General features: G+C 52.1%; 2 protein-coding genes across 2 annotated transcripts; one reads left to right on the top strand and one right to left on the bottom strand.

Annotated features, from left to right (window-relative positions):
- Positions 1-8459: 8459 nt before the first annotated feature.
- LOC114828288 (uncharacterized) lies at positions 8460-9101 on the bottom strand. The gene has a single exon (XM_029111796.1). The coding sequence runs from the start codon at positions 9099-9101 to the stop codon at positions 8460-8462; it is 642 nt and encodes a 213-aa protein (XP_028967629.1).
- Positions 9102-18239: 9138 nt separating this feature from the next.
- On the top strand, positions 18240-60610 carry LOC100903081 (lachesin). Its single transcript, XM_029111795.1, has 9 exons — positions 18240-18327; positions 38401-38567; positions 38747-38954; positions 40905-41090; positions 49215-49343; positions 52641-52940; positions 53382-53489; positions 56374-56433; positions 60537-60610. Exons 1-9 carry the CDS (start codon positions 18240-18242, stop codon positions 60608-60610), a joined length of 1320 nt encoding a protein of 439 aa, XP_028967628.1.
- Positions 60611-71366: the final 10756 nt, after the last annotated feature.

The following is a 71366-nucleotide window of genomic DNA, read 5'->3' as shown; positions in this document are numbered from 1 at the left end:
ACAATATTCATTATATCGAGTCCATATCCTAACCACACTCACCAGTTGTCCTTGGGGTAACTCGACTGCATTTGTCGAGATGGGCTCGGAGCTGGAGCTCGGGAGAGTGAGTTTCGATCGTATGGTAGAAAACCCTGTACGCTTGGAGAGGGTTTGGAGAGCAACTTGTTCCTTGAGCCCGTAGCTTCAGCCGCCACGGCGGCGCGCCGCTACCGATTCGACATACAGGGACATACTCAATGAGCATTCGATTGTCTCCCGCGTTAATAACATCTGCATAGTCGATGAGGCTCTCGGTAATTTAATCAGATCTCGGTCTCAGATCTGGTCCTCTCGATACAGAGCAAAAGCATTAGCAGACTTTCTTCGGTCCGGCGGAGAGGACTCTTTTGCGATCGCGAAGATCGTTGAAGATAGGAACGACTGCGGTGAGTATCGGAGCTGTCTTGCCTAGGCGTACTCTATTTCCGGGTCTCCTCTCGGTCTTTCAGCGGAAAAAAGAATCATGAGGGGCGACCGTGGACGGATCGAGAGCATTCGAAGGGAAACGCGCGGTTGGGGGAAATGTTGATGAGGGCGGCTCAAAGTATTTCGAATCGCAGCTGAAAACATCGCAAAAGGGATTCGGACCCCGGGTCTCACTCGGCTTATCGTGTTAGAATCGGTGTTTCAATATGCCGGAGACACAAGCGGCTTTATCTCGAGCCTTGAACAAACAATATTCGGCGCTGAACTTAACCCTCCGATTGGAGATCGTTCGACAGTCGCCCTCTTGGCCGCCAGGCCGGAGGAAGTTGTGTTTAGAGCTTGTGTCGGGAGAATCGTGTCATTTGGAAGCTGAGCACGTCAGAACAGAATGGGAAATAGCGGGGGGAGGAAAAAGAGGAAATCGACAAATTGACAGAGTGAGTCTTGAGTGCGCCCTCCACCTAGCTGGAAAATCACGCCCGCTGATTGGTAAGCGGGAGCTGATCTCTCTTAGTAACCGATTTGAGCTTAGCCGTCGCCCCGTCTTGATTCTTGACGACGTTTCCCCTGTTGAAACTAAAAACTTCCTTTTGCGCCGCAATCCCCTGACCAGTGAGCGAGTGTCACAAAGCGGACAGCAATTTACCATCGTCAGCATCGGCTCAAGAGGATTCGAATGAGGCCTGATACATCGAGTGGATTGGGGGCCTGTGAGAGACTAGGAGGGATTTCGAAGAGAGTTTCCGATTGAGAGTCCCGGGCGAGCTGAGGGTACGGTAACTCCCCACCCATCCGCCCACTCGCCTCACGCGCAAATCAAGCTCCATTCATTGCTCATAAAAACCGCTTTAATGAGAAAGTCTCCAGGGAGAGGAATAAACTTCGAACGGACTTACCGTATAAGCAAGGAGAATTAGGAGACGGCACGGAGGAGCGGAGAACTCGAAATCGTGATTCGAGCTTCGCGCCGGTCAAAATAGCGCTAAAGCTGGTGACACCGATCGGAATTAAAATTTAGCGCGTAACATCTTCAACTTCGAGTTTGTTGGCGTTGTCCGTCGAAGCTCGTCCTCGATTCTCGAATAACTGAGGCGCCGCTTGAATTAGGCCGACCACCTCTGCGATCGATCCGTGAGCTGCTCGCGGTCGGGGTCAGGAGTCCCAGGAGCGCTGACGAAATGTCGATCGATCAGGAGAACAGATAAGGGATAGCTGAGAAGATAACGGGAAATAGATGTTAGCCTCCTCATCCTGAGGATCGTTCCAGTGACAATCGACCGATACAGCGAGATAGCTAAAGAGTGGGTGAGACATAGAAAGAGAAGATCGGGGGGAAGTTTTACACGAGGAGCTAAACGTGGAGCGTTTCGCTTCTTCAGAAGAATAAGGGAGGAGATCCGCTCCCTTGCGAGACGAGATAGATTTTGAGAGGGACAGAGGTGGGAGCATGGAGATAAAAACTGGCAAATCGGAATAAATTAGTTGGTTCGGCGACCCCATCCTTGAATGAAGCCATTGTCCACGCAGCTTCCTCAGTGCATGAACCAGGCTCCCCCGTCCAGCGGAGAATCACTTTGAATATCTCTATCCATTCGAACTTTTCCAAATCCTAATCTCGAGCCCTCGTGGTCTTGAATTCCGTCGACGGTTTTCCCTTGACGTGTTCCTTCCGACTCTTGCGAGCATTGGGATCTCCGTATTCCTTGATCAAGCTGCTAATGATGCCCCCTGACAGTTCCAGCAAGAACACACCACTCCCGGTCGTTCGAAATTCGGGACTTCGAGGCTCACGAGTTGAACGTATCGCACCGTGGACTCCTGCTAAAGCGTGTGCTGCGGCATGGACTGTTTCTCAGAGCTTTCCTTCAACGGTGTGTCCCCTCAGCAGTGTCGTCCCCGAGTTCCGCAGCTGTACGAGTTCCGATTTTTTTCTGAAAGATCTCTCCTTCCCTCGTTCCTTCCCTATCAGATGAAGCGCTTTGCTAGGGTGACGACCTCTTGCACGTGTGGGTCCATATGTTCATTTTACCATATGCACCATGGTGGCACTCGGAGCACCGAGAGGGGAAGAGGAAAAAGACAGAGTCATTGCAGCTCGTATTGGCGGAGCGATTCGAAGCTAGTCGGCGAGCAGGCGCAGTGATAGTGGTAGGAATCCACACAGAGGGAGAGACCCAATAGTCGCTCGTTCCCTGTCGGTGTCTGACTCGTCCGTGGGTCTCGGCCCGACGACGGACCGTCTGTTCGTTTGCCGGTTCGTTAATGTTATCCGTTATCAGCATACTGCACGTGTTATCTTTCTTCATATCGTTGTTATCAATAGCTGCCAACTTCCGGTCAGTGTCGAGCGGGCTGGTTTCCGCGGACACTGCGGCTTCCGGCAAAAACGACTGGATAATAGAAAACCACTTTCTCCCCATATGGACATGGTGCGGCAATAACGGCGGCTCACCACCGACTGCCTGATTGGCAGGCAGGCAGGCAGGCTGGATGGCAAGCAGGTTGGTCGGAGGCCCTATCCGGACAGATAGCAAGCACATTGATATCAATGGCTTCTTGATAGCAGGTGTACACGCACGCCCAGGAAATTATACAGGTGTATGCAAGCCGTAGAGGAGCAAACCGAGAAAAATTGCGTCTCTGCATAGAAACACGAATACGCTCCCCAAGAACATTCTCACGTATAATGAACATGTTCGCACACGAACCCTCACTCGGCCAGCTCAAGGATCGCTCCCTCCCAGCTGTCTGAGAGCTGATGCCAGACCTACATCGTGAAGGAGATGATTTCGAATGCTGGGATCTCGTATACAGTACGAACTCGATTATATCCCATTCGATTCATCATTAGACAGAATAGCTTCTTGATAGTCCATTGGTTCCTCCAATTGTATCGCAACGAATATCCTGATACAATTTTCGAGATGCGATGACCTCGTCCCATTAAGGAGATAGGTACTAGCGAGACTGTTGAGCGGGGCTCATGAGAGGCGACAGAGGTGAAAGAACATCTCACTCGCTCAGTCGGTCAGACGATGAGGAAAATGGAGTAGGCTCAGGGGAAAGACTGGCAGAGCCGAAGGCAAAGGGCAAGCTGGCTCTCGAGTTGAGGGTTGCAGCGGGGGAGGAACCTCTGCAAGGTTCCCCTCGTCCCAAGCGACTGAAGCTGGTAATTAGTCCAGCTTGGGCTCGGGTTTGTCCAGGACCGCTTCTTCCGCGTGTTGCAATGATGACTTGCTTGTGGAGCTCACTGTTGTCGTCAACACATGACACAAATCCATAAGGAGAGCACCGTGCTCCTATCTACTGTACGCTAGGGAGAGCCGGCCTCATCTCGCTGTTTTTCCGGAAGTTAGTCCGGAAGTGTCAAGGAGAAAGTTTCCTCTGTCTCTGCTCGCATTGATTTTCGATATGTTTTCCTCTTCCGCTTCGCACCGTGGGAGAAACGCCTGACGACAAAGCACACTTTCCACTGTGCAGAGATACCGGAGGCGAATGCACACCTGCAAGCCCCTTTGACGGAATTTACATCGAGCCGATCGCATCGCATGATGAACGTAAGTGAATCGGAACGCATTGCGCAAGTCCCATCCGACATGGTGGGCACGTATAGGCACGCAACTCGTCAGAGAATGATATTTTCATTTTGGATTCCGGAAGCAAAGTCGAGATGAGGAATCCGGTCCGCAGTCGGAAATCCTCCCGGAGATCCTCGTTAACATATAACGGAAGCGCAAAATGTTGCTCTTTCCATCTAATCCCCAGCTGATTGTTCTGCATCCTCGTAATATCCAGTTAGTTTCTTCACCCGGTCTCCGGGCACTCGGAGACGACTCACTCAGTCAGGGGTCCGAATCTTTGGGGAACGCGCTTTTACCCGGAAGCGTCGAGAGTAGGTCATACGGCGCGAGCGAGCGCGGGCAACGTACATCTTGACTTATGTAAGGAGCCTCCGGCGAATGTATGGCGGCTTCACCCCTCCGTCGTCCCGTTGGATAATGAAAAGTGTGATGGAGGCGAGCAGGCCGAGATGATACGGTCTGACCCAGCCGCTGGCCTGAAGTGTTAAGTGACGATGCTCGGAGCTCCCTCAACTTCTTCCGGAGCCTTTTCTTAGTTTCTCCCGCTCAAAGCTTTCCGTAAGCTCTCGAAGCTTCTCGCTCGGCCCCCCTGCGAGGCGGTACGGGTGGCGCGGCGGATAACCCATGATCTTCCACCCTTAATCCCTCAGATACACATTCAGACTGATTGACCGAATATCAGTCAATTTGTTTGGATTAAAATGAGAGGCGGACTGTTTCCGTCTGGGTCGCAGAGATCTTTTGATTTGGACCGAACCAAGATCCGATCCTCCTGAAATCCAGCGAGGCATTGAGCGCTCGGTGTCTCCCGGCCGCACCTGCTTAGTCACCCAGGTTTCTCTGATTTGAGCTTAAAATATCCGTTTCCGACTATTCTTGACACTATTGGACTCATCCACCGGGGGAACGTGCTAAAAGTAGCGGCAACCGCAGAGGTAGTTTTAACTTCGTTTGCCGAAGCAAAGAGTGTTTTCTCTCTCGTGACCGGGTCGCGATTCCACTCGGCTCTTTACATTCTTAGAATAGGAAAAGCTTTAGGCGTAGGCTTTGACGGAGTTGGACTCAGTCAGATGGATATCGGGTGGAGAATGAAACATCGAGCTCATTCCTTGCGTATCGGGGTATAGAGAATAGAGAGGAGCATCAGCCGATACAGCATCATGTTTTTTTCTGCCGTAAATGTCCGTCCGTAAGACCGTGCAGTAATTGGGCTTATCGTACAGGTGCTTCTGGGAGCATCGCCCGGAATACAGCCGATTTCGGCCCATCATCGCATCGGGCTGGAGATTTGAGTCATCCATCACTGCGTTCGTTTTAAACTGACGGCGAACCTTTCCGATCTTCGATCCGCGTGCCGGTGATAATAATCTAGACCCGCATTGCGTTGTTCAGCAAGATGACGCCTGCAGCCTAAACGTCCGCTGGTCGAACGTTCGCAGGGGAACTTGCACGCTCGGGTACGTCGCGAACGATGACCGTATGCCCCGGAATCTAACGTCTCTTAAGCAGTGATTATTCTCGCTGCGATCCCAGCAGGGGCGGAGTGTCGATGATTTCCGAAGGAGCAAGCAGTAGTCCGGAATTGAGTTGCTTTGCCCGTCCAGTCCCTTCGGAGCGATCGTCGGCCTTGTCGGCTCGTCGACAAGCTCCGCGATCGGTGCCTGACCCGATCATCGCGCTCAGGAATGTGGATAGGAGCTATTGGACGACAAAGAATGGTCTAGTCATTAGCGCTACGGGATCGACGATGCTCGTATACGTCGGCCGTATCCGCCGACGGCTCATGGATCCACTCATATTTCACCAGAAACGGGTGAGGTAGCAGGTCTATAGCGCGGAAAGTCAATTTGCGAACCTGTTGCGTTGGGGCAAGCTTCTTGTCCAATTTTTACACATCATCAATATTGGAGCGAGGGCGTTCGCCGACGCCGTGAATATCAATCCTCTGACTCTGGGAGAGACCGGAAAACAAATCTCGGGAAGTATCATATTCACGCGGCGCGAGCAGCGGAGATGACTCCGAAACACTTTCAACCTGGGCGACTTTGAGAGGTTTAGCCCCATAGAGCACTTCATCACGTTGGAACATGCTTCGGTCCGAGATGACAATCATCTGTAGCATCGCAGCGGGCGATTGTTTCTTGATTGAGTCAGGCGAAGCCGGACGATCGGGGAGTCTCAGGCACGACCAAAAGAATCCTGGTGTTTGTAAGTAGTTGAGTGAATGTCAGTGAATTCATTGAGCAGCGGGCAGTCGCCATGAGTCAGCGCGGGTCCGCATCTCGATCGTGATACCCACTAACCCAACGCCATATGGAGACAGTCCCCGCAGCACTTCGGGCGTCTCCATAGAACACATCTATCGGAGATTCACCGTCTCCACATAAACTCTGCCGTCTCCACATAAAGACTGCCCTTTTTCCTCTCTGCCGCAGGTCCGCAACTAGTTATCTATCGTTGGTTCTATCTCAAGTGCAAGGTCCGATCCTCTCATTCGCAGCTATACCGAACATCGGGTTCGAAACTGTCCTCAGATGCGCTGGTTCAGAATCGGAGATACTAGAGAGGGGAGTCCTCTCGATGGACTTCATAAATTTTTGACTTACCGCAGTTGAGAGTCTGATGTGGACTCCGGAGCCCGATTCTCGAACCCTTCGAGCTCTCACTGGTAGAGCAGAGCTCTTGGAATCGGGATAGGTCGAACGACTGGATAGTCGAACGCGGGCGAAATATTTTCATGTCAAGGGGAGGGATCGTATTGAAGTTGGAGATGAGAGCTTTTCAGCTCGTGATATGGTGATTAATCTCGTCATTTGTCTTATCCCCAAAGAAATGTTTCACGACCCCTCCCCTGGACGGTGAGCTCTCAACCCGACAGCCGCCCTCTCTTAATGCGAAATGTCCACAAACAATGGCAGTCCGGCTGCGGATGCTCTCGAATCGTAGATAAAATTGCCGTGGTGGGGTGAGAGTTTCTCTGGGGGCGCAGACAACACCGCGACTTTACTCCGAGGATCCAGATCATTAGATTATGGCTAGGGGTGTCCGACGGAATCTCGGCAAGCCGAGGCAATCCAAATAAATGCTCAGCTCTGCTCGACTCGTGTCTGTCTTCCTTCTCTCCCGTATTTAACTAAGTAGATCCGCTTCGGAGAAGCTGGTGGAGTGTGCAGATCATAGCTGTACAACTACTCAGAAGGATAATTGAAAATCCTGTCTGGGAAAATCAACTTACAGAGGGCTGCTCGATGATTTCCAAATGAATTGAGGGACTTCTCCCCGGAGAAGACACGGGCATGCTCAGAAATTTTCCACTGATTCTATTGCCCTTGACATTCGACTATGTTCCCTTTCGAAAACAACACGCGAAGGATCGTATTTACATTCCTGATCTGATTATGAAACCTGTTTGGCTGCGAATACTCGAGCTAGATGAGCGAGCGAAACGGCCGTGCCGTGTATACCTGAAAAGTTGTCCGAAAGAAATTGTATCCATGCTAAAAGTGCATAACTAGGGTGCTGAAGAGCGGTTCTCCACGAGTCCCTTGATGCAGATTCAGCGATTCCCATGGAGGGATTCATTTAAGGGGGAAATTCTCAAGAAACCGCAACCTCAGAAAAGACGATGACAGCAGCGGCGACCACATCCACCAGGGGAATGATCGGCTGCGTCAATGAGTTCGGAAGCAGCCGCTGATCCAGGCCGTTAGAGCGAGAGCTTATTAAATCGGTCGCTTCGACAGACGTGGCTCCGTTTCCCTTTTCGAACGGCATAGGTCGACATAGGCCATATATCAGCCATGTTGCAGTCAAAGAATATTGCCCGCTCTACCCCGGTCTGGTCCGTCTCGTGAGTCATTTTGAAGCCTGGTTCCGATAGGATCAGATTTGCTGGACCCGTCCCGCTCAGAGAGTGAGGCACCGCGAGGGGCAGCCGACCCGGTGGAGAAACAGGCCAGGAGCTAAGCCGCGCTGCCTATGCCAGCGTCACTTGAGGATATCGCAGATCGCCGCATAGCAATTTATGCAGGATTCTGTGGTCTCTGATCATTACAGCGAATTTATGGCCCATCTTTCTCTGCGGCAGAGGCATCGACGAAAAGCAAAGAACGCTGCTCAGACGGCGAGAGGCCTGGCTAGGGAGATTTGGACGAGCAGCCAACTGAGCCGAAGAGCGAGGGGAGCTACCCAACGAAAGCTGTCAGGTGCGAAATTTCAAGAGTCGCTAGGGGCTAAAAGGAAATTCCCCAAAAAAAGCCAAGGCCAGTAGCGCCTACGACACTACCGTGTTATAGGACGTGAAAACGTATTCTGTCGCTCTCTCCCTGTGGTCTAGACATCATCATCTATCCCTTTGGATTATCTAATCTACATATTATTACTGAAATAGCATTGATGCATGCACTTTAATCAATTCATCGGTGATTTCACTTGATATCTCACCAGCCAGGCTTTCACGGTTGACTTTTTGACGGAGCCGCTCAGATAAGAGCATTTTACGATGATGCTTTTTTTTAGATTGACGTTGAAAGAGTTATAGTCGTCCAATGATCGCGGTGAACTCTGTACCATCGTGTTGACATCAACTGGGACATTAATGACTTGACCGACAATACCGTGACAACCGTCACGACGCAAACGGCGTATTTGCATGTAAGGAATTCTTGGGGAGACAAGTCGCTCGCTTATGGGGTCTAGCTTAGGCAAGCCCGATGGTTTGGGTGGATACCTATAGCCATTCGTCATGCTCATCGGCGGAACTTTATCGCGCCGAGATGTGCTGTAACATGAGGAACAGAGCCGAAATCGCGTGGTATCGTCCTCCGGGAAGTGAGTCGATAGGAAACTCGCCATCGAGGAGGTGACCGTTTTCAGATCACGGAGGAACCAGAGGCGATCACAGACGTCGCATTTATGGCCAAATTCATTCTCCATAAAGATTTGCTTGACACGGCCAGTCGATCGAGACCATCCGATTTCGTACTCTGCACCTCGTGTGAAATCAGTAGCCTCGAAGAGGTCCGTCTCACATACCTCTGGGTCGAATGACATTACACATTACGTTACTTTCTGCCACCGCCTCTGACTCGACATGATCTGTCCCCGTATGACTCGATTCTGGTGCGTGACGTTGTCGCGCCCGGCATGACGCGAATCTCTCTGAGGAGGTTCGGGGTCGCTTCCGAGAAGATTCTCCCCTTTCTGCGCGACGCTTCCGTTGCTGTAAACTACTAGTCTTCGGCCCCATGATGAGCATTCGATCGAAGATCGACATCGTTATTCGTAATCCGTTAAGTGTGGAAATCCTACCCCGATCCCCATAGCCTCACCCGTCAAAACGCTTCTGCAGCCCTCATATTTTTTACAAGCCTGATGCTCAAAGCGGAGCATTTCCGGGTTCCGACTGTGAGGACAGAAGCGGCAGGAACAGAGAGTCCGTCAGTGATCGCGACGGTCAATTCTCCTCTGACTATGCTTATGTCGATCGGTCAGTACTCAGTACTTTGAGTCGAGATCATCGATGCAACTGATACGAATCATGCTTAGCTACCGACGTTCATCCTACCAGCGTACTCCATCCGCTGGATTTTATGAAAAACGGAAATTCATGCTCTTTCCCACACAGTTTCGTGGGGTATTCGGATCGTGACAGGAATATATTAAGGAGCATTCTGATTTTCATGATTTCTAGCCACGATCGTCTCCCGTAAATTTACGATCATTAGACATCAATTTGGTGGAAATCCGTCGAGTACCTGATGAGTTCTAGCCCCGCAAAATGTTGCAAAAAACGCTGCATGATGACGAAGTTTTTCTCGAAATACCCCCAGCCTTTTGAAAGACGTTTTCACGTCGAAAGCACCGTAGGAACCTCCTAAGCAACTATCCGAGTCGGAGCGCACCACGAAGACTCCTCGTGTACTAGCCTATTCGGAAAAATTGAATTTCTCCCCCACCGATTCGGCCTTGAATGCCGATCGGGGTGAGAACTCCTGTTTCGAAAGCGGAAGCATGAGCGAGACCTGACTTCCTTCCTGGACTTGATTCGGTCTCACTACAGGGCAGTGAGATTTCGATTGGATAAAGTTGAAGTGGAAGAGCCGGACCGTTCGAAGGACACGCTGACGCTCAAAACATTGAAGCAAGGTCGGGAGGGATCATAGAGAGACAACATATGCGCATATCAATACGGGTGATGTCATGTTGGCATCGGACGACGGGGCGAAGTCGACTGGAGTTATGAAGTCATGGATCCCATGGAGCCGGAGCGGTTTCCGGATATTGAACGTCAGGCCCGGCAGATACTTGGCTAGGGAGCCGACCGAAACAGACAGTAGTTCGACCTTGTGGCTTCTCGAAGGCTTTCTCTCAGACTTCGTACTCCTGCAGGGTTCTAGCGGGACACAAACGGAAGGACGTCAGGGAGACATAGAAATCATCGAAGGTTCCCCTCTTTTCACGGAAATATACCGGACAGATACCAAGCAGTCCAGACTTGAGTCTGCATAACGATTGAGAGAGGGCTCTTCGCTCGATTGCTCTCATCGTTTTCTGTTTTACGAGTTGCATTCGCTCCGAGATCCGCCTATAATCCCATGTCGTAAGTTCAGAAACGCGTATTGATTCAAATCTTCCCAGACGGATCGCTGGGAGGCTTCCGCCGATCAGGGAGAAAGAGCAACAGATATAGGTAATAAAATCGACTCTCTCTGCAGAATTCGACCGGGGAAAATCCAATCGAGCGAAATCAGGTATTCCATTTCATTTTCGGTAGCGTCACAGTCAGGAGCTCTGCTCCGATTCGAGAAGCATCTGATGTGTGTTCAACTCTCGGGAATAAACTCGGATCCGGTACATTAGCGGGTTTTAGCGTAGAACTACGCTATAGCCCCCGGTGACGGGCACCAACTTCAATGGGAAGTATTGGGGGGCCGAAGCTCGAAAAAATTCGAATCTCGGAGATAGCATGCGTATGTGCTGGGGTCGTCTGCCAGAGGCTTACGCACTTTCTCTATGCGAGTCACCTGTGTAACAAACTTGTCGAGCTTATTTCTCTGAAACAGAGCGTTTGACAATGAAAATGGTGATGGCTGAATATGTCCGGCTGAGAATGAGGCACCTTTTATGCTAGTCAATTTCCCCCTTATCTTGATTATTTCATAAAATACAGGCCAAGAAGTAGGCTCGTTCTCGCAGAACGTCGGAACGAAGACTCGGAGGCTGAAAAATCTGAGGGCAAGAAACCCTCAGCATACCTTGATTAGTCCTAATCAACTGTTCTGGAAACGCTATGTCGATTGATGGACCCAGAAATTCCCTCTTTCTGATTTTAAATATATATTTGGCGGAGAATCTCTCCTCCGCTAGAGATGGATCTATTTCTTCAGGATCGCCTTCAGTTTTTGCTGAATTAATAGTTGAAACTTCCTCAATCCTTCCTCCACCCTGCGACGATGCTGAAGACAACTAACACCTCCGGTTGAGGTTGTATAATGACAGCGGAAAACGATGTGCGCGCGTTCTTCATTTCATATCTCCTCTAATGAGAATGGACTCTCGTCGTTCATTCTAGCCTTGGCTACTACATTCATGCGTTTCCTTCCCTCATTGGTCGATGTCAATGGTCGTGGAAGGACACCGGCGGAGAACCTTCTGACTAGCAAGCTAAGGATGCCGGACTCCGTGAAGAAAAAAGAACGAGTTGCCCCTAATACATCGTCAGCCATAATCCCGACATAAGAAAACGAACAGTGTTCAGACAAGCGATACGAAGCAGATTCCCGTAACAAACAAGGGCGAGAAGTCGTAGTTCATTTCTACCGAAGTGGTCCTCAGGAAATCACCTATCAGGCAGGACGCAACGTGGTGCTAAGAGAATCTAGCCACGGCGGGCCGTACGGCTTAGCGGACGATTGGGAGGGAGTGGTTCACCCAACGATAAACTTTTTAGACGGTGCTGTCGTCCTGTCGCAGCATTGTGAATGAATGAACGTGTGTCTCTCGCGTTAGGACAAATCATTCCAGCATGAAGAGCTCTCTTTTTTGATTGCCGCCGCCCAGTGATGGTCTCGAAAAGGAGGATAAGGGAAGCCATCCTTACAATGCCGAATCATGATCATTCTAAGGTTTCGACATTCCATTAAGAACCTCATTTTATTAGTCTTCAACTAATTCATTCCCATCATCGTCTAGATGCGGATGCGCGGCCTCGCAATACTCGAAAAATCCTCCATCGGACATGCAATGATTGTTCCTTGAGATCGGCAATATGACATCTCATCGAGAGAGCAGATCATGTAGCAGCGTTTCTCCTAGGCGGACATGGTCATGGAATCTAATGTACCTTTCATACGCATAGTCGCGATGTTCTTCAATCCTTATATCCTCCACGAGGAAGTGTGGCACTCGGTCACGTACCGGTTGCCGTCCGAATTGCGGGTTGCCAAGCTGAAAACGACGCCGCACTCTGTGCAGATATCGGACCGTATATCCGATTGAAGTTTGTCGGTTGAGTAATAAGTAGATTTTGATGTCATTCGTCAACATTTCTGAGTTTAGGAAAGCCGAAGTCTTCGAAGGTTGCTACCGACTGAATCCCGTTCCCGCAGTTGAATTCTTTGATCTCGTTTCCCTCAAACTAAAAAGCGTCTTTTGAACAACGGCCAGAGGAAATCTCGTGATACCCCTCGTCGACCGGAGGGTAGTATCGAAAATCTTCCGCAGATCTTCGAACTCACGGAAGTACGTGTTCCGTGTTCACGTAGTTCTACGCCCACAAACCGCCTGAGTCCCTGACTCGGGCACCCCGGGGATTTTTTTCTCTGGATCCCAGAATTTCGCGGAGTAGGAGAGAGGCCGGGCATGATTATTCTAAAGCATGATCTCTTCGAGCTTCACGGGATCGAATTTACGACAATAATTCAATCCTAAACTAATCTCGGCGGTTCTGACGTCGATTGCCTCGAAAAGAAGAATGATATAAGACCAGTTCTCAGAGCGCGGCATGAAGACTCAAGGTCGTTGGCAATGATTTGCGTTTTGAGAGACTCCTGTCGGCAAGTCATTCGTTCACGGAGCTCAGCTCTCGCACACTCGCTTAGCCGCCGATATTGGCCATTGCTAGTCGTTCATAGTTTATCGCTCGTCATCATTTCGATCTCGAAGACTGCTGTTGCGTGCCGACCAGTGGCTGACTTCGGCACGCATTCAACTACGGCCAACTCCAAAAGCACGTCGGCAACTACGACGACTGCGACAGCGATCTGCGTGACCGCTATCACCGTGACCGGCAAGGCTGGCCATCGATTCCAAATGATTCTATATGTTCGAATCGGCAATGTATACGAGCCCCGTCGGCGAATCGGACCGCTTCGTTCGAGAGAAGATTGATAAGCCGTCCGAAATAATAGGAACCCGCTGAACACCGAGCTTACGCATCGATCGCATCGGGATCGAATGTCTCCCGACAGGAAATCAGAGCTTCAGCTATCCTGCTCCTGGGTTACATCGGCAAACTAAACAAAATCTTTTCGTAGATTTAGATTCCGACCATTAGGATTCCTTCGCGAGTTGCGAACCAGATTTATTGAGACTTGCCGCTGCACAGAAGCATGATTTCATCGACTTCAGCGCTGATATCTCCGAGATGATGATTGGCTCTGCGACGCACGCATCGGCGGTCTTCCCAGCCGTTTCACCGGAAACGTTCATCGCCGCAACAGAGGGAAAGTACACCGACCGACGTGGCCGGCTATTCCCGACTCAGAGAGAAAACCAATATTGCCCACTGTTAAGCATTTATCGGCAAACAAATCGGCGAACCCTTTTCAACGAGTCGGTTCTCGGACAGTCGGCAACTTGCGACCGCACGTTGATCCCGAGAAGTTTCGGAGAGCCTAGGAGAAGAATGATTCACAGGTCGATCCCGCGAGCCGCGCAGGCTCCCCAAAATACAGGGAGGCGTGAAATTTCTAGCGACGGCGCTAGAATGGAGGATTCTCCGGAGGGGTGACCGTCGAGGAACTCATCCATGAGGATCAATCGATGTCGACCCGGATCTTTTCCTGCGACCATAAATAGAATCTCCAACTCCTGCAGAGGATCCACGAGAGATTTTCCGGGTCGATCAACAGATACGGTGATTCTTGCATAAGCACGCGGACGATTGAGAGCGCAAGCGAGAACTCTTTTCTAACACTTGTGGAACCGAGACATGATATGACCGTGCAGAAGAGATCCAGGTGGGTATCTATCTACATAACGGGATGTGGTCGTAGAACGAGCCGGGGCTCTCTGGAAATTCGGAGCCCGACACAGAACGTATGGAATTATTTAGCCCCGGAAGACTAGGGTGGGAGGACTGGGTAAACGTGTTTAGCACCGAGAAAACTGTTTGTATCATGTTCGACTGCAAGGGAGGCAAGGTATCTCGTGAGCTCTCCGTGTGCTGCGGTCGAGAGCCGAGAAGACAAACCGATCGCTTGTGTTCTTCGCTAATCCGGGAGTCTTACACCGATCTGATGACTGCAGGCTAGCGGGTATCTTCGCGGATTTGTCTTATTGTTGTTGGCAGTCGATATGTTTCTGATAGCACGCGTTCTGGCTAAGCCTCGTAATCTCGATCGAGGCTGCGGCGGGTGATATAGGCACCCGGTTTTCAAGATACCGGCGTAAGTACGTGCGATCGCACTTATTTTGCTGCGTGAGGAGCGGATTGTCCGAACGAACGATAGACGAGGGTACGGACGTTGATCGACAGGAAAGCCCCTCGGACCAGACCTTCAGTGATTAAGCTTTGCTGCTGCTGGAGCTCTGTGTCAGTTAGGGATTTATTAGGCTTCTATGATCATCGCGACGATAATGATGATCGACAGAAAACGAACGCCGAGGCAAAGAGTTGTTGACGATGGAAGCGTCTCATTGACTCTGGCCAACTCGAGCCGAACAACGATAACACAGTTCGCCAGCGGGGCAGGCGAGGAAGCGAGCGAGCGTGCGCGAGCCGTAGCCGGTAACAATAACGCTTATACCACGCCGTCATAGCGCTCGGACGCACTTCAAAGGCGCCTCATGAGGTTGAGGAGACTCTGATAACTTCTCAACCCAGGCATCGGAGTGGAGAAGATAAAAATGGCTATGATTCGCGTTCTACGGAATCAACCGAGCGCGTCTACGTCGTCGTCAAAAGCGCCAACGAGAGGGAACTTCTCCGCCGACTGAGAGGGGACTTTTCGACATTTCAGATATAGTCCGACGAGAGCGAGAGGTCGGTCAAGAACCGAATTTCCGAAGCGATGACATCGTTCGCTCACATCTTGGGCAGGGGCCTCCCTTTCGGATTTGATGCTGCCGGATTCGTATTTCTCTTTTCCAGTCTCACTCTCGACTACAGCTGAGTGAGCGCAGGATGATCCCCCGATAGAATCCGCTTTTCTGAAAAATCACGGATTTCGTTCGAGACGCTTGTCGGCTTGAGCGAATCGTCCTTCCTAGGCGAAATCGAACGGAATCCTCTGCTGAAACATTGCTCGGTTTCGAGGGAGATTCTCCAGGTGCGCGAAGTCTGCCACGATGAGCCGTCAACGTAAATATCTCGTTCATCGACTTCAAACGATCACCGTCCAGGAATAGATGGTGATCGCTTTTGAGCGAGTTGCCTCTCTGGCTCGTGTTTATTGAAAACATCACACCTCCTGGATGAGAACACGAGACTGTCGAAGGGGGAATTGACCCGATTCCGGGGATGCTTACAGCATAAACTGACAGTGTTATTTACAGCTCCGGGCCGTTGGCTTCGAGCTCTTCAACAACCTGACTAGGAAACGAGACGCGGCGGGGCGCACATCGGGAATCGACTTCCAGAAGAATTTTCCATTCTCGGCAGGTATTTCCTGCAGATTCACCGACTGAAACAACAGCGAATGAGTGCTGGAACATTAAGGTCGCCGTTTCGTGATCGAAGGTTTGGCGTCGGCTTGTGAGTCGAAGCCTCTGTCGTTTTCCTCGCGTTGCTCTTCCGTGGGGAAGCTCCCCTCGTGAGACCTGCTGTGACGTGCCCAACCTTCGTCCCACAGTACTTGTTTACTGGTCACTGAATTGCTCCGAATCACTCGATGTAAGGTATTCTGATTCAGACTTGGTATTGAAGGGACCTTGTAATTGAGCAAGAAGGATTTGCGAGCTCCTTCGGCGGCATTTGGCTCGCTAGATTCGAGCGAATGTGAACCATGTTAGCCATATAGCTTTTCCTCAGCGTTGGCAGTGTCAGGAGGTCTCCGCCGAGGCATTTTCAATCTGGCTCTCTCGGGAAGCTTGGAGTCGAACTCCTCGCGGCGAGTCACATTTTCCGCTAACTCAAGCATGAGGTCTCGCTTCGATCAGCGGTGCCCCGGCGTGTCTATTTGGGTCCCTCCAATTGCGTAAGCAGGAACGCGAGGCCCCTTCTGGGACAGCCTTCTTTCTCGATCTCCTGTTGGCCGCCATTTTTCTCAGGTACAGGTACAGATGAGGATCTGGATCTTGGTGTTCCCTGAACTCGAGGGATGGCATATATTCTGGCGAAAGCAATTTCACGCGGAAATCTGTTTGGTGAGAATTCACTCTGAGATCATGAAGGGAAAATCTCCTGAAGAAATTATGACGTCTCGCTCGTTGACCCGTGCTCCATGCACGTATCAACGAGGTAAACGATCAGTCGCGTTCCGCAACCGCGCATAGCTGAAACGAAATCCAGAGGAGGGGGGCGTCGGTGTCCGGGGAGACACCAGCCCTCGGTTCGCGTGCCACCGACTTCCCCCTCCCTGAAAGTCTCCGAGGATCCACCATTTATTCCAAGGTGACGACGAGAGCGAAAGAATTGGATGCTCTGTGGAAGCGTTTCAGAATGTCAACTCGCAAGTCGCTTTCTGAAGCAGCGCAGGCGATGAGCGCTGCGAAAGTTTAGCCATGATTTCGATTGTTGCTCTCTTCTACTCGAGACTGCCGGAGGAAAACGTAATCGCTCCACCCTTCGTATCAAGTGCGGAGCCGACATTTCCCATACGAGAGGATTCTAGGCCCAGGCAGTCTTGCTTTACTCTGCGGTCGTCCCCCGATGCCGGCGAAACTCGTTTTTCGCGATCTCGACGGGCCGAACGACCAGCAGATTGACGGAATCGGCGACCTCGCTTCCACCCTCCTCTAATCTTCCAATTCGTCCAGCTCTACGGTCCGGAAAACGAACTACTTGGGGGCCATATATGTATGTATATCGATGATTTGCTTCCAGCAGCTCTATGATTGCCGAACAGGCCGAGTCCTAGCACGCTGTGCAAAGAATCGCCGAAGTGGCGAGAGAAGCTTCCCACCGAACCGAACGACAGCGAACGTCCGATGCTGTCGGAATTACTCTCTTCTTAATTGATGATCAGAGAGGAATCATCGTTGCGAAGTTTTAAGCGGCTCCGATCAAGCAAACGGGGATTCACTCGCCGCAGCACCGCCATGAGGGAAGAGCGGCGACCTCATGCGGGAACTTGGAAACTCAGAGTATTCGCTTGATATGGGAGACGATTCGGTGAAAATGCTTCGCACTTGGATTGGCAAGCATGCTGATACACTCCAAGCTCATAAGGATCGGGAGACTCTCCCGAGAAGCGCAATGACTTTGACATGCAGCCAATTCTTCACTATCCTCGGAGAATTTTTACATCGTTTGTCTAGGACCTTAGACTCGTTGGTCGGTCGAAGGAATCATTCTCACTCGGTCGGTGATATGCTTTGGTGAGATGAAGCGATGAGGTAACCGTACCATGCGAGCGGTTTCCACGGGGGGCGCTCGATGCTGTGGAAAGGGATCGAATCCTTTTTGAGAGAGGGTAGAGCGCGACCCGCAAGCGAACCGTGCGCGGGAAAAGCTTCAGTTGTGCTCGAGTGTGCCATGTGCAGAGACAGAATGGTCTCGGTGCCGTGAATTGGCAGTCCGCAATGTGCTGGCTAATAGACAGTCTGATTTGAAGAAGACACGCACCGGGAATAAGGGATTCGTGCGACGTGAACACAAAGGAACACACATTAGCCAACAGGAAACAGGCAACAGTCTGGTTTCTCGACCAACAACGCCACTGTGCGTCTGGCTTAGGTTGGCCGCAGGACCGCGCGCAACTTTTTTGACTCTGAGAGATGTTGGCGAACTGAAAGCGCATGTCAACAATGCTGTCGAGGTGTTGGATTTTACTCTGGGTTCTGGTGCCGGCCTTCACGAGAGCTGAAATCAGCAGCGACAGGGTCTACAGGAAAGGTGAGTGATTGCGTTCTATTCGAAAGGGATAGAGTTCGACGAGGGGATGCGTAGCCTTAATTCGGAGCCGCATGAAATATTCGCAGTCGGAGAAGAACTCGAATGGGCTCCTTCGAGCCGGAGCGCTGGGAGGGGGGTGACGACTTATCGATTGCAATTTCGAATGTTCTTCCCGGTGTTTAGACGTGTAGACGAGCGATAAGCTTCTGCACGATCAATGGCGAAATCACGGAGCAATCGGAGTTTCTTTATCTAGATCTCACGTATTGCGGTCAGAGGGGAGAGATCCGGCGACAGCGGTGGTTCGTCTCCTGAAATTCAATCTCGGACTGACCTCCCGGTGGAGAGCGCTTGCGCCTGCTTCCTCGGGCGGTTGGCATGAGAACATTCGGACGATATCGTTGGGGATTCGATAGCGGTAGTGATTAGAATGGGAGAGCCTCGACGAGCGTTGTCAACAAATGATCAGCTTCGTTTCAGTCCCTCGCGACATTCCCTCGGGATCCTGGGGGACCGAAAACGTTTAGCCGGTGTATGGTCGGATCTGTTGATCAATGCGCTCTTGATGGGAAATCTCTCTAGATCGGGCGTTCGATGCCTCGTCCTTGCCACGCAGGGTTTTGCGTGACGGACCCACTGCGAGGATATGAATCCGATTTGGAGCGTCGGCCCGTTTGACCCTCTCCAGACTGGAGGCTGTGAAATGTTCGTAGATGAGGAAACGAGGAGCAAGTTTGGTGAAAGGGAAAATTGAAAGGAGCGATTAGAGCTGAATTAGGATAACCGACGGCGGGGTAGGAAGAAAGGGAGAATCAGAGCAGCCGATCGGTACTCGGGAAGAAAAACAACGACGGGCCAGACTTCGAAAATCTCGAGGGGTACGGCGGAAATCCCACATCGGAAAAGGGCTGATTCACTGGAAGCAGGCAAGCTTCGCTAGGAACACGGAAGACGAGCGGACTCTGATATTGAGTCAACGGAAAGTCAATATCCCCTCGTAGAACCGCCCTGCCTTGGAAACTCCTTCCCCACCTTACACCTCCCGGGGCTTCGCTGGAAAAGCAGAAAAAATGGAAATCAATACGAACTCCACCCGAGTCGGGCTCGATGATGATTGCCACTCTGAATGCAAATTGTTGAACGCTTCTCGCTTGCTGAGATTTTCGCACTCACAAGCGTATGTGGGGCAATGTCAGCAGTCTCGTTTCGGAACAGGAGGAAACAAAAGAGGGAAACCTGCGACAAAATATTCAGAGCCTGCTGGACGTGAAAATTCAAGAGATTACCTCGCTCTTATGTCAAGCTTCAATTCTCATCCACCCGTAACATATGAACATGTCATCCGCTCGCTGGAAATTTTCCTCCTCGCGCGCCGCCGTCGCGTCGTCGACGCCGCAGCAGCAGCTCAGGAGGCGACCTAGAGATTCCCTCCAAGCCCCCATAAAACGTGAGATGCGAAGGAGGACGACTCCTGAGGAGGGGAATCGGGGCTGGAGGGCAGAGGACGTCGTTCGGAACGAAAGGAAGATGAAGGTTGTAATAAACTCTTGGAAAAAGTCTAATGATACGTTTCCACCGTGCAGCCGACACGGGAGGCGGTCCGCTTGGGCAGCTGGATAACTGGCAGGAAGACAGGAACGCCGCAGGACGAAAGTATTTCTCTTATTTTGTTCTGCTGCTGCAGAAAGATTTGTTTCGAGAGTTCTAAACGGCTCATACGTTACTGCTTGTGACCGAGCCTGTGCCACATAAAAAACCAACCCCCCGGTTGTTCTTCTCGCCTCCAACCTGTAGCCGATAGGCCACTCGGTCAAGAATCGACTGGAGGGCATCGGCAAAACAAAGCGTGCTCGAGCCGTTCCAGCTGCACAAACTTCTGAGGGCGCGATCAGATTGAGTTCGGGGAAGATTCCACCCCCAAAACTTGAGAACCTCCCTGAGGATGCCCAAAAGTGAAAAAAGAAGAAGCATGGTGGTAATGAAGCTTCCAACAAACCGTATCGCAAGCTTTTGAGAGGAACACTCCCGGCTGCAGCCTCCCGCGTCCGACGCGCTGCCTGAGCCGAGGAGAAGATGTCAGGGTGCATGATCTTAGTTTCCGAGGACCTGCTAATTCGAATGGCGTTGCTGCGTCGTTGTTAAAGCCCTCGGATCGGTAGCGAAACTCATTTCAGAAAGTGAATTGCAATTTGATTGAGTAGTTCCTTCGGAGCAGCTTATATTCCTGTCTCGAAGCTCAGCGGAGGGAGAAAAATCTGCTGGGTTCTGTTTCCAAGCGGGTCGACAATAAAGGGAGGGGAAATCCGGATCGATTAAGACTTTCAGGAATCTGCATAGAGCTCGGCACCATTAGTTCCTCGGTCACTCCCTAGTATTGGGTGCCTGTGCCTAGGAGGTCCGCGAAAATTATTTCGGAATTTCGGAGAGGAGCAAGCACGGGGGATGAATTTTATCCGATCGTTGGCGTCTGCGAAGCTCCATTTCGGAGCCAGGTTCCGAGCGAGCGCGGACAAGGGACAGAAAAAAGTTCTCCGAGAAATTCCTCTGCCATCCTGCCCGACTCTCATTAGCGCAGCTGTAGGAGACGGGTGTCATCTTAGATATGAATCGTGAGGGATGGTTCGGCGAGAGCGCCCGTGTTTGCGGAAGGGATGACCTACCTCTCGGACGAAAGAGGGTTATCGCGGAGCGAAGAGTGCCACGTCGCCCCCTCTTCTTCTCACCCAAAAGCTTCCCTCAAGCTCTGAAATCCGTTTTCCCGGAGAATATTCGATCTCGTTAGCGTTTACACTGGGCAACCCTTGTCCTCAGCATCGTCTGAACATCGCACTGTATACATATATATGTTGTTTGCCCCCGATGCGGTTTAATCCTCCGACGCGCCCGCGGGTCCACCTTTGGAACAATGTTTGGGGAACTGCTTGTCCCCTTCCGGGGTCTCGCCGCCTTCTCTCCGTTAGTTATCTGCCCACGCTGACGGTGGACTCTCAAGTTAATCGGTGGAATTTTTAGGCAGGGTGAGCAAACACCGCGCGACATGCAGACGATCGCTCAGTGCCGACGGCGACGACGACTTCTCTTCCCTCAGCCTTCGTTGCTGTTTTCACCGCCGCTGCCACATAGACCGACTCCGGAGGATAATTTGCTAGACACCGCCTAACCCCCTCTCCACCATCTCTACGAACGTCAGCGAGGGCGACAGTTAAGCAGCTTATCGGCGCTTCTGCAGACGGTGCAAAAAACTTTGCTCCCGCCAAACGCACAGAACGATTCGCACACAAAAAGAAATCCGTCCGTCAGAGACCGTTGACAGCGTCGACCGCCGTGCGCCCCACGAGCGGCTGCGTGCCGACTCACTCAACGTTAGTTTAGTCGTTCCGGCTCCCTACAACTTATCTCGTCGGACTCGGTTTGAGAGCGGCTCGCGAGTCGCGCGATTAGTCGGACTGATCGACTCGACAATGAATGGATCTCCGGATCCATCTTGTCATCCAGCTGTTCGGGGTACTGCGCATGAGCATATTGTTATTCAATTCGTGCCGAGGAAATTCAATGATCGACAAACAGGCCGCGGGAGAGCGGCTGCCTTCCGGAGGCTGCGCGAGGAGCGAATTCGAGAGATCTGCCCTCGACTTGAGAAGTAAGGGGAACTCTGTTGTTGTTCGGTCGATCTCGGTCTTTTTTCCCTCTCGGGAGAATTCGCCGCGAGACGTCGTGGATCTGCATTGCAAATGGTTGAAGAATTCGAGAGAAGCACCAGCTCATTGACGAATGATCTCACACGACAAGTGATTACACACGGTCGTGCGACTTCTTTCAGCTCGCAGTTTTCTTTCACCGGAGCGTGACCCTGCGGAACGATAATCATTGTTATTCAGGTCTCTTTTTCGCTCCCCATACGCAGAAAGCGGATAATTGTTGATCTGGAGCCTCTGTCAGCCCCGTAGATCTCTTCCGCGAGAGCTCGTCTTCCGCCGAATGGTATGCTCCTGTGCATTTAGCTCGATTGAATGACAATCTTGGTTTCCTTTGTTTCCCGCAGCAGCCACTCATCCTGGTGCGTTCGCGACAGAGCTCTCCATTTCCTCTTTTCCCCTCTCGTACAAACCCGCGCACACACGCCGTGCATTATGTGTTTAAAGATTTTCGATATCGGACCTCGCGCTACAGATAAGGAGACGGTCGATGAATCCCTTCAGTCGCGTCTTTCTATTCCCGGCTCCTGCGAGCGCGTCGCGCACATACTCCTTCTCCCCGTCGTGTACTCCGCTCTTTCTTCTCCGTGTCCTCGAGTCTATTTTCCGGAGCTTCCTTTACAGCCGAGCTTCGGTTGAACGCTTTGTCTTCTCGGTTATCTTCAGTGGCTTTTATCTCGTAACGCAGATCGTGGAGTCATCCAGGTTATTGGACGACGAGCGACGCGACGTCTTCTAGGGCTCGTTCTCAGTTTTTCGCTTATCGCCTCCTTCCTCCAGGAGACTCATACGGACGCTCCACAGTTGCCGCAATGCAAGAAGAGCGAAGAGAAAAAACTCTGCACAAGGCCAAGTTCTCGTTCGCGAACAGCTCCCGTGACTGAGTGAGTGAGCCAGAGAGCAAAAACCTGCCTACGCCCGTAGTAGCTCCGCTGCCTCTGCCAACGTTGACGAAACATCTTCATTATCGCCTTCTCCGAGTTCCTGCATAATCCTTTTGCTCGACTCGAGTCACGCGCGCCAGTAAATGAAACGCTCAGCTCTTTTACTACCGCTGTACGTACGTAATTCCAATTGCGTCAGACGAGCAGCCCCACGTCCTACGGAGCAACCAGGTGACCGCGAGGATCCGGGAAAAATTCACGAGTTGCTCGGGTATGCGGTCTCTTCCTGAATTTCCATCGGCTTCTGCGGGAAACCCGTCCGATCGGCTGAGAGTTCTCAGAATCTATTAAGTGGAGTTGCGCGAACTTCAATCTCCCCCAAAAGGAACTCTCGATGGTCATGCGGACATCAGGAGCAGTATGGCTCCCTGGAGCGAGGGGATGCTTCCTTTGCCGTCAAGTCGAGATCAGTGAGGACAGGAGAAGAAGCTTCTGGATTATCTCGATCGTGAGGCCATTAGCCGAGTGCCGATAGTGGTGTTCGTTTAGGCGGAGGTTTCGACGTAGCAGGTGACCTCCTTGCGAGAATATCAGCGAGGGCAGTGAGAGGCCTCGCGGATAGGATATTGAGGATATTCTAGTTGGACTATTATTGCGAAATTATACGCCCACCGAACCAACAGTCGCTTTGCCGGCCGCAAGCCAGCTCAAATGAGATGTTTATACGCGAGATAGGTTTGTGTGGGCTCGCTTCCGCTGGAAACTTCGGCTCTCGTACGTAGACCGTCGTCAACGTCCGGGCACCGAACGTCTACTGCGGACCTGTGGAGATTATTATTGGAGTCTTCAGCGTTTTCCGATTTATTCCATCGGCTCATTTCGCGTAAGCTTAACGAGACCACAGAAACAACGGGGACCAGGTCGGTCGCGTCGTTGGCACCGTGCTCGTCCTCCGTGGATATTGAAACGGAGCAATAGCTCTCATGACCGCATTTAGACCGCCGGCGTCGATGGTCACATCGCGGTGAGGAGCTGATAGCGGTCATCGTTCTTGACATCATCGTCCCGTCGTAAAACATCGCTGTCGTGTCTCATCGGACCTGTGACAGCTAGAAAGACTGTGCGACGGCGGAAAGGAGTCAGACTCGAGTTCCGATCTATGGACGGCGGTCAGAGCCTTGCGGAGTCGTCTGCTTCGAGCCTTTTCGTCCACGGACTGACCAGTAGACAGATGCGATATGTGTGCGCTGGACTGTGGATGTGGTATTCTGGCATCGTTGCACGCCACTCTCATCCCCGATATGTCCAGTCAAGCCGATCTCCCTTCGATCTCGCTCGTATATCGCTTCAATCATCATCTATCCGATCGTCAGAGACTCAATGTGATGGTATGATAGATCCGTCTATAGTATGTCGATGCGAGTGACAGCGTAGAGAACGGCGGAAACGCCGGAAGAGACCATCCGATACCTCAAGAATGGGCCGACTTTGTTGAAGGATCGTTGAGCTTTTGACAATCGCGAGTCGAGACTCCGGGAGACGTTTCCGTCTTTCTGAATAATCATTCAAGTATCTGCGACATCCGAGTACGGAGAGTAGATCGAGATTTTTTCCAATCGATCGGAAGGAGTCTTCCTGCGTTATGAGTCTGGGTGGGGTAGGTCCCGCTCCGAAGTTCGACTTCCCGGGCTTTATGAGACGCAGAAAATTAAGTTCAGCGCACCGCAATCAACTCGGCCGCTGCAGTGCAGATATTAAATTTGCCACTCGATGTTCTCGACGTAAGTCCCCAGAAAGAAAGGGAGGGACCATGAAATAAGTCCCGTCAGGCTCTCAGACGGTCAGGGGAGCTGCCGGAGTCTCACTTTCGCTAAATCAGATCCGCGTCATTACGGCTCGCGATGATCGCGAAAACTTCCTCTGGACCCGTTGGCGACTTCCTGGAGTGGAGATCAGCTGTGGGTTTCGCAGCAGTTGTTCAGTATTCGCTCCCAGCGCACGTCTACCATATCGAAATGTGTCGTTTTCAGCTTCGAAAATACGGTCCTTCGGGACTGACCAGACCTGAGACCGCAGATGTCAGACAAGTCAATGAGGTGACCGATGGGCCGTTCGGCTGGCAGGACTTTCTTTTTCGGAGCGATATGGATTGATTGTACATAATGTACTGCATTCGGATTCGCTCTGAAACACTATATCATGAGGGGTCGATGACAGGTTCCCGGGAGAAATGGAGGCGAAAACAGGCGCGACGGGGAGAAGGTTTTGGCAGCTTCTAAAAGGATCGCGGACGAGAACGGCCGACCGCCATCATTGATAGATCGTTTCGTTAGAACGTGGTGTTACCTTCAGCGCAAGAGGCGGAGATCGACAAAAACGAACGGCTGGTGATAGAGGGTCCTCGCGGCGAGTGATAGAGAATCTTCCAGAGATAGAGAGGGCAACGGCGACTCACTCCGATAGAACAAGACTGCACGAGTGTGCGCCCTCACGAGCCAGCAAGCAGTCGCTCGACGCCATAACTGTCGACCATCGGCTTCTCGCGGGGCTCCTGTCGGAGCTAAATTGAGATTTTACCTGCAATTGATGAGCTAGTAGCGTGCTCGCCGGACATGTGCGAGCTCGCAGCCCGGTCCAGGCTGAAATGAACCGAACAGGCTACACTCGTGTTTTTTCCTCCCTCATCCCATCTTTGATATCGTTCGCTTTCGGGCCGCCGTTGCGGCGATGATAGCGCGCTCGTCGGCAGTTCATTTTTGAATAAAGCTCTTTCGATGCCGAAGGAAAAACAGCCATAAACAAACACGCAGTCTTCCTCGTTGGCGGGTGCAATCAGCTTGCCTCACATCTCTCGCGAAAGAATCGGCTCCGTACCTCGCGATGCTTCTATCCTCCAGTCTGTTTATCATCCCGCTGCTCGAAGCTCGAGCGTAATGGATGAGAGCGATCATCAAGCGATGGGCTCATAGAAACGAACTATACTTCGCTGTTCGGAGCTCGTTTTTTCCCCGCTGGACCATCCCATCCCTGGGTGACTGCTACGCATCTGCACAATCGATGTAAGAAACTCGAACCGCAGGGCTTCTGACTCGGTCTCTGAGGAATCCGGAATTAAGGAACTCCTCTCGGATCCCGTTCCTCGACACGAAGTCGGCTGACGGGCCAGGTCTCACAGAACTCGCCGAACATTCGGACGGAGACGTCTTGACTCCCTCACTCACCGAGTCCGTCGTTCTCGCTGAAGCGGCTTGAGCTGAGGACGACAATCCAGATAGGTATTGTTATGATATTTCTCGGAATCTCACAAGCGAGGCACAATAGAGCCGAAAAGGCGTTAGCCGGATGAAAGACGAGAAAAGAGGAGCTCTATCAAGAATCAGCACACGTCTGTACCGTGCAGTGCTGTGCTTTCATTGCTAATCTTGTTACTTACTTCGCGCCTCATGAGAGAAAATAGCAGATGATAGAGGATGAGATGGGCAGAAGAGCGGGGCTTCAGCCGCTTCCAGCTCAGCGATGGCGGCGGACGGGACTTCTGTATCCATCGGTGCCATCAGCTTCAAGTTTTCGGGTTCGGGTGCCTCAAGTCGCGCCTCGAGTGCCTGAGGTTATGCGGAATGAATAGTGTAATGTTGAGTCGTCTCCCTAGCGAGAGTTTTTTATGGGTGTTCCTCGCTACTCCGGCCCGCTCAAAGGAACGGCTTGGGATGAGGCGAATTTGTTTAGTTAGCTCAAGTGGGCTCCTTCTAACCCTTCTCGGCGGAACCGGTGAAAGCGGAAAAAACATGAAGCTAACACGCGGCCGGCTATGCGGACGGCCAGCTGGGAAACGGAAGGACGAACGGAGGGAGTGAGCCTTTCGTCTAAGCTCAAGGATTACAAGAAGCCCGATCCGGGCATCGAGGCAAAGCAACGAAAGCTTGATCGCACCGAAATCGAATTATATATCAAGACACCACCGCTGAATAACAGAGCGAGAAAGAGGGAGAGGGGGCAAGATTGCTGGAGCAAGTGAGAGGGAAGTATTCCTGGAAGGGGCAGTCGGCGGGGAGGAGACGTGGGAACGAGGAAACTGAAGGAATAAAAGTTCACCGAGGAGAGGCAGAAGGAGCTCTCAGCTCAGCTCATGAGTTCGCTTGACAGGAGACCGATTATTTCGGACCGATGAACGAATCTGGAGTTGAGAACAAGATGAACGGAACATCTGAACGCACAGGGGATGAGAGAGAGGGCTGTGCAGAAAATGCAAAGTCGGAAGGAAAAAAAATAAAATTGCGATCTGCTCGGCGGGAGGGATGGATACACGATAGCGAGGGCGAGAAACCACTCTTCCGCGCATGCAGTCTGCGATTCGTTCATGAAGATTGGCAGTCGCTCTCCCTCCCTTCAGCTGCTTTTCAGCGATGCAAGGAGACAAACGACTGAGTTTGCGTTGCGAGACAAATCAAACAGAACGGGGAGAAGTGCAGCGAGAGACACATCACGAATCAACCCACACGAAAGGGAAAACCGATCGGGCCACCGGCGAGAAAATAGAGGGCAAGCAGTGGCTGCGGGGAGAATGGAGGAGGAACGACGACAGGATGAGGCGAAACGGGAACTCGCTAATCAGCTCCGCTGACCTGGAGAGACAGGACAGAACAGTGCTCCGTTCGCCCTCGTGCCCCCTGAGGTGGCTGGCTGGCTGGCTAGCGGGCTGCCTGTCTGTCTCACCGCCCAGTCGCCTGCCAGGCTGGACTGGCTGCCTCGATGGAGCTGTCCGAGCGGACGGTGCTAAAAGGAAAAACGAACAGATCCGCGAATGGATCTTCGCGAGTTAGCAAGGAATAAGAGGAGAGGGGAGGGACCTGAGACGAGAGTGGGGCGTCGATCGTCGGAGATAAAGAATGAGCGTCCTCTCGTCGCTCGGCTTCGATTTCGCATCTCGCGCGCGGGCTGGGAATGGAAGGGGAGCCGTCCTACTGCCGGGAGAATTTCCTTGATACCTTGCCTTTATCTTTCGGGTACGAGGCTACCGTGAGATCTCGGTCCTTGATTCGTTCCTGATGTCGATGACGAGGCGGTTGCCGATAGCTCCAATCAGTAAGGTACGATCAGAGAGCAATTATCAATATTTGTATCGCGAAAGCCACAGTTCAGCCCTTTTTTCGTGTGATTCGTCGAGATTCGTCTGTACTGCCCTCATCGGTCGGAGATCTTCCGTCTGGAATAAGCTGGAGCCATCGCTCTCATGAATGATAGCTCGATAAATCTCTAATGTAAAGATCCTGATGACTGATGATGCTTCTTTTCCATCGGAATCCAGGCCGAGCATCCAGATTTTCGTTCGAAGTTCGGCATCAAGGCTCTAATTCCAGCGCAGAAGCCGAGTCGCGTTCTTTCCGATAGATCTCGAAAAGAGTGCGCTCAGGCGGCGAAACTATTCGGAGCTTTGAATCTGAGCTGCTAATTCCAATCCGGAATCGAAGTTAAGATTGAATCCGGAGCTGACATTCTCTCTCTGCCCTCTTCCCTTCCTCACCCCCCCCCCCGCACTCACTCGACGCAAAGGCAGACAGATTGCACAGAAGATTCAGAGGACGTGAACACGCTTGAGCGAATCCGAGAGATACGTTCGACAGAGCGGAGCAAAACTTTTCAACATGTAGTAAATAACATCCATCTTGAGAACGAATCAGTTTTTCCGCGTTACAAAACTCGCGCCGTTGTTTGCACGCAGCAAGGCCAGTTTGCGTGTCGGCTTTCCTCACTGCTTTCTGATTTCGAATAATTTTCCGGGGACTTTCCGCAGATATCGGAGCAAGAACGCGACATAGGAGATGCAACAGATGCCCGTCGACCACAAGCTCCGGTGATTCAATTTCTTTCCTGATGGGCGGTATCTGCATACCGAGTCGAGCCTCACCACATTTCATGTTGCTGCGTGCCGTATCGATCCACCAGCGAACATACATAATTTCAGCTCGAGCACGACAGAGATCGAGACCTGGTTTTATCGTCGGATACGGAAGCATCCACCCACCGACTCGGAGGAAGAGCAGGGAATAGAACCAGCTTCGATTCCCGGAAACGGTACACGTAGAGATTCACTTCTCATGACCTCGAATTTTCACCTCCCAAAAATCCTCTCGCAATCTGAAGCTTATGATCCCATCGAGGCAATCAAAGATGATTGCCTCTTCATTTCACTGAGGTGCTTTCGGTACGATGATGAGGCTGCCCGCCGACGCCTTTCGCGCACGGAACGTCCGTATGGAGTGTACGTCGAGGCGGATTCCGAGGGGTATGGGGTGAGCTATGTATCTCGAGATCCCATCGTGGAGTCATGAGGGAATTTGTGAAACAATATCGAAGAACGAAGGGAAAGTGCCCGATGCCTCATCAAGTTCTCGCATGACTTGTTCCTCCCTCTGCCCTACTGTCGTCCAATTTCTGACCGGTATCGTCTTCTGAAGCTTTCACCCTCTCGAGTTCGATTACACAAAGGTTTCATGAAGAGATCACGAACTCAAACAGCGGATCAAACAAACGTCCTCCAAGAGCACAATCGATGAGAGCCTCAACCGTTAGCGACAAGAGCGTTCGTTGAAGAAAGTCGTCCTCTCCTCCGCCAGCTTCGCCCCCAGTCCAAGCTCGAAGCCTTGCCAGGGAAAGGAAGATAAGCGGCTCAAGCTCAGAAACTAGAGATTTTGAAGTGGTTCTCAGCAAAGTCTTGTAAGATACCTACTTCATCTCCCCGTTTTTTCTCGTCCTCCGTTTTTTCGTCCTCGATCGAGGGTTCCCTAATAGCTTCGAAGACTTTATGAGGAAAAGTTGAGGGTCCGTCGGGGAAGGTCCCAGTGAGTGCAGCAGCGTTTAGGGGAGGAGGAGAGTATCTCCTTGAGTTTGTGTGGAGCACCGGTGCCAGCGAGCTCCCTACAGGAGGCTACGGAGTCGGTGCGGATGCCTTTGGGCGGATATTACTCCGCACTTGACCTGATATTTATATTTGTACAATATACAACGCCGTCGAAGAAAGCTACTCCGGATACGGCCGAGCCATATTGAGTTGCAGGTCTTGCCATGTCGCTCACCGTCGCGGCAAGGTCAACCGACAAAACTTTTCAAGCTCGATCTCCCGGCGCGTGTATTCGCGTCCGAATGCGGCCGTCTCGACGTTTTCGGATGCCGACGCAATCGTCTCGGAAAGGTTGCGATCCGTGGATTCTTCGCGTCGTACAGCAGATCGAAATCTCGAGAATTCTCAAGGGTCTCCTGTATCGCACGGGGGGTCACTCGCAAGATCGCGAGAGCTGATCGGAATGCTCATCAAGAATCAAGTTCTTTCGGAATCCTCTCGAGCCCAGACACCAAGTTCGCAAAGTTCTCCCGTCGTATAGATCGGCGAGCGATCGCGCGCTGGCTCGCCCATCGGGCCCGGTCGCGAATTCTTCTCACTACCGACTAAGATTCGCGATCAACGTCCCGAAGTAGGGTGGAGAACGGAGCGCTCGGGCTGTGAGCTGCCGCTCCCTCGAAAGGGTCAGGTGGGCAATCGTCAGAATGCACACGCTCTACACTAAGTTAGTCAATGATTAGAAGTTGGCCGGTGCGAGCGGGTCTCGGGTGAGTCGGTCGTCATCGTCGTCTCACGAGAGCTGTTCCAAGTCTTGAACAAGAAGAATAAGTGAGTGATCGTTCGAGACTACGGTCACGCAAAAGAAAACTCCGTAACACACCTCGAGCGACCTTTCGAGACCGAGCGTACTTGAGCTTGGCTTTTTTCACCGCTCGACCTGAGATACTCTCATTAATGACGTCATGGAATAGTTCATTCACTGACCGACCCGGCTCCTCGGCTCTTCCAAGTGGAGACACGTCGAGTTGGTCCGACAGGGAATTCGAGCGAGGAGTTGTTCTCCCCTCCGAACTCCCTCAAGCAACCGTTTGTGGGCTTTTCGCACTGATTCGCCATCGCTCAGTCGACGCCACGCGTGCATTGCGGTGCGGAACGGGAGCGTGCAGTTCAGTGGGTGGTCGTTTTCCTCGTTGTTGGTGCCGCTGTCGATATTAGAAACGCCTTCGGGTTGGACGCGCTGCAGAAGCATAATGTTCTACTCTGTATGCGGCTCATAACGACATCGAAGACAATGGCAGTGCCATGCGATGTCATCGACGACAATGCCGATGACGGCGACGACCGCGGAACTAGCGACCGACAACGTCAGCGACATCTACCGAACAAGTTTCTGAGCTTAAGCGAACTTTGTCTTTCTCTCAAGAACAAAGAACGCGCCCAAGTCGAGGGATTTTTCCAGGTTTGATCGTCTTGTCCAATCCGACGTTTTTCGTCTTTCTCTAACAACCTTCACCACCACCACCCTTGTTAACCGGAGCCTTCCGTCAGACAGACTTGTCGGCGGAAGAGTTCATCCGGAAAAGTTTGAAGTTTCCGCGCGTCGAGCGAGACCCATCTTTGTGTGTGTTGTTTTTTTTTTCTTTGATTCGACCCCATTCGAGAAGATAATCTCCGACTTTGTTCGCGGCGCTGTCGATTTCCAGACCCCTGTCCCGAATAAAGCAATCCAGTATACACCGTTATCAGCGGGTTTTGGGTCACTGTGCGCGGACAGCAGCTCTGGGAAGTTGATCGTCTTCATCGCCGAGTCTCTGTTTGGCCCCGATCGGCGGATCGAAGGACCTTCGAAGAGAGAAACATTGAAAGTGAGGGACTCGCCGCCCACATATAAGGGTTTGTTTCTCTCTAGTTGGAGGATTCGCTGCACGATCTAATTCAATTTTACCCCTCCTCGTCTCCAATAGAGCGAGAGGGAGAGAGATAGTCGGGGGTACGGAGAGAGAGAACGGAGGACGAGACGGAGCACTGGGTTCGGCCGCGCGTCGTTGCCGTCGTGCTTGTTGGGCAGAGGTTTGGACGCCCATCGCAATGGAGAGCTCATGTGGGCTGATGGCTCAATTCGAATGAGAGCTGGCGGCGCGCGGGAGGAGGTGGAGACACCAGGTGGAATCGAAGGTGCCGTCAACATTCAAGTCACGTCAGGACTGAAGCGGCAAATCTCCACGAGGCCCCGTGTGCGTCTACCGCTCGTCGTCTGTTCTCTTAGTTTTCTCTTGTTAGTTGTCTTCGTGATGCTCTAAGAGAGGGAAAGCCGCCGGGCCTCAACGCAATCCGACGAGTGGGCAGGAACAATCGAGACAGGAACAATCGGCGAGTCAAATCTCGGATTAGCTTAACTTTAACGTTTCTCGTTGGCTGATTGCGAGCCCGCCGGTCCTCGTGTCGCTTAGCATCCCCAGTGAGGGTCATTGTGTTGTTTAGGGATTCTTGCTGCCGTGCATCGGCGAGCTTCTTTGACAGCCACCGAATGGACTTGCTCATTGCTAAGTAGACTTCCAGGCCTGCTTGGTATGCGGGACCGGAGCGGCGTTAACGTTGTCCGGTAGCCGAAGGTCTGACTCTCGCGAAGTCCAGTCTCAGTGGCATCGGAGGCGAAAAGAACTCGCATCGACGTCTGTTCCGCTCCGATCGGAATTGAAACAACCGAGTTATGGTAATTGAGACTCTCGGATGGGATTGCGACGCAGTTCGGCTGGGAAAAGCGCGGAAAACGAGCTGCTGAAAGTGAGGCCCGTCGGAGTGCAACGAGATGCGCGGTCTACGATGTTGAGCTCCGAGGTTCGACGTGAAGCGCGAGATTTCGGCATCGAGGAGCTCCGATTGGGTTCCACGGAGGGGAAAGAAGAGGAAGCTTCCCTTTCGGGAACTTTCCAGACGAGCTCCTAAAAAGACGCTCGAGCACGAACAATTAGGCCGCAAGCGCTCTGGTGCGGCGGTGAGCAACAATCCCCAGTTGTGCAAATTACCGAAAAGAGGGCTAGTCGTTCGCCGATTGTCAACTGTCGGAAGAGAACGGGAAAAATAAAACCTATACAAATGCTCTCGAGGGGAGATTACCAGTGTGAGGGAAGCACATCAGACAACGGAAGGGTTTTTTCACTTGATCTATTCCGAAAGGTTTTTGCTCACGCGACGGAACAAACGAATTCGCTCGGGGTCTCTCCATAAAAATGCTCATTTTTTCGCTCGCTCATCCGTTCTGGGATCGCGCAGTCTACTTCCCCGACGACAACAGCGGTAAAAGCTGGACAACTGGCTGTAGCGGCGGCGGCGGCGGCAGCATTTTGTTCGCTAGGATTTGTCTAACGATCCGTTTTTGGTTCGATGGGCCGACTGCAAGCTAATTCACGGAGCCGATAGCGCGACTCGACTTTCGAGCCCTTCCGAAACGCTTTCGATCTGTCGAGGGGAGCGTGCGACCCAAATAGACCCGCTCGGTATCCTTGATTTATGAATCAGTTCTGGAACCGCATTACGTACCGTGGCCTCCCTTCCGTTCGTCCTCGGAGTCAAAGGAGCTCCTGTTGCTCGAGTCCGTGTCAAGCAACAGGAGGAGACACCGAGGCGAGAGCAGAATAATCACTATGGCTAACGAGCCGCGATCCGTCACAAGAGAAGTGTTTGTATAGGGTGAGACATCTGTACAAGGAATAGCGCTATTCGGCGACAGCGGCGGAGGTCTCGAGAGTGGAGGCATTATGGCCAGAGGCCAATCGCCCTTCAGGCCTTCTCCAGCCTTCGGACACAAAGAACATCACTAGCCGAGATTTTTCCCTGAGCTTCTATCTTCTCGCAACAGGTTGACGCCGGCCCGACGGGCTGTATGTTCTGTCTGCTTCTCGTGTGTCCGTCCCCTCCCCCCCCCCTCGCCATCGGGATAGGATGCAATGATTCTCATCTCTGAATCTTCGATAGGGCGCTATTTCTCGGAAAAAGGCTATGAAAGAGGGATAATTATTCTCGGACGGTCAAGGTCTTCTCTCGACTCGCAGTTCCATTGGAGACGAAGGGACGTCGCGGTTATTCCAAGAATCTGTCATCTTCAGTCGAATTAGAGAAGCGAGGAGCTGAGTGCGGTGGAGCAAGCATCGCTGCGAAAACGGAACGGCTAAGGGAGACTCCATTTCAGCGCGAAGTTGTCGGGATGTTCCGCAGCGATAAAGACCTTTCGGCTATGCGTTCCCCTCTCCGGGTCTGGCTCTGCCTGTGTCTATGACACCATGTACTCGAATGTCCGCGCACATGTGGAACATTTTTAGACTCACGCGACTTCTCTTCCGGATGAGGTTCGAATGGTTCGCGGGTGTTGAGCGAGGAAGCGAATGAACGGAACGAACGAGCGCGGGAACGAACGAACGGAGCAGCAGCGCGGATATTAGCCCACGGCTGGATGCATCCGTTTTGGAATGGAATTGAATAAGCCTTCTCGAACGAACGAACGAACGAACAAACCGACCATCCGACAACTCTGCAGAGAACGACGACAGAGAATCCGTTGCTCCTTCGACGCTGCCGTTCCTTTCGCTCGTGACGGAGCTGAAAACCCGGAGCCGGGTGACGCGACCGCGTTCGCGTGGCGAACTCCGTTCTTCCCCTCTGCGGAACTCTCCTTTCATTCCGGATTCTGTGGACCTGAGTTCCGAATCGTTCGGGCGGAGACTCTCTGCGGGGACGGACGGAAAACATTCCCCCTTCCTTACGGCATTGTCATTCCTCCCAAAAATCATCGGTCTCGTCAGGCAGTCACCGGTCGCGGAGTTCTTTGAAAAACAAATCTCACGGGCAGGAAAAAGGTCCAGACGGCACCGACATTCCTCCTCGGGGGATAAAACACAAATATCACTCCAGGATTCGATGCGCATGTATTTATTGCTGCGATTCGCCGAAGAGAGTCCGAATCGTGAAGCTCACCGATATTTACCTGGCCGACAGAGTATAAGTTCCGGACAGGGGAATACATGTATGGAACCGCAAAAGCAAACAAAGGAACCAGGGAAGCAAGTGAAATGAAGGCAAGCAGTTGGTCACTGCGGTTCTATACGTTTCTTGCGGACGAGCGCTTCGCTTGCTGACGCTCGGTCGGTGCGTCGCTTGGATGGAAGATGTCCTTGGCGCAGCCGATGGAGCGTGAGAAAGTGGCTCGGTGTCCACCGACCAGCGACAACATCTCTTAAAAGCAACAGCGTCCATCCTGTGTCTACCGAGCTTGCGTGCCGTCGACCGGACGACCGTCCTGTGGAGCGTTCATCAGGCAGAGCCGACCGGTGGAAAAATTTCGCTGACGGCCGCGAATATTTCGAGATGCTGGGCGATCCGTTTTGCGACTGCTGCCATGATCCAAGAATTATAATTATACGGAGGGGGGAACGGTGATTCTCGGGCCAATAGTTCCGATCTCTGATTTATGACCGATAGAGGAAGCTGAAACCAAGCTCAGATCCCTCGCAGCTCCCGCAAGTCCGACGCATATCCAATCGGGATCTCCTACGGGTCGACGGAGTAATTTTTGATTGTTCTAATCGCGGATGTAATCATCACACTCTAAGGCCACAAACGGAACGCTGCGCGTTCGCTCGGCGGTCGGAGGGGGAGCTCGCTGTCTCAGTCAGGTCAGCGAAGGGCTCCTCTCCGAACGACTGCGTCTCTTGAAAGCGTCATAAGAGGGGATAGGGATCCGGGGCCTAGGGTCGCCGTCGAACGGACAACGGAGCAGTCGAGCTACCAGCGAGGCCTAAGAGCGAATGATCGACGCGAGAGACGGACTCAAGCAGAAACGCCGGAGAAACAAGCCGCAGGAGAAGTCTAGGCCGAGGGTGACAAGCAGCTCGATCGCACGACACCTCGCCATTCCGGCGAGGAGCTCAAACACAGCAAACGGGCGGGCGGGCGTTTGGTCGGTCGCTCTGTCGGTCGAACGAACGTCGGATGGTCGGACAGACGGACCAGCAAGAGCGACCGAACGACGACCATAATAATACCTCCAGCTGCTCGACCCACGTGGAACATCCGTCTGCGCTCCTTCAGGAACCCTACTACGAACGGGCGGATTCGTCGTCAGCGACAGGTCTCTCAAATAACGAGGTCATTGTCGACTGCGGTGCGACGAGTCGAGGGAGGTGCCCCTGAAGCTCTCGTACAACCTACGCAGTTGACGGCTCCGAGCGCCCGAGTCTCCAGGTCTTGACACCGGCCGGCGGAGATAGGAAAGACCCTTCTAATCTCTAGCTTCTGCACATCCGAATCTATTCAGCTGATACCGTGGACCGAGTTCTGACTTCGCGGTGAAACAGAGCTCCCACAGAAGGATTTTTGTGGGGTTCCATTAGCCCGAATCTCTTGTTCGGTTCCGAGGATCGTAGAGCCGTTCTGCAAGCCCGCATGAGTTCTCATCCCGGACGTATGCCGGAAATCTTGGAAAACCAGAAGCTCACGATATGCTGTTGGACGCGGTGTGTGTGCGTTTCCCCGAAAGTCAACATGTGTTAGCACCTGATCCTCGGAAATCGCTGTACGAGTACGCAGCGCAGCTATTGGGGCCTCGGTCAACGGAAGATGATGTCAGTGATGACATGAATGACGACGGTGAACGACAGAAGCGGATTACGTTTGCTGCTCGCTGAGCAGGTGGTGCCGGAGATAGCCCGCATATAGCGTTGGTTGAGGCGCCTTCAGGCAAGCAAGCGGTTGGCCATGAGCCACCAAACTGCTTGGTCAACGGCTCTGCATAATCTAAAGGGTACGAGGTCAACGCCGCGTCGGTATCGAGGTGCTGCTGAGGTTATCAACCGTCTCAAGCTATCGGGGAGCCTCGGTCGCCGTCTTCCGAGTCTAAGATAGGATGATCGTTGCGTTATTCGTTGTCGTCGTCGTCGTCGTCTTCGTCGTCCTATCCTCCTTCTCGGTCTAACTCCTACCACGCCCTGTTGAAGGCTCCGGCCACGCGGCCACTCCTCGCACGCTAAGGGTGGAGATGTTCTCCTTGGCTGTTCCCCATCTCTTCGGGACTGCCATCGGACGGACCACCGACAGACGGTGAGCGGCGGACGGACGGGCGGAAGGGCTCGCCGTCGTTTTATCCGAGTAGCTCTGGCAAGTAGTTCGACGGAACGAAATAATACAATTCGGCCCACAACGAGGGTAACTCGTGACAGGCAATCGGCTCTCTCGCTCAGAGAAATCTTTCAGGACACATGACCGTCCCTCTGACGACGTCCATCCCACGAGCGAGGATCGGATGTGGGCAGATTCTTTCCACGTGAGGCCAGGATCGACGAACGACGGTCAGTCAGTCAAACCAAATGACAGCAGATTGTCTAGCGAGACTGTCGTCTTGACGTGATTCGGGCGACGTTCCTCACCTATGAAAGGGGACTCGTTTGTTTTTCTCCAAGATACTTTGAGGATGTATAGGCTCGGAGAAAATGAGGAATCGGAGACCAGCCACTGAAACTTATGACGGTACCCAGCAAAGGTATTCGATATAACACTCGGCATCGACTCACTTTCGTGGATTCCGATTTTTCTTTCGCGTGAGGAATGCGTGTCCGCAGGATCTTTAACGATGAGTCGAACTAGCCCGGACCGAGGAACTTCTACTCGTCGATTATACCTCGCCCCGGGTATCTCCGATTCGCCGCTGCTCGCCGAAGCATAGGTACTGGCTAGGATCGGACCGGTACCGACCAGCGAACTTCGCTAGCGACAACGATAAAACCTTCTTCTCTCGAGATAGCTCACGGAAACCAGCCTTTAAAGACTCTGCACGACGGAGAGATCACGAACTGAAATGAAGGAAATCGAGCGGCCTCCCAAGATGACGGCGAGGAGCTCCGCTGTAGGTATGCGACGTGCAAATCCCCAGATTACCCGTGCACAAGCCGTACGGAATGCTTTTTCCAATCATGACGGGGAGCTCGTCGACTAACACGTCATCGTCACCGCGAAGTAGCCATAGGTACACAGAATCCATGGAGCTTCGAGGTGCAACAGGCAAGTAGCTCTTGTTGCTCTGAGACCAAACGCCTGCGGCCAACCGGTCTGTCCAGAGGAGGCGTGGCTCGCAAATTGAAACCGGGAGACGTGATCTCCGTGACAGTTGGCCCTAACCGTCTGCCTCCGAGCCTCGGTCAATCTGTCTGTAGTTCCATCTGTTTGTCTGCGGCTTCGACGTGTCGTTCCACAAAGCAATCGTCACGCTTTGACGCTCACCTCTGACTGGTCAAACATCGGCAAGTTCCACTTAATTGAGAACTGATGGGCTGACTGGCAGCAGCGCTGTGGCTATCTTCGTGTATAGCGTCCGACTACCGCTTTCGCGTATGGAATAGCCTGCGATCGATGGGGAAAAATGTGGGCTAGGAGCCAACGAGCTCGCGAAAGGCATGCACAGTCGTATAGGCCTCTCGAGGATCGATACGATTGGATCAATAGATCGGACAGTAATCTCGGTGTATCTCGGATTCCTGGGAGGAGCAGCCCTTGGGCAGACCGGCAGCGAAGGCGGCGCGGTGCCCCGATTCTCACCCCTTGTCTCGAAATCTACGGCATCTCGAAGAATTTTCATCCGGTGAATTCAAAGAAATGATTTACGTTTCAGGGTATGGCCAACGATTAGGGGCCGTCCCGCAAGCTGTGGGCGGCGAAGATTACCCGGACGAAGGAGAGATTATCCCTTCATTCGCTGAACCCGTGCAGAACATAACAGTCCCCAGAGGCCGCGATGCCAAGATAGCATGCATCATAGATAATCTGGGCGACTATCGAGTAAGTGATTCTCTGTTCGTTTCGTTTCTCGCAGATCTCGCCCGCCAGGAGGGGAAGCTCGTGGGAGCAATTCGGATCTCAAGCTGAATTTTCGAAAGTTCTCGGTCAAGACGATGTAGGCTGAGGAGACGATGAAACAAGAATAGAGGACTGATGCTCTCTCCCGCATCTAATTTCAGCCTGCCTGGATCAAGGAGAAAGACAAAGCCATCCTCACAATGCACCAGCAAATTATCAGCCGAAATTATCGCATCAGTTTGTCGACCTCCGACAACCGAGTTTTTACTTTACACATCCGAAACGTCCAAGAGAGCGATCGGGGAGGTTATATGTGTCAAATCAATACCTCTCCGGTAAAGAGCTCAACGGGATACCTGGACGTTTTGGGTAAGTACCACACCAGATTTGATTTTCCTCAGCTTGACAAGAGTCGGGTTGCGCGAGCGCGGCCAATCAAGAGACCGAGACCACGCCGCTGGAAACGACACCACTGAATAGCGGTTTACTTTGTTCATGATTCCGAGCAAATTTCAAGAGCCTTCGGAGACGAGCTATCGAGACGCGCTGCATTTTGATATTGAATGGTACTGCTCTTCCACGCTCAGATCGTAGTGTGCACTCGCTCGGGTTCATGGGGGAAGGGAGGGGGTGGGAAGCAGTTTCAGGAACTTGACGCGAGCAACGACCCAGATTCCAGCGTCGCGGTCGGCAATGAAACTCCTCATTGATACTCGACGAGAGGAGGTTGAAGTCTTGCTTCAGTCGATCTGAGAAGACGTCTCTCATTATCATTTTTCCAATGATGTTCTTCAGAACAGCTTGGGCTGAGAATATTACGCTGTACACCGATGGGAGCTCTTTCTTGATCCACTCGCGGAACTAGATGCCCCACGAGAAGCTTTTTCCCCACGAGCTCAATTATTGATTATAGAAGCGTGGCACCATAACGGCGGACCCGTAGATTGGAGAAATTTCTAATCGCGTACAGAGCGTATCAATCCCTTGAGCTCGTCTGTTGAGACAGCAACTATCGAATTTTCTAGTCACAGAGTCGATCAATCGATCGATCCAATGTTCGACTCATCCGCCATCCTGCAAAGCGCCATTGATATCGCAGCCCACTAATATGACTTATGGAAAAGGACTTAGGTTACCTCGAGCTACTATTTTACCACTACTACCGCCACTACTACTACTACTGTTACCACCCATTCTATCTCTCTGCTACCTAGATAAGCCATTCTGCTTTATCATCGTATTTACCAAACAAACGCATTCCCCAACCCAAATCCGTAGTGAGTAGATCTGTGTGAGTGTGTTGAGTGAGTGTCTGATTCTCAATCGTCGATAACTTCCAACAAAAACCGTCAACCACACGAATAAGGCAAATCAAACATTTCACACGCGTCCAAAAACACAACAATCATTCATTCATACATCGTATCGATCGAACACTATCATCTCATTCCCATCTTCATATTCATCATCCGAATCATTACTATTAGAATAGAATGGCTAATGCTTCGCTACTATTTCAATTTCTCAACCTATCCCTTCCCCTCTTCCTATCTCTTCCCCCCCTCCATCTGTAACAATCCTCGCTTCGTTTGTTTGAAGGTTTAAGAACCTTCCTCTCCGAAGAGTTTCTCACAGGTTCTCCTGAGGGGCATTTAGATTAGCGGTTCGTTTCTCCTGTCGCCGCCTAGTAGCAGTACATCTGACTTCGTTCATTTGATTTGCAATTATACGACGTTGAATCGTGCTTTTTCCCCCCGATAATCACTCCCTCTCCGAGCTCAGACTCCTCTAGATACGGGGCTGAGTCGATGTTTCGATTGCCTGTCTCCCCTTCAGAGGTCTGCATTCGTTTTCTCTACTATTCGAAGTATGTTTCAGTTTCTTTATTGTCGTAGAGCAGGATTGTCAGTTTCCTATCTATAACTTTCCTCTTTCTTCTCGAAATCCTTTCCTATTGTTTCTGCCCAACTTTATCCTCCTCGCCTCTGTATCCTATGGTCTAACAGTCTTCTCAGTCAGATTTGAATTGCACCAAACGGGCTCCTCTGGCGTCGCGTCTGTCTCACTCAGAATCTCCTATTCTCTACTCCGCGATTTGGCGCCTCTCGAAAGGGTCGCCGGAATCAGTATAGGCACTGTGAGATCTTAAGGATTCGACTCCGTGAATCATTGAACAATGTCTCCCTGCGAAAACTCAATCGATTCTCGATCGATCCAGAGGGCAATGTCACGGCTAGAGCACGGGGACGGTTTAGTGAAGAAGCTCTGGAATTCAAGTAGATAACATTCGTGGCCGTCGGCCGCTCCTCTATCTCGCAGTGCCTCCGGATATTTTGGCGGAGCAGTCTTCGTCTGATGTTGTGGTTCGGGAGGGCGCCAACGTCTCTCTCGTATGTAAGGCGAGAGGCTATCCGACGCCATCGATATCGTGGCGTCGAGAAGATGGAGAACCTATCCCTTTGGGTGGATACAAACAACCCACCAACAACAAGCTGCACACACTCGGTAAGTACCTTTTGACAACATGAGCCAATGTTCTTCCAGCCTCGGTCGGTAGCCTACCGATCTTAGTCGGTGAAACTTCTCTACGTAATGTAATTTATTTAGGTCCTTCGTGTCCTTCGGATAGTTTCTCAGTGCTTTAGATTCGAATTTGGGCTGGTCACACCGATGATAGGGCTCCCCGAACACGAGACGACCGATATCATCCTTCCTATCGGTAGCAGGATCGGTGCTCAGTTTTCGGCAAGAACATGCGGTCTTGCGGTCGAGAGACCTCCGGCTTGAGAAGACGGGGTCAGGCCGATAAGCTATGAGTTCTTGAAAAATTTCGCGCGCTGTCACGTCCACGGGAGCATCCGAGAGCAGCCGCCTCGGTGGCCCTGATGTTGCATAGCGGTATTCTATTTGTGAAACCGAAATAGCTCACTTGAGTCGCAGCAGCCGACCGGCAAAGCTTCCAAAGGAGCACGTTCTATCCAAGCTTCCAGCGGGTCGAACAGCTGCCATACAGCGGGGCTTTGCGTGGCGGCAGCGGCGGCGGGCGCCTCAAGCGACGGAACTGGACATTGCAGAAAAGCAATTAACCTCACAGCGGACGGAGGAACAGGCTTGAAGGAATTCTACTGACGTTCAGCGTTGTCTTCGCTCTCGCAACTCATTAAAGCAAAGAGTTTGCGCGCGTGGTCGACCGACCAGCTTGACTGCCTGTCTTGCTGACTGGTCTTGAAAAGCCTCCCGTACTACGCATTCCTCTGACTGAGCCAGTTTGCGGTGCAGAGAGTTCCACTCCCGTGGAATGGTCAAAACAACCGGCAGCCAGCAGCAGGGCAGAGAATAGGGTCGTCTTCGGTGGCACGACGAGAAGAAAAGGAAGATTCATCCACGTGGCGGTTGCTTAAGTCAATGCAGTGAACGAATGAGTGACTGTCTGCCTGTCTGACTGAGTGTCTGACTGACTGTCTGACTGAGTGAGTGGTACGTGCCGCCTCACCTACATCTTAGCTTCATTACGACGAGCTGACGGTACCGAGAACGGCGGTGAACGAAGCAAAAGCCGCCTCCTCGCCATACCCGAGCGTCTTTCTGTTCTGCTGGCTCGTACTCCGGTGGCCTCGCTTGCCGAGCCAGCCTCGGCGCATCATTAAAAGGTGATTTCCTCTTTTTGGCTTGGGCTCCGCTCTCTTGAGAGATTCTTGGTCGTGGAAGCTCGGGCTCGCGATATCGTCATCCGGGTGAGAGAGGAATAATTGTTCGAGGCCGGGATCTTGATGAACGCACGCGGATTCTTTCCGGAGGAGGCTGAAGCTATTAGAATCCAGAGGCCAGGGGAACGAAGAAGTCGCCTGCGAACTCAGAAGTTCGAACCCGTGCTGGGACCGGTGAATCCGGTGCGATGAATGTTGGTCGGAATGAAATCATCGGTCCCCAAATCCACGGCTAGCCAGCCAGCAACGAAAAAACGAGAGCTCGTTGTACTGAGGAGTTCGGTGTAATGGGATTCCTTGAAGGGGAGTCTTGCTACCCCTCGTCTCAAGGGACCCTCGAGCCGGCCGCAGCTTCAAACGACACTTCTCCCCAGTCCTAGAATCTTGACGAACTCCGAAGCCTCGATGTCCCACCGAATCATGGAGCTGGAAAGAGAGAAATTCCTTCCGGGGATAGATTGCTCCTGTTTGGATCACTGTGGAGCGTTACCATTACTATGAACCCTTTCTGACTGGATTTCGGATACGAGGCCCAGGAAATTACCGATCAGACAGCGGAATCACTGGAGAGATCGAACTCATTCGAGGCTGCTCGATGGAGGGTCATTGAATAAGGAAAACACGGGATCGTTCACACCTTCGAGCATTGCTATCAGCAGCGGGATCCTCATGGCTTCCTGGCTCTCAGACCACGACTCCTTGACGATCATTATACGCTTCCGCAGGGATCGATATCATCATAACCTGACTTTCTCCGAACACGGGGGCTATTTGGCCTCAACATCAGTGGTGAGGCTCGATGAGAGTGTTTCAGCGAAGATAGACCATCTTCCCCGATGGAACGCTTCACGAACGCGCGTTTTCGAATTCGATTTGAACGGCAGTGGAGTGAGCGAGAAGCTCGGTTCGTACCATTGCTGGAGATGTGCCAACAGCGGTTCTCGTCCATCGTAGGGAGCCTCTGGAATAGGCTAGGACTCCAATCGTCCCGATGAGCAAAAAGGAGATCTTTTCAAACGCGTCGGCGGAGCTCAACTGCGTTAAGGAAAAGCGAACTCGCGAGTTTCTTCTGAGATTATGATAATCTCCGCCGAGGAGGAAAAAATCTGTTATCTTCGATCTCGAGCTCGCTTTGTTAGAAGTGCCGGAGGCCAAGCTTCGCCTTCGAATGGGATTTGTTGTTGGGACACTTTACATACCAAAGGGACTCCAATCGAGCTTCGATAACGTGCACAATCCGCCCGATCCGGGGACTGAATGCCTCCTTCCGATCCGGCACTATTCGTCACGGATTGTTTTTCTCTGTGAGGGATCCTGTCATCGAGTCACTACCTCGAGCGTCCTCCGACGCGACCTCTGCTGCGTCCGACCGTTCGGATGTCAGAAGGTCTCGCCCGTGGCTTCGGCTTTCTATTTCCCTCGCTGCATACATAATGTCATTGGCGTCTGGCCTTGCGCCGCGGTCAACTCGCCGACGCGTTGCACCGCTTCGTCGACGTTCGCAGCGAATCCGCGATTGAGGAAGCTGTCAACAAAATGCATTTGGTGCCCCTGTCTGCTGCCCCTCCTACAGTGACTGACTGCAGTAGTGTTTTTCGCTCCTGACTGACTGATCATGCGCTCGTCTACGTCACGCGACGACAGTCGATGGTGTTGATCTTTATTTGACATGTGTCAACGAATTTTTCCAAGTTGCTGCTTCTCGACTTTGAATGGACTTGTGCATCCACTGTCTTGCAGCGAGTTCCCGCTGTCGTCCGTTGTTTTTATTTTTCGCGCTGCTCCGCCCGTTCGGCGGCACGGTGGCAGCGAGTTCAGGAATAGTTCCCTCGAAACTTTTCCCAAGCGGAGACTCCTTGAACAGCGGAGCGCTGGGGCGGAAGAAGGAAGTAGATTGAATCGATCCAAGCGTGGGGGAATGAAATTTCGATCGGCTGGAGGAGGATTAATTGGTTCAGGAACTTCATATTCGGAGATTGAGGAGAAATCGGGAGTCGGTGTTTTCCGAAAATCGTCCTGATTATTTATGCTCCGAGCTGGATCGTTCCCGGTGGACACCGCCCCACGCAACAGACGCGGCCTAATTGTCAGAGACTTCGAAGCAAACGAGCGCAATCGAAATGGAGAGGTGATGGCAGATGTCGCGCAGCTGCCTTGGAGGAGAACTTGTTCTCCATGCGGGCTAGCAGCACTGGTCTCCTTGTTACGTTCCAACTCGCGTCGGTGTTGATGATTGCCGCTGCCGCCTTCGCTATGTTTGGAGAGGAATGACAGAGGAAAAGGAGAACTGAGACCAGTTTTTCTGAGGACCGGCCGAACAAACGGATACTCACCAACGGGAACAGCTGGCGACAGAACGTTGGGCAAGGCTGCGACAGCGTAAAGCGGCAACAGCAGCACATAACAAATCGTTCGAGTGGAATATACTCAAATAAAAATGTTCGGTCATTGATTCGGCCCCGGGAGGCGATTCCGCCTGCTCACACTGTAGCTCCGATGGATCGACGGGAAACAAACTCAGAACTCTCCTTCGTAGATCGGAATCTAACTCTTGATTCGTTTCCAATCCGAATTTCATCGCTCCCCTCCGCTCAATATAATGAGAAGGCATTCGAGCCCAAACCTCCGCTGATATAACAGGCAGAACGAGAAGAGCGATGAATTCGTTCCAAATTCCGGTGATCGAATTGAGAATTGCTATCCAAGAGCTCACGCGATCTCGCGGGAACGAGGCACCGCGTACGGCAGAAAAAAGACTCGAACTCGGGATCGCGGACTCGCCCTGAACTTTTCTCGTCCGTTCCATTTCTCAGGCTTTGGAACCGGTTCTCGCTAATTAAGATCCCTGGGATTGAGCGTTCCTCGCTTCCGGCGCAGAAGGATTATGCGGCGGTGGAATTATGTCCGGAGATTTGATGCACCATCGCGGAGGGAAAAACATGATATGGAAAATCGTGTGGGAAATCGAGATCAGTCCCAGATCCCTGACATGGTCTCCCAGCTTCCGAAAACCATGAGCGAATATTTCCCGTCGTCGCGGTCGTGGTCAAAAACATCAGGGCCCTGAACGAAAATTTTGCGCTCACGCATGGGAGCTGTCCACCGCCGGAACTAGGCGGGCGTCGCATCGGGCTCGAGCGCCATAATCTGCGATTAGAATGAACGATGATCAGCCGTGGGAGTACACGTCGAGTCTGTGTTCTAATATTCCGGGCCAAGATCCAAGCCGGTGGACTAAGAGTTGTTATCCAGCCTGCTTTCTCACGTAGTCGCCGTCACGGTTGCCGTCAACGTCATTTGCGTTAGCGCCTCTGGCGTCCGTCATCAACGTATCTTTTGATGTCAAAGGCTGCTACCCGCACCAACACAGCCAGCAGCGGCCCTGGGCGGACAGAATATTCGTCGCATCTGCGTTCCTTATTCTCTGCTCCGTGCGTCCTGCGGCTGGATAACTGGCTCCTCCGCTAGACCGAGCTACTCCGTAGACTCTCGTGTGCCATCGGCGTCTCACTCCCCCTCCCCTAACTCCTTCCCCTAAACAACGAGTGTTGAGGATATGGCACCAAGTCAAGCACCGGAGGGAGACCGTCGGAAAAAAAACGTATCAGAGAGAGAAGGAGCGAGGATTCTGCCTCGAGCCAAGCTTCCTCCGATCCGAAAGGGTCCACATACCCAGCAAGCCTCAATTAAGGACAAGATAGTAGCTTTGAGGCGAATGGACAAACATCTGGACGGACGTCACAACTTGGCGGGCAAGACGATGGAAATACATGATGCCGAAATCCCGAACAGGCGGGCATGAGACAAGAAGTCGCGCATCGATCAACAATACGCATCAAGGAAGCTCAATCAATCATCCAATCAGTCTGTTTGGGAGAATTGTATCTTTGGGCGGTTCCGCCGCCTAAGCCGAATAATGCCTCATTGTCTTCTTCGAGGGTCGACTCGAGTTCAATCCAGGAACTGCACTGAGTCGATCTCAGTCTAAAGTCTGCGAGACTTACTCCCCTATAAACGGTCGAGTGAGTTTTGAAGTTGCACCAGCGACGATCTCAGCCTTCGTCTTGGGCGGGCTGTCGAACGGATTCTCCTCGGATGAGAAGAGTAACAACAAAAGCAACGGCCAACTCGCTCGTCTCTGACCCAGGAGCCTGAGCAATCAACGACGCGACGTCGAAACAAAGAGAAATAATGAGAGGGAACAGACACGACGTCGCTGCTGCATCCAAATGACAAACGCCTTGCGTGTCGTCGTTGCCGCCGAGGCCGACGTTTCTTTTGTGAATCCTTCAGTTGGCAGACTGCTCACTCGCTGGCTCGGTCGTCTACCCGACTTTCCGTGAGAGCAGGGGCTTTTCGGTCAACAAACGCAAATGTCATTCACAAAAGCTTCTGCGAGACGGAGAAGAGGAAAATGCCGAGAGCCAACGTGCGTCAAGAGTCTAATTAGGTGATGCACCATTTGAGTTCGACTCCGGAGTCTTGATCGGGAAGGCGACGGGAAACAAAAGAAAGTTCGCTGGTCCCGTGTGAATACGCAGTTATAGAGCAGCAGTGTCCGACGCGTTGTATAAGGATATGCTCCCGATAGAGGCTTGGTCGGATAGATCAAGATATAGCTTCGGATACGAATTATCTGTATCGCTCTCATGCTCATGAGAGAGTGCGGAGAAGGCGAGGAAACGCATCCGGAGGCGCCCTCTCGAGGCTCCCCGCTCTCGGGGAGGCTCCTCACGGAACTTGCCTCTCGACGGGCTCCTTGTTCCCAAACCTCATATTCACCATCCGGTTCTGACTATATCGGGTGTATGTGACAGAATTCAGTCGACATCGGACTCGACGTTCGAGCAGTCGATTCCAGGAATTGACCGGAGACTCCATTCTGAACGAGAGCCGGAATTCCATTATGAACGTGGCGTCGTCACGTCGAGCAGATGACAGGAATTCAGAAAATGACCTCTCGATTGTTGACTCAGAAAACGGACTTACCATCGAGCCGATTAGATTCTACATATATGCTCTGAACGGACCCGACCAGGACGTGACTCTCTTGCGAGTGGAGCGAAACGGAAGTGACAAGCCTCCTTTCCGTGGACTTCCAGAAACGCCGGTGGTCTTGGAGACTCCCATGGCACACCAGAGAAGATGCAGCGACGTCAACTTATCGCATCGGTATCAGATCAATAGGGGTCGAAGCCGAAAAGCACATCATCGACGTCGGAAGCCCAGAGGCGGCACCGCAGAACGGATGGCGCTCCAGCCGAGAACGAGGATATCGAGGATGTTGTAGGGCGTACGCTCATTGGAGTATTTAGCTGCGCATATTGAGCTTGGGATTGGACTTTAATGAGGCAGGGCAACAACGACCTCCGTCATCGCCGCAGCAAACAAATCCGAGCAAACGAACGGCGAGCGAAGTAGCGGGCGACTGCAGCCGATTCGATTCGCGACCTTCTTGATTTCCCGGCTTTCTTTCCGTTTCTTCCGGCGACGTTCCTCCAGTGTCTCGCTCGGTATCGTTCGTTGCCGTCATCTCTTTTTCTTTTCCGTGCACGCTGTCGGTAACGTCGCAACCGCTCGGGTTTGGTGTATGTGGGTCGGATGTGAAGAAAAAAAACAGAGAATAAAGGACGAAAAAAGCGGTCGGGAGATGATGCGTGAAGCGAGCGGCGAGCGAACGGAAAAGGAACGAACTCAAGTCGACCCCATTCAGCCTTGGGAATGAGACGATCAAAGACGGCAAAGACTGCGGCGGTGCGAGGAAAGGAGGAAATAAAGGAGTGTCGAAACGAAAAGGAGTCAGGAACGACTTAGCTTCCTGAGCTTCGTCTTCAGCGTCAAGTATACGGCGCTTGTTGTTGCTGCTTCTCCCGCTGTCGTGTGGTCGTTTCCGCCGTATTTCTCTTTCTTTTAGTCTCAGTGGTGATTCCCGAGATGAGAGAAAATCCAGGCGGGGTGAAAGGTGGTGTGCGGAGCTCACGGATACTCCGTCGTCTGCTCTCAGGGCTTACGTGGGTGAACTTGAATCATCAGCGTTCGCGGAGAGCTGAGTTCCAAGCGTTTCACCCGCCTGACGGAATACGGTTTTCGGATAAATATATAATATAATTCGACTCAGTCGCTGGATTCGTTACTTCATCTTTATTCAACACGATATGGGACGGGGACGGGGATCTATGCATAAGTCGACTGTAGGAGCTCTGAAAACAACTGGAATTTTGGTCGGGGATTCCCGGATTGGTCCTTCGCACAGTATTCCCGTGCCACCGTCCTGACGCCAGCGAGGGAGCGAGGAAATACCGGGAATGAGATCTCCAAAACAGACTTCGTGCTGGGAGTCGACAAGGTAGTCGTCGTTGCTTCGACTCGGAGCCGCGGGCGTTCCCCGCCACAGAGGACCGTCTTGGGAAGGGAAAATTTTCGCAGAGCCGCCGTACCTAATCGACGGTCAAGTGGGCGAGTCACCGTTTCTTCAACTCTGAGGACGTCTTTCGTATATGTGCGTCTTGACTAAACTGAACGGTAGTTGAGCGAGAGCTGCCGGCAGGGAATCGGAGACTCGCATCGAGGAATATGACTAAAGGGGAGTTCACGTGACGGAAGACTCCGTGACCGTGATTCCCGTGGAAGACCTACTTCTCCCGGTCCTCGATGAGGATCTCTCGACCGAGAAATGGGCGCTGATCATCTGCTAAGGCAGTTGGCATCGCGATTGAATTCCCATACCATTCACCGTAATACCAGCGATTACGAGCGGGGGGAAGGCATGAGCTGTCCGGCTGATAGGTACGAGGGACACGAAGGCCAACCAATAATTTTATAGAGAAGTTTCCGTAGGTTCGGAGGCGTCTAGTACTGGCTGCTGTCTCCTTGCGGGACATTGAGCCCATCTCCGAGGAAGCATAAACAATTCGCATTTCAGTTCATTCTTACACGGGAGAGACATTGAACATCGCCCGAGTCTCGCGGATACACATGGGAGCATATCTTTGCATCGCCAACAACAACGTTCCATCGCCTGTATCGAGACGCATCATGCTCCATGTCCACTGTAAGTATCTCAGTCAGCTGGATCAAGGTACCAGTCGGGGAAATCTCTCGACGAATCGCAAATCTCTTCCTCTCCACCCTGGCACTCCTCTCGAACTCCGGTGGGGTATTGGCTCGAGCTAGGCCGTTCTTTCGGCAGGATATCGAACGAATCACCGTTGTCCTCCTTGCGGAGCCTCTCGCCATACCGATGGGAACTGATCAATGAGGTCGGAGTGAACAGCAGCGGACCCTGTTCGCGTTCAGTCTTCAAAATAATTTCAATTGTTTGAATCGAGCTGGCGCTTTTCGCTCGCGGCATCACAACGCCGCTAATTGTAGGAAGCACGGTCGAGGGAGGCAAAGCGGTCCGTCGACCCGTGAGATAAAATCCAACCAACCCGGATTGACGCTCTCCAGACTGCTGGAGCTATCGGGCCCTTCGCTGTTGTCCTTGTTAATGTACGCGACCATTTGTACGAAATGGTAACAATCTTACAGCGTATCAGTCGCACTTGGACACATTTTTTTGCCCCTCAGATCGCGAATCTTTTAGAGCGTCTTTTCGGGGACTGCGAGCTGTCCCATCGCTCCCCATCCCGTCGATCATGTCTGAGCGAGAATATCGCGCCGAGTCTCTGTGATTCTCCTGCTCGGAGAGGCGTCGCTCGTATCTCGGGATGGCTCCTACAAAGATGTAATTCGAACAATCCACAGATCGACTCAATGAATACTAAGGACAGCAGCGGCTGCTGCCAAAATTTTCATGGTTCCCTCTCGTTTCCCTCCGCGGCTGCTACCATCGCTGTTCCCGAAATGGGTGTTTAAAACCCCTGGCTCGACCTCATAGCGTCGAAATGAGCCGACGAGGGCGGAAAATGAACAGAAGTTGCGAATGCGCGCTCACGTCTGACTTTGAGTGACTCATGGAGAGAAGGAGAAGGGGCTGACTGGGAGAGTGCGTCGCCCACAGCTAAAAGTTTCGAATTCGAATGACTGGACAAACCTTGCCTTTGTATTCATCTCTGCTCCCTTCCAGCTATCAATGCTCTCGAAGGAATTCACTCCCTCCTTTTAACTGCTCTTTGAAAGTATTCGGAGCATATCTCCCGGAGATCGAACCCGTGTCAACGCCTCCTCGATCAGCACAGGAGGTCGGAGCGTGCCATCGCAGGATTATTTCTTCATCGCACCTGATGTCAGTCCAAACTTGGTTCCGAGGGATAAATTCCCGCTTGATTTGAATACCTCTTCCCAGCTCAGTGGAGCTTGTTTATCCTTCTGTGGGATTCACCCCGATTCCCGTGCGCGTCGCGGACGGCATCCTCAGACGTAGGGAAGCAGAAGGAAAATACATCCGCAATACCTCAATGCTCAAACCTTCCGGGAGGAACACTCATCTTCGGCTCCCAAGGCTTCGGCTGAGGCTCCTTACGTTTCCCCCTGTCGCCAGTTCCGGTATATACCCCGCTTGTCATCATTGGAATCCATTTGGCGAAGTCTCGCTAGGATATTCAGACTGCCGGCTTTTCCAATGAGAAGAGAGGCGCCCAACAAAAGAGGCTCTAGCTCCCTTCTGGCGCCAAATTATTCTGCCGATCATCATTTTTGAGACGAGAATCTCAAGTCTGATACGGTCTCGCTGATCCGTCAGCAGTTCTGCACCTATTATTCCTATTTCTCGGGTGATGAGTTCCCTGTCACCGACGGATTCTCGTATCTCCCCTGAGATATTCCCTCTCGCACTTCCGGCACGGAGGCATGCTTCGTCTCAAAAGAGCTGCCTCCGTCCCGATTGGTGTCGGTATCTAACGAGTCGTATCGGAGCCTGCCCCCATTTCTCCTCGAGTCAGACGCAATTGAACTTGACTGCAATTAGGTCCCGAAACAACTATCGGACGATCTGCTAAATGATACATAATTTAATTGCGTTCGTTGGACCGTTTCACTAATTGTCGATCTAGCGAGACGGCCGGCCGGCCGGCCGGCTGACTATTCGGATATCTGTCGCTTCCGACGAGGTCCGACGAGCTCTCCGAATACCTGACGGTCTGTTCCGCATGTCTCAAACGGAGGCGTCGTTTTGAGACCATTCGAAGCGCGGCGGTAATTTCACTCATTGATTCGGGCTCCACCGAGCGGAACCGTCCGACGGGGACATTTCGATCATTAGTTTGGACTTTGAGTCGATCACCGGGCGGCGGATATCGGCTTTCCCCAGTTTGTATTTCGCTGAAGTAGACCGCTGGCTTCCCTCCGACCTGGTGAAAACACCCGAAAATGAGCCTTCACCGGACGGATAGAAATCTGCCACCTTCTGAAACTCGCCGGCGAACTTGCAACCGGATCGGTGTCGCAGGGGTCGTAAAAAGATCCGGAAACAATGCCGGAGAGGGGTGAGAATAATCGGTGAAGAGGAGCGAAAATCCCGAAACTCACTCCGAGAGCAGAGAACTCGCTCGTACTGGAGCTTGTTGGCCGCTTTCCACACTATTCTGAGCACCCTGCGTGGCTGGCTAGCCAGCTTGCTCTTCCGTTTGGTCCGAAGTCAGTCGCTCCAGCTTCTTTTGTGGAGTGCCTAACTCCTCTATGAACTTGCGAGTGCGGTGGACGATCGCGCAAAGGAGAGAAGTCTTTTGTTCTTGCTCGTTGGCTCCCCGTGGCCGCTTGAGCCGGTCGGCCTGGCGGGCGAGGAGAGAGACTCGGCCCGTCGTCCATCGGTTGTTGAGCCGAACAGCAAGAGGGCAAGCGAGCTTTGACAAGACTCATTTTCGATTGAGGCGTATCTCGATTGTCAGCGCAGCCCTTGTTCCATTCTCTCTCCCCGGCGTCGTATTTCTCCTCTTTTCCGACGTTGGTGCTGTTGTTGTTGTCGTCGTTGTCGTTGTTGATGTTGCTGCCACCGGAGTCGGCGTCGTCGGAGTCAAAGTCGTTGGAGGTCATGTGCAGCGATAACGGAAGGCCATTCGATCCCCTTCTGCGCCGGTCTTCATGACTCTTCTCTATGCTCCTCCGGTTTTCCTCTACTGGTCATTGGCGGTATCGTCTGCTTTTTCGGTCTATTAGGGGTTCAGATCTCGGACGGACGAACAGTCAATGATGCGACTACTGCGACCCTTGCTTTGGTCCTGTAATGTATCCCGGAATTTCATGGCAAAGTTCTAGTGCTCAGTTTCGCCCCCAGACTCGACGCCGATAAGGTCCAGCCGCGGAGTGCAGGTCAACGCAGAGAGAGACAAGTGTCTTCGGAACGGCTCGTACAGTCAGACGTTCCGAGACGCAGGCTATTTTTTGTCGTTAACATCGAATATTCTTCCAGTTTCGCCGGTCATTTGGATACCTCAGCAATTGGTCGGTGTCGCACCTCGGCACAACGTTTCTCTTGACTGTCACAGCGAAGCTTATCCTCTGTCCACGATCCATTGGTCGAAGGAGGGAACTCGACTATCGGGAGAAGGCAGCCAAGCCTTCAAGTATCATATCGAATCGAAGCGAACTTCGTCCTACAAAATTCGCTCGATTCTGACAATCAGAGATATGCAGTCGACCGACTACGGATTCTACAAGTGTGTCTCCGAGAATATACTCGGCTTCACCGAAAGTTCAGCACAGATCTACGGTACGTAAACATTCGTCGGCTTGACTCATTCAAGTCTTCCGCGGAGCTTTTTCTGCTCCTGAAACTCGTCTCCGTAAGAAATGGGAGCTCTATGCTGGAGTTCATTTTCCTCCTTATCTCGCAGAATCCAGACGGCAAGTTTCTATTCCACCGGTGAACTGAGAAAATAATAGGCGAAAAAATAAGTGAATCCCTGCTGAGCTCTGCAAGACCATGATCCCGCTCCCGCGATTTTCGCTTTCAAATGATTAAGGTCACCATCTAGATGGGAGTGTTCATGAGTGACAAAAGCTCACATTTCTGCTCTAAGAGAAGTGGGAATTATTCCGCGGGTACACTCGAGTCAAATCAAAGAAGAGAAGCACACGACAAGAAGTCGAGCCTCGGATTCTGAGCTAGATGCTAACGATCTATTCCTTCCTCCCGTCTTTCCCTCCGCAGAAGTATCGCCAGCCAGATCCTCCTCGACGCAGGAGTCCATGGTCGAAGACGACGAAGACGATCACGACCCCACCTACGGCATGGGAACCCCGGAAAAATCCTACAGTGGTACGCATTGTTCTTTACCTGATGCTTTTGGCTTTGGTGGAGCTTCACGTAAATTGAAACGCAGTACTTGGCGCAGAAAATTAGCAGCAGCAGCAGCAGCCGCCGTCGCCAGGGAACTCATTCTAGCTATGCCGCGGTACAGAGTCCGAGTTTGTTTACGAACATTTGACATCGCCGACTCCGAGGGAGATGTGCGAAGTCAAGTTTTGAATCTTCTATCGGGCGAAACAGACCATTAGAGTCTAATCGTGCCATGAGTGTCTTGTTGACTTGGTGGGTGTCATTGTGGTCTGTATGAATGTTCTTCAATGTTCGCTTGATCGATACAGATCGTAGTGATACCCTGATCCTTCCGCTGTGTTTTTGATTCTCGTGGTCTCCGGTGTTCTAGCTGTGTGATTGTTGGGGAGTGATTGAGGGGTAAATCCATCGGCCGAGGTTACTCTACGCCTCGACCCTATGCTGCCGCTCGTTGCATCATATCGAGTTCCATGCATGAATTTCCATTCCTCCCCGTTGAATTCTGTTCCGTCAAAGCCGACTCTCTCTCTCGACTGGGGTAGGAGGGAGAATTCAAATCGTACGTATTGTCGTTCGCTCCTCCTGTAACGCCACATATCGCCTGTTTATTATGTTGGAGGTACCTAAGTCGAAGATTGATATTCGCTCGTTTCTATATCGTCCCATTCCGGATAATGCAGATTTCCCATTTCTAGATTTCAAACGTGCATGTTTTTTGAGAATTGACCCCATTCGACGATATTTACTGACTGCATAATTGCTCCGAGCAGCAGTCTGTTCAGTGTCAGTTTCTCTCTGGGCGTATTCCCGTCCCTGATTATGTACTCTCCGCACAATCGATGTACGTCAGCAGAGTAGATCGGTGATGCCGTTCTGATTCCCTGAATGTCAGAGTCCGTTTCCGGGATCTGCGAGGTTAGCTGTCAGACGATCCAAGGTAGAAAACTAGACGCGATAGCTGGCTAGTTATGAGAGAATCACAAATAAAGTTCATTCGAAAACATTTACCCGTTCGACGCCACTCCTGGTTGCGCGAACGAACGACACGACAAGCAGACACCTCGAGGAAATACGTTGATCCGAGCACCGCGAAGTGTATCCAAAATCATAGATATTTTCTCCTCCTCTCACTCTTCTCGGCGTGAGGGATTAGTTTAGAGAATGAGTGATTCCCCCTGATTGAGTTTGCGCTGATTTGAGTGTGTGAGAGCAGTCCTGTGATAATCCAGTCGAAAAGCACAGTAAAGCTTAGGTACCGATACGAAGACCACGGATTCTGTAGGGAGGAGCGGAAAGTAATCGCAGTCGAGGAATGATTAATAGATTCTCAGCGCAACATTCGATAAGTAGAGGCGGAGGTCCCCCCTGGGACCACGCTCGACATTCCGCGGTGACCGCTCCGTTATACCCCGTTCCCCGCTAAGATTCTTGGAGTAATCTCCTCGGTCCACCCCAATCCCCTTAGAACGTCCCAGCTTCTAAGACCGAAATGTCCAGAGGGAGCGCCAGAATCCCGGCGCGCGCAAAAGCGAATGAGTTGTCTCCGATATTTGCTCGCTGGCGATGATAGTCTCGTCGGCTGGAATCTCTTTCCCAGCACTTGGTTTTAGTCTGAGATTTTTTCCTGCGGAACGCGGCCTTTTCCCTGGTCGAAACTTCGCGACCCGATACGTGGCCGTCGGTGGCTACCTACCTCGACCGTCAGATCTTATGCCCCTGAAAAGTGAAAGACGCGGAGAAGTCCGCTCGCGCGAGCCATTTGGAGCATCCACGTGGAGGTTCACTGAAGTTTCAGAGCGTCTTCCTTGACTTGGACGGGGACGGCTGAATCCTTCTATCTTGTGCCGAATCCCTCTGTTCCAGAGGAAACCTCAGCCGAAGAGAGGATGCTCCCCAAAATCCCCCTAGTCGTTGAAGCACGTCGTGCCGGAGCGAAGTCACACTACGAGAACTTACAATGCGCGATGACCGAAGCGGTGCCTCCGATTGCGGATTGGAAAACTTTCTCGGCGTGTAAGCTGCACCACGATGAGTTTCGCAAAGAGTCGTCGGCTGACTCTGGAGTGATGCTCGTGTGGTCTCGTGGTGCCCGAAAGAGTTGAATCGATGACTGAGCTGATACCAATAGTGGAATTGCGTATCTTCCATGGAAGGAAGATCGAATGATCCCGTCGGGGCAGCGGCAATTAGTCGAGGATTCCTTGTGCGACGCTCAGAGGCACCCAAAAAGGCGCCCAGAGAGTTTTTCCTGTATTTGGACTCCCGATGGAGATCCCTTCGAGTCCACGCGATTCTTCAGAATATTGGAAATATTCTATAATTCAGGACCGATTTGGGAGTTTTGATCAAACTCGAGAAAATACGGAGCGGCTCTTCAAAGAAGATGCAGATTCGGGCCGAATCAATAATCCATAGAGCCCGCCGGGCTCGGCAGCCGACTGGTCGGGCCTCGGACGCTCAGACGAAGTCTTCCGAACTATGAGGGAATCCCACTGCTCATACAGCTCTTCGATTGGAAATCCTTGAGGGTTTTCGAGTTTTCGTTCTCCGGGAAATCCTCGGGAATTTCCACATCTTGAAGATTTTTCCGGTGGATGAGAGAGACTTGAAGTCGCGGAAGGAAGAGCAGCCATTAAGAGAGAAAATTCTATGATCGCGTCCAACGAGCGAGCGAGATTCGATCTCCCGGCTTTTCATCGAGGACTGACCTCGACTCCCCGAGGGACTCGGTTTGGTGGAAGTTGCTGAAGAGCTCGCTGGCTGCCGTCACGGAAAGATCGCTGACAGAGAGATAATTGATCTCGGAGCCAAACTGAGAATCTCTCCCAAACTCTAACCACTTGTCTGTTTGCTTTCCTTCCAGATGGTAAGTACTTTACGGAGGAAGTGTTACGCCCAAAGGAGCTCACGAACAAAGCATCCGGTAGGTGAACACGTCTTCTCACGAGCGTCGGAATGCGAATCGTTGATCAGCGGGCGGGATCCCCAATCGGGTCCGGTCAAGCGGCCCATCAACTCCACGAAGACGTCGGATCGTTCCAAACTTGTTCTAGTCCAATTCAGAGGTGTCAGGCGGGCTGTTCATAATTCTCGTCTTAACTACTAGTTCTCGACTCGGACAGTACGATGTGTTCAAATGTGTGGTCTCGTTCTCGTCTCGGAGCTAAATTAGCGGCACAATAGTGCTCGCTTCATTAGTCATGATCACAATTTGTTTCCGAGCTCAGTGTTCCCCGCTATCTATTCTCTCTATCTCGGCGAACTCTATCTTTCCCCTTTCGTCGTGGGGGTCTCTCCCTTTCCGGCTCGGGCCGGAGGACGGGCCTGAGCTCTGTCTTTGTGCATACGCCCAGCTTTATCTTCGGAGCCGTCGCATTCTGTCACTGTTGTCTGCTGGGAGTGGAAACCGGGCGGAAAGGGAAGAGGTAGGCAGAAGGACCCGCAGCGAAGGACGAGGCGAGCGGCAGCCACCACGAGCCCGGTGTGGGGCTGTTGTGTTGAGGGGGGAGGGGCGCATAGTCAAGTCTGATATGCACGCACAGAAAATGCCTGGCTCATGTCAGACAGAGAGTCGCTTGTCAAAGGCAGTGAGCATTTTGAATTCGCTAGCCTCCTTTGCTAGCTCACTGTGCCATGACCAGCCGCTGTTTCAAGCCTTCCTTGTTTGGTGCCCGGCGTCGACAGTCAATATGTGGGCTAAACACAAAAAGTCGAGGAGCAGATACGACGGATGTCAAAGAGCTTCATTCGATGATGGGGATCCCTTCGAATCAGAGGGATTCCTCGAGAACGAAGCTTACCGGGTCGTTCCGTCCGAGTCGGTGACTCTGGACGATGGACTCATCAACCCCGAGATCGGACCGGATCCCTGATGCAATCGGTGGTTTCTACTCGGGATTCGCCCAATCGCTGATCAATTCACCTGGATCAATTCAGGAAAACAGTCATTGTTCGCGCCGCGATGTTCCTGAATAATTATGTATCCGAACTGTCTGGAGGGAGCTAGGGAGAGGCTAGCATGCTCAGAGCGAGGAGAACCCGTCGGTTTACTGCGAACCTGCCGAAAGTTTCACGGCTGATAAAGTGCAATATTTCCAGTCCGGAATCATTGCACCCATCGAACGGGCGCTTGTTGCCAACTCAGTCAGCTTCGGGATGGAATCTTCCGCAAAACACAAGCTCCAGAGGGTGCGAAGCGACACTAGGCGGTGCCGATTGAGAAACTTCGAGGAGCGGGAAGAAATCCGGCGCGAGGAAGAAATAGAAGACGGAGGCAGACGTCATCGACGGGCTCAGACTGAGCGAGATATATCGGGGGAGATCTGAATGAGCGGACAGGGAGAGAGCTTTCAGGCTCTCAGTCAGTCGGAAGGGATCCGTTTCAAAGGAGCTGCGTTTGCGTTGGTTTTACGCTCCATTTGAGCGCCCGGCGGAGTTCAAAGGCTTGCACGCAGGCGGAGTTTAGCCAATCAGCAACGAAATTAACTCGGCTCGGATGCTCACAGCGGAGTTGCGGTTCGACAGTCGGGCCAGACGAAGCGGAATTCATGAATCCTCTGGTCGTTCCCTCAAAAGTATGTTCGAGCTCTGTCAGTTTCATGATGATTCGCTCGTCTGTCTGTGAATGGTGATCCGTCGTCCCGCGCGATGGCATTCTTTCCACGGGCCGCTTGCGGAGAAGATTCTGATACAGTTCTGCTCGGCCTCGACTGATGAAGACCTACAAAAGCTCAAGGTCGTATCGGACGAGTTTTCCCGCTTTTCTCGACGCTGTCGTTCGGATATCGTGTTGACTGCCGACTTATGTATACGAGGGGCCAATGGCAAGCGGAAAGATGATCCGAGCGCTCTTGAGAAAGATCCGGTGCTAGATCAAACAGCGCCGAGGAAAAAAGAGACCGTCACCTCGAGTGCGGCACGCTCGAAAGAGAGACGGCCAAGGACGAAATATGATGAAAAGGGACGGAAAAGGACCGGAGCAGCTGCCGCATCCACTAGGAATACTGCGAGACCATTTGAATAGCGTGTGGGCTTCTCTTGCCTACGTGCATGAACAGAGGAAATTTATCACTGTTCAACAGACAAGCCAGGTGGGCTTTCTCGTATACTCGCACCGCCTCCAGCTCCATGTGGCCTCGCCGCGGTACATTTGTGAACATCAGCCGTGAGGAAGATGTCATTCGTTGTGGTCGTCGAAATTCCAGCACTTGATAGGGCGTCGAGCCAGTCTACACAGCGACACGCGAGCCGGCGCACGACGACGACGGCAGCAGCAGAACACGATACGATTCGACACTTTTTGCTCCTCTCCGGAGCTCCGACGCGGACGACGCATTTCCATGAGGAGTCAGAAAAACTGGTTGAAAAGATTGCCATCGTCCTCTGTGCGATGTGCATGGACGGCGCGGTTGGCATCCGCGGTCGGAATAATTTCGACTCTAAGCTGCGCGGTTCGAGCTGGGATCCGAACGGCGGCTGTTCGAACGATCTCTCACGTTTCTCTATGATTCCTTCCGATCTTAGATAGCTTGTTGGGCTTCGACTGATAATACTTTGAGCCGCATGGGTCCTCTCAGCCGAGTGAGAGAAAAAAGGCTCGATCGTATTAACTCGCATGGTCCTTCGGAGACGTATAGAAAGTTTCGCGGGGAGCGTGCTCAATGTTGCTTGATGCATGCTCGAGACATCGTTGAATCTTGAGACTTCAGTGAGCGCACATTGCGGCGATAATGCCGCTGATGTCTACGACCACGCTGAGCTCTCAACACGTATGATCGGTCGAAGGTAACCAACAAGTCAGTGATCCACCTCGAGAGCTTATTTGTTTTGGCCCATTAGCCGCTGGCATCATAAGCATCATAATTCAAGCGAGCTCCTCAGCTCGCCAACCAACACACCAACCAACATCGTCCGTTTTCTCGCTCGCCCCCCTCATTGAGCAAGCAGAGTATGTGTTATTATTATGAGAGGTAATTTACACTCAGGTGATTATGGGTACGGACTACTTGAGGGATAGTTTAGTAGAATATCTCTCTCGGTCTACGCCCTGACCCCCTAGTTGTGCGTCAGAGTTGCCGAGCTCCGTCAGAAGGGATTTGAGGCTTGCTTTAAGCCGTACCTAATGGCCAATTCGACGCACGACTTTTGGTCGCCTCGGTGAAATCGTTTTTTTCTCTTTGCGCAAAAATTGGATTTTCGTATCCATGTCGTCCCGTACACTGGTGGACCTCGCAGCCTCAACCACCGACTGTCGGATCTCCCTCTGAGAAAAAATCGCCGGCTGCCACCGACTGAATTCAAATTGACAGCTGGAAAATCTGCTTCTTCCGCGCGAGTCCTTCCTCCGCTTCGAATCTGGCAATTGGATGAGTTGGTTGTTGGGATTAGGCCTTCTCCTCAGGAGTCGTTGCGGCGGGGGACCAACCAAAAACCCGGGGGTTCAATGTAAAGGGGAATCTGACCACTACTCCTGCTTCCGATCCAGAGGGAAAAGCTTTCCAAGGTTCGGAGAACTTCGAAGAGATGACCTAAACATCCTCCGACGGTTTTGAAGACTTCCGATGCACAATTTTTCGGCCTCTCTCGCTCCTCCGATTACGGGGCCACACACAGACGGTGGGGGAGTCAGTCTCGCAAGAGCGCGACTTGCAATACGTCAACGTCAAGTCAGGGCTTGGGACCGGGCGGGAAGGTGGAAGGAGAGCTTCAGCTGGGGAATCATAGGAGTCCATTCGTGACAAATCGACAATAATGCTTCGCGACCACACGTCAATTCGAAACAGGGCTTCAGACGAAAGCTCATGACATCGTTCATGCAGATGACGGGCTGCAAGCTTTTTTCTTCAGGTCGCCGATCTTCGATCTGGAAGGAGAATATCCTTTCCATCGGAGTCACGGCTCGGACAGCAACAGCCTTTCTACCCATCCGAACCCGGAGTAACAATGCCCCATGTTCTAGCTCAGGGCCAGATTCTGTCTAAGGCGAATGAATCCGGGTATACGAGTTCTTCACGATTTTTTTTTCAGGAGCATTGAGTTCCATTTCGAACGCCGTTATCACGCTACCATGCGTCCTGGTCGCTCTGTTGAACATCTCGTGATTCTGAGGATCATAAGCTGTAGCGTGCGGACCGGTGGCGAACCGGGAAAACTTGGGACGCCCTGGAAATCGCCCCAGGTCGTCGGTGTGATCATATCGTGGAACGCAGATCCGGACACCTGCAATTCTGACACATGAGCGCGTTTGTGTGTTCGGATCTCGAGGCATTTGGCACTGCACTGTACACACCTTGTAAATAGATGAGGAACTCGGATGAAATGTCGGACCGACCACGGTCGCTGAGAAAATGTGAGAAGGATGAGAACACGGACGACGAACGGAAGGAGTTTCGGGAAGCCAAATCAGACTCTGTGTTCGAACGACTGAGCATAAGTGGAATTTGTAATGATTCATCACGTTGCGTCGACTGTTTGACGGATCGACCGGATAGCATACTCGACTGTCGCTAGGGCGGTAGATCGGTCGATCAGGTGATCACCCAATCGGTCTAGGATTTACAGCCTGTTGCATATGAGAGAAATTGACAAGGTATCGCGAACTTGCTCGTAATGTCTGAAAAGGAGCGAATGGATGAGGTAGACGATCTCTACGTACATTTGATAAAGTCCTCGCCGTCATCATCCTTAACGTCCAACGTCGTGGCAGTGCTCTCAAAGTTCGTGGAACCTCCCTGTGCTTACTCGAAAGCTGGACGGAGAGCATATTCGCAGACAAGGACCAAACACGGAAACCGTCGAGTGATTTGTTGCCGCGAAGCCGGAGGTTCTTCTGAGCAGTTTTCCGGGGCTGCTACGAGGGCACCCACCGCGAAAGTGATGTTTGTATTATATGTATGTCTATAGTACTAGGTATCTTCTGAGAGATCGCCTCCTGCTGTATACGGAGCTGAGGAGTAGGGCTTTTTGACGATCATGAGGGATTGGATTGCTCGCATCTTGACCTGTCAGAATCGACAGCAGAATAGCAATGCTTGAAACCCTGTTGTAGGGAAATGTTCCGTCATTCGGGAGGCCATCTCTCCGAGTCGTGAGTCGAGCCATACAGCTGAGCAGACTGAGGAGCAGGGATATATGATACTTACAAATGTCGGAGACAGGGAGAGCACGACACCAGGGAACTTCAAACTGCAGCCAACATTTAAGAGAAATGACAGTGGAGAATTGAAATTATCGCAACAACATTATAATCTTCATCCTCATGATTAGACATGAAATATCGAGTCCCTCCTGCGTTCTTAATAATTTCAACCCTATCGATCCGGTACGTAGGCGTGTGATCAAATCATTGATCTGTTTTCTAGTCAACCCACCCCTGTGTCACCTCCTGAACCAGAATGGCCGTGTATCGCGTGGGTATTTGTTCGGTATCGAAAAATAACACGGACATTCCTCACAGCTTGAGTCCGAGGTAAACGGGTTGTTGAAGTTGTTGGAGTTCGATTACCGATTCAGGAATTGTGACCGGATGGAGTCGGAATTCAAAGGAAATGAACGGTCGATGCGACATCATACTATCCGGCATCCGAATTATAGACAACAACGTGGAGTGTAGGAAACAATTTTCGACCGTGTGGACCTGAGAATGTGGAAAATTGTCAAGAATAAACTCTGGCAGAAGAGATAATTTTGGACAAATGTATAATGATCGTGTGTTTTCCTTTTTCTTCGGGAGCTCTCTCTCTCTCGCTTTGATTCAGCGCGGAATTGTAGGGACAGGTGCGAGAGGTATTCAAGCATGTGGTTCGTTCTGGGTTTTACAGATATCTTGAAGCAATCTGGTAAGTCGCACTGTATACGCTCGTCGCGCCGGAATTGAACTCTCCGTCGCAAATCCAATTAGTGGGATGGTCTTCTGTCCCGCGCGCTTCATTCGAAAAACTCCACGAGGCAAATGGAATTGGACACAGTGCACGGCCTAAGATTCGGGTCGGAATGAACACCCATTCTCGGAGTCTACGTATAAGTGACACAGCGATAGTCGGCGTTCTGACTCTGCACCAGCGCGTTATTTGCGTGTGTGTTTGCGATTGCATGTCTCGTAGGCGGTGGCAGTCGACGGCAGGACACGCTATACATGAAGTGAGCGTATCCAGGGTGTATGTAGGCCTATGAGCTGAGCATATCTACCGGAGTGCCTCGCTACCGGCGGAGGAAGAAGTCAGGTACAACTACATGCAACTACGGTAAAGGAATAATAGGAGTACAACTGGAAAGGTTGTTCTTGGGCAAGGAGCAGCGGGATACAGGCGAATACGGCGAACACCAAATACACAGCATGGGACGCTTCGCGTGAGGCAGGGAGAGAAATTTCTGCAGAAAGGACACCTTGCGATACGCGGGAGCTCAAAATGGAGAGAATGCACAGAGAGCAAACCTTTCAGAAGTCAGTCGGTTTGCCACAAGCCCACGCTGTTTTCAGTCCGTTCTGACCCGCCGGCAGACTCGCTGGGAAAAGTAGACACGTGAGTGGGTGAATAAGAACGGAGGCGTAGCCAAAGAGGAAAGTTCGAACGAAGAGGGTTTGTTGCTGTTGAACCGAATGATGGAGAAAAAACTGTGTTAAGGCAAGCGGAAGACCAGCGGTCGGTCCAGCTCCGCTGCCCAGCCTGGGCAGACATTGATTGGATCCAAAGTACCTCATGGTCGTTGACCGCGCGCTTCCATGTCTGGCAACAGTGACGGTTTCCCGAACCTGTGGCGAACAGCTGCTAATTCGCTCCGATTGGCCAGCGCAAGCGAGGTAGAAGGGATTCTGGCAAAAATACGCCGGGTGAGCCGACAGATGATAACACTGCCACCTACGACAGATGATGCAAAGATATTTCAGTCGACTCCAAGATCATCCAACAATCGATGATGCTGTCGTCAGCATTTCCAGAAACGTCCGACGGTCTGTTCCGCTGAACGCTCACGTCCGCCGCGTGGACATAGAGGTCCCTCTTCAAACTTCCCTTGGGCTATGCCTATATTTCGACGCTTGCCAAGCAAACGTCGATGACGACGACAGCAGCAGCTACGACGACGAGCGTTGACAAAGACTCCGGACCATTACGATGTCGCATCGCAAATAGACCAGCTCTGGAGGGGACGCAATCGGAGCAAGTATCCGCCGCTCGTCCGCAGGACAACATCGTGTGGCAACATCGTACTCGAGTCTCTTTGCGGCCAGCCCATTCAGATCTCGGCTCTCTTGTCCCCTAGGCTCGTCTCCAAGCTCCTGGCCCGTGCGTTTCCTCAAATTATTCGGGGTTTGCCTCTTTGAACGATGAGCAGACTCACACGAAGCGTCGCAAGTTGCCAAGACGGAGCGTCACTCCGATTTCCTCGCTACATCCGAAAGGCTCCGATGACGATCGCATCAGCCGAGTGGAAAAATTACCGTTCGCTGGGAAAACTCTTCAGACCACGCCGCGAGGCAGGGAAATGTTGGACCACGCTTATAAAGTTGGGAGATTGTCGTTGGGAAGTATCATCGCCAGTTCAGACTTCCGCAGAGGCATGCCCTCTCTGGGCTCGAGCCGGGCTACTATGCAGCAGCCCGCAAGCTTCTGCTAGCCAAGAGAGTTTGGGTGATACATCCTCGAAATTGTTCAATTAGGGTAAAATGCCTCGTTTGCGAGGCCTTATTGCCCCCAACCGCCCTCATATTCACCCACTCGTCCCTACGAATCCCCGTTCCGGGTCCATGCAAACCCCTACAACATACTAGCATGACCCTCGGTCCCTCGCGCCTTGTCCGCTTGGTGCCACTTTTTACGCTCCGTACTTGCCCCAGATTCGCCCTTTCTTTGCTCTACCGCCGAGCTCCGGGAATTTATCTACGCCATCCCCCGCTCGAGTGAAGCCATTCTCAGCTCCGCCGAAACATATCATAGCATGCGACGGCGGACACGAAATTCGTCGACGACCCTGATCTCATTTTGTCGAATCCGTTCAGCCTGAATATTCAGACGGACACTCCCATCCAGATCGGTTCCAGGACATTTCCGCGCTCGACACGGGCACATTGTTTTCGTCCGCCCGAACTCAACGCAGCATCCGTTCGATCTGCCGCCGGCGCCGGTAGGGGGAATTACCGCGAGGAAGAAGCCGACACGAGACCTTGAATGAATTCCAACTCCCTCGAGAGAAGCAACAAGCTCTGAATGAAAACTCCGTCGGTGGCCGCTGGAATCTCTCGAACCGGAGGCTTTTTCCCTATAGAGGAATGATAGAAACACCAATGTCGTTTCGCCTCGTCACCTGTACACATGTCTGCTGGATGTCCTGTCGCAGCGAGATTCCCAATGGATTTCATCAAACTGTTTTGTTCCCGCAATATTTACTCAGAGATTGTCCCTTGAGCGGTGTACGATTGCTCAGCGAGCTCGCCCGGCTCCCGCTCGAATTATTGTCACATCGACTCTGCAGCGCCTGATTCAACACAGGGATTGTTTTCCAGACATAGCTCTGCAGGGAAAAAATTGTCCCCTCTTGTTTGCGCTCCAATCCTCCATTGCACCAATTCACTCCCGAAAAACTTTCCCCGCATAAGAACGAGCGATACCCAAAGAGGATCTGAAGCGGTACTGGCTGTTCCCGAGATGATGATCTCCGGCGTCCGCCTCATTCTCCACGGACCCTCACAAGTTCTCGGGATAATCTTTTGAACGAACAACACCAATGACGCGGACGCTACAGGTGAGAGCGGGAGTGAGCCCGTCTGCTTTCCAGCACATAGATCCCGGATCGGGATTCAGACTAGAGCTCGTTGACTAAATGGACATACTTCGGAGGGGATTTCCAATAGCCCATCGCTACCTCCGGTTCCGTGCCTGTACCGCGCTGAAGATCACCGAATTCTCTCACTTCACGCTTATTTCGCGAAACTCTTGGATGCCCCCTTGCGCTCACCGAGGCGGGACGGTCTGGCCGAGAACTTCGGATTCAAAGCGGCAGCCTTAGGACGGGAATCAGTCCACTGTTCAACTTCGGATTTCATTCCGAAAGCCGAGTGTCAGTGGACTGACGTTTTATAGTTGAGACTCCAGGGTGCTGCTGCTGCTGCTGCTGTGGCTGTCGCTTCTGCCACCGGCCTCAGTGCCGTTGTGAGTTTGCCTATAAAATACAAGCGGCGCTCACGACGAGTAGCTAGCTGTGTCCACTAAGGAGGTGACCTCGTCCCACTCTGAAGGGCCCCAGGAGGACCTGAAGGAGACGAGTGTTACTGCTTAAACTTTAAGATCGAGATCCCAACGTGAGGAGGCGCCAATAAACAGAGACGCGATACGGATAAGCATATTGTCGGAAAAGGACGATTGGAAATCCTGGAGACCAGAGCCGTCGTCCTGGAGGACTCTTCCGGGAAAGCTGTAGGCTATTACTGCGAAATCACGTACGGTCTCGCTGGACGGAATTCAACTCGGTCAGTGCGAAGAGCTCCTCATCCGAACGCGTAAACCGTAAACTAAAAATAGATTCCTCTTTAAAAGGACCGCGCAACTCCTTCCCGTCGGAGGGAGGCGATATCTACGCAAGACCGAATTCGCCTCCCGACTACACGCAACCATCAGCAAGAAGGCAGGTACAGCTGTCTGGGGAGCAATGGCAACGTTAGCCTTGAGTTCACCGGCAACGTGAACTGGCAGTCGAGCTCATGGTGCCGCTACTCTGTTACAATGTTTAAGTGGAGTACTTAGGAAGACAAACGTCCCTTTCAAGAGCGACTAAATGTGTCGACGATGTGACTGACTGAGTGTCACGTTGCTCCGTTAGTCAGAAAGTCCCATCATCGCGACATCAAAGCCGCTCGAACACCATTCCTGCATCCCATTAGGAACCAATCTACAAGGATGAGATTCAAACAATGAACGGTTCCAGTTTCCAGAGAAAGTTCGGTCCATCATCATGAGTTGGCTGACGGGATGAGCGGGCGCGGGCGCCTAAGCTTGAATTCTTTCTATTGGACCACATAGGAACGGGAGCGGCTAACGTCGCATGCTCCAAGACTCATCTGTCCAAGGGACGAACCGGTGATCTGCCATAATCACTGCTTTTCTAGCGCCTCGTGCCGGATTCGGTAAATGTGTTCACAACATCAGAACAGCAGGCGATAGGTGGCCCACAATCTTCTCAGAGATTCTTCCTCCCCGCCCGTCGTCCCCAAGTTCAGGCCATGCCTTCCGAACAAAAGCATACAAAATACTAAAGCTCAGTTCTCATCGTGCCTTCCAGCGGAAAAAGCATTGGCGTCGTCCGACGCCTCCGCACCCCTCCGTCTCTCCCTCTCTCCGTTTTTTTCTTTTTACTCCTCGGGGAAAGTTAAGATTGACGGAATTCATAAAGCCGGGAGCGGAGTCTTTCTCCTTGGTGACTCGTTTTTCTCCTCCTTGGTTTCAACGGCTGCAGCGGCTGGTCGGCTCCGAGAGTTTCGGAGTTGTCACCAAGCGTCGGAAAATCGTTATGATATGAATTTTAATATCATCGTCTTTTCTTCTCACGCTCCGTCTCTGTTCTCCTCCGCGGAATCCCTTCCTTCGTCTTTTCCTCCCGTCCGCTACGTCGACTCACACGTACGAGCGTAATGAAGAGTGACTGCAATCCCCAGAGTCAACCTACAGACTGACGTCGCGTCGCTCAAAGCTTATCGCCGCCGAATTCCTCTCACTCCTCTCCGCTGCTCGGATTCTCCCATCTACATAGTCCGTCAACCCCCCCCCCCGCCTTTTCCCTTCGTGTTTGTACTCTTTGCTATCTTTCCAAATACCGCGAGAACTACCGACCACGACTTTTACCATTATTCCACGCTCAACTTTCATTTCTCATTCCCGAGCATTCCGGCGATCTCCTTCGCGTAACATGATCCTGGACTCGTTCCCTTCAGTCTCATTCCTTCCGCTCGTCTCCTCAAATTGCAATACCCCTGGTGAATTCTCTTCCCCTCCCCCCACGCCCTTCTTTTCCGTCGACTAAATTGCGTGGGTCACCCATGCCTTTTCTAGATTGTTGAGAACCACGGCAGTCAAATAACTCCGGAGACGAATGGGACCCCAGACGTCGGAGATGAAACTCTCTGCTTGCCCGCGCGCCATGCGTCAGCTCTGAAAAGAAATGATATAAATCCCGCTGGTCACTTTACTGACATTGTTGGGGCCTAGACGCGAGTTCGCAGCCAAATATCACCAGGGGAATCCGTCGCTTCCTTCAGTCGAAATATTTGTCTCGATTCGAGGGATGGATTTCAGTAGTTCATATTCTATCGAAATGAGTTACGCCAAGCAGGGAATGCTTCGATACGGAGATCCGCGATCAGAATTCCGGTGTTCGAGACTCACTCCGCGAAGATATTCGAGGTATGTCAACCCGCTCGAAGTTCGCTCGCCTCGTATTCGCAAAAGTCGTCTGAAATATTTCCGAGTGATTGCATTCGCCTTCGCGGCGCGTTCCTCGAACCTCTGGGTCCGAGAGCCGAACGTAGCTGACTTTCAGAGCGGATCCCTTGATTTGAGTTCTCGGATGCATCACCTGTCAAATCCTCGCGAATCTTCACAGACATTTCCATCACGATAGCCGCAGGAAGAGAGAACTCGGGAAAAGTTTTCCGAGTCGAACTATTTCCCTAGCTGCTTCGACGCCGGACGGGAACTCACTCAATGCATTGATGACCGCTTTGAAGGATAATCCTGTGGTCGCTTGAGGATCACCAACCGACTCGCGTTCTGAGAACAGGTTATTTTCGAAACTCCAAAGATGCAGTAGGAGAAAATCCAGACCCTTGTTTGCGGTCCCTGGGAAGCGGTGCATTTTAGTCGGCCGAGCAGTCAGACCAAGCGTCTCTAAATCGGCCAAGACACGCTACTTCGACACTCGGGTAGATGATGGACAGCGAGGTGAGAACTCCGCGAAAAAATTCCCCGAAAAAAGCTTTCGTTGGGGTTGCCTGCCCCACGATTGTGAAGAGCTACCAGTGCAGGTTCTGCTGGAGAGCGCGAGAAATCAGGTGATCCCGGTCGGTAGAATTAACTGAATAGATCGAGAACTTAGGCAACAGGTACATACGATTCGGGATTGAAGGGAATGCAGGACCGACCTGAGAGGCTCCCTGTCCCGTCTTGCTGTGGTAGCTTTGAGGAAAATTGTCAGGATCAGAAAAAGGAGCACGTCTTGAAATGTACTCGACGGACGAGGAGGGAGGTCCGTCTGGGCTGAAAGATGATGATGACTAGCCGAACCCTCCTGGACCTCGACGACTACCGTTCTTCCATACAACGAGGACAAATGTGCCCGAAAGCCTGGCAGAGACAAAAGTAAACGCTGACAAACACCGAGAATTCTCCCGTTCGCCCTCTACCCGCGAGTCTGACAGTTCCCGACAATCAGGTGACCTTCTCTCTTTAACTAGACCGCCGAATTCTTGCGTGCAGTCGTGGAAAAAACAGAAGGGAGACAGAAAAATGGATCGGAGCGACAGAACAAGGGACAGACAGAGTCATGGGACGACCAGAGATAAGGAACGTGGTGAGCTCGAGGGACCCGGCGAACAGGAAGAGGTCGCCAGCGGGGCCTATCTGAAATGTTTGGCCGCCGCCGAAGTGGGGAACGGAAAACCAGAAACGAGAGAACAGAGGGAACAATACAGCAATGATGGTGTGCGCAGCGGGAACCAGAAGAGAGGGAACTCTTGTAGAGAGTCGGTATGGGATGGGCCGGAAAGAGCTCTCGATCACTAGACGGGAGGAATGAAGGTGAACCGGAGACAGTGGTGCAAGGGGGAAGAAGTCTCGGGGGAAAGGTTCTGCCTGTACTAGCCGTAAAAAAGCGAATCTGCTCTTGTCATGGGCGAGGGAAATCGAAGAGAGATTGAAGTCCCACTGTTAGACTAGCTGAGCGTGGAAGTGAATGATGAAAAGGAAGCCAGACGGACGGCGGAACGATGCATGGGCAGCTACAATGAGAGATTCAAGAGCCGCAGGTCCCGTGCTCGATCGGCCTGGCTCCTTCCCCCCCATCCTTCGATCCGGCTCAAATTCCCACGCTCAGTCGATCGGAAGGCTGCTCACTCGAATTAAGCACTCGGTCCAGCTCTGTCTCCAGATCGTCGACGTCGACCGCTGGTCGGTCACTGGCTGAACAATAATTCCTCCACTCTCGTCGTTTTTGCACCCAGTGCCGTTTCTGGGGACTCCGTCTTCTCCACTCGCTGTATTTGTCTGTCCTCTTCTCCAGTCGGCCGTCTCGCCGCTGTACGTTGTGCCGGCCGCTGAGACACTCGGTCTATTCTCCTTTCGGTCTGGTTCCTCTTTGCTTGAAGTCGTCGTCGTCGTCGTCCGATCCCGCTGACTGCAGGAGGCACAATGAAAAATCGAGCGATATCGTTATCATCATCGGCGGCGGCGGCGGCGGCATCGTAGCCGAGTTTCTTTCTCCTCGTCGGAGCAGACCGCGAAACCTTCACCATCGTCGAATACATCGATGTCTCTGTGCTCTTCTCTTCCGGAGCAGCATCAGATGGCAAGGCCAGAGGGCGAAACTCTCACAACAACGCAAATGGCAGATGCACTTGCACGCAGAAAAAATGAACCCACATTGCGGCCGGCCGACCGACCGGCTAGTCGACTGGCTGACTCGCCTGCGCGGTCGCTCGCTCGACCGCCCGACCCCCAAACGAAAAACCGGCAGTGTGCGCGCGCGAGCGACCTTTTTCCCTCCGACCATGTGCCGACAGGCCGGTCTTGTGGACACATCCTTTTTCCAGCGTGGCTGCGGGAGCGGCACAAGGGACCGCATGCTCGAGCAAAGCGCAGCGATACCGGGCCCGGGACCGAAAATGAGGGAACGGGTCGGCGCGGGTGTCTGGTTTTTCGTTCGAGGGGAACTTTGCTTACAGACACCTTTGAATGGCGCATCGATATAGCGCACAATCCTTCCCCGACGTAAGGAATGACACGAGTCGGCAGTCGATATCCCAGACCATTAGGTACTCCTCTTGTGGCGAACATCGTCAACAGAGACAAATGGAAGAGTTTGAAGAAGAATCAGATAAAGGCAAATATGAATAAGCCATTCTTGAACTTCGGCCAAACAGAAGACGGAAAAAGACCGTGAGACATCATGATAAAATACGAAACGGCATCGCCAAGCGTGAGGAGGACCCATTTGATCGAATTCGCTCGGAGCACTATGAGCGAGATTGACGCAGCGTCAGCGGAGGAAGTTGAATTTGAGCGAAATGAAATGTTCCGAGTAAACTTCTGGACAGACCGTGGGCTGATTGCGCTTTACCTCCATCTTCATTTCACTCTCTCCCTTAAGGTTGAGGTCTAGGCTTTATGTCTGCGTCTCCTCGGAACTGTCTTTTTCTCCATTCTCTCTCCTCGTCACTGTTTTCGTCCTGAAAAACTCGTAGCGAGGAAAATGTCTTTTTCTCCCCACGGTAACGACGTCGACGACAACGTTGACGACATCGGTGCTTGCCGTAGCAACGGCCGAGCAAGAATACGGGAGAAATACAACTCAGGAGGGAGGAAGAAAGAGACGAAGACTAAACCCGCGTCGCACAATGAAACGAATAAAAATCTAGCCTTAATGCTTGCTTGACTGTCGCGCTTACCAGTGCCTTCCTCATTCCATCCCCGTTCGGCGAGTCTTGTTCTCCGTCACAAACATTTACGGGACGTGCCGTCATCCGAGCACGCCCACCTCCAAAAACACCTAGTTCAAGATCTGGGTAAACACGAGCAAGCTCGAGCCGAAATGAGATGGACCGGATGTGGAGCGAAGTAAAACTTTAGAAACCTATGCGATAATGGGTGATGGTGA

Source organism: Galendromus occidentalis, unplaced genomic scaffold, assembly GCF_000255335.2.
Source record: "Galendromus occidentalis unplaced genomic scaffold, Mocc_1.1 scf7180000077470, whole genome shotgun sequence".
Taxonomy (NCBI): Eukaryota; Metazoa; Arthropoda; class Arachnida; order Mesostigmata; family Phytoseiidae; genus Galendromus; species Galendromus occidentalis.
This window is presented reverse-complemented; position numbering and strand designations above follow the sequence as displayed.

Coding starts and splice junctions, on each gene's coding strand:
- LOC114828288 (XM_029111796.1), bottom strand. CDS start 9,101: ATGTCATTCGACCCAGAGGTATGTGAGACGGACCTCTTCGAGGCTACT.
- LOC100903081 (XM_029111795.1), top strand. CDS start 18,240: ATGCTGTCGAGGTGTTGGATTTTACTCTGGGTTCTGGTGCCGGCCTTC. Junction 18,328..38,400: donor CGACAGGGTCTACAGGAAAG/GTGAGTGATTGC, acceptor TTTACGTTTCAG/GGTATGGCCAACGATTAGGG. Junction 41,091..49,214: donor CAACAAGCTGCACACACTCG/GTAAGTACCTTT, acceptor TTCGCATTTCAG/TTCATTCTTACACGGGAGAG.